Source organism: Triturus cristatus, chromosome 4_2 (assembly GCF_964204655.1).
Source record: "Triturus cristatus chromosome 4_2, aTriCri1.1, whole genome shotgun sequence".
In the NCBI taxonomy this organism is placed as follows: domain Eukaryota; kingdom Metazoa; phylum Chordata; class Amphibia; order Caudata; family Salamandridae; genus Triturus; species Triturus cristatus.
In genome coordinates, this window is record NC_140586.1 from 775490045 (window position 1) to 775562133 (window position 72089).

The window sequence follows — 72089 nt, forward strand, 5'->3', positions numbered from 1 at the left end:
AAGGTTTCAGCAGAAGAAAGATGCTAACGTCACAGCTAAGGCCCACGACCTTCATTATAAGGTGTACCCATGACAAACGCTTCAAACAACAAACAATACAAGCTAGTTTCCCCTGTAACTAGTACTGGGAATCTTTCTTATCAAATCAAATCAGGTGTTTGTTAAGTGTGATTACTCACCCATAAGGGTCTCAAGGCGCTGGGGGGGGGGGGGAGTTGCAGGTTCCAGTCCATCAAGGAGGGGGTCTGTCGAAGAGCCAGGTTTTGAGGTTTCTTGCGAAGATGGGGAGCGATGTTATCCGTCTGAGGTGGAGCGGAAGATCGTTCCAGGCTCTGGCCGCGTGGAAGGAGAAGGAGTGGCCTCCCGATCTGGTCTTTCTGGTGCGGGGGACCACAGCGTAGGAGAGCTTGGCTGATCGTAGGGTCCTTTGGGGTGCAAGGAATTTCAGTCGGCTCATCAGGTATGCTGGTCCGGTGTCGTGGAGGGCCTTGTGAGCGTGGGGTAGCATCTTGAAGGGGACTTTAGCTTCGATGGGGAGCCAGTGGACCAGTGGAGTGTGCGCAGGTGCTAGGAGATGTGGACGTGTCTTGGCAGGTTGAGGACCAGTCTTGCGGCGGCGTTTTGGATGTTCTGTAGCTTGCGGGTGAGGTTTTTGTTTATTGCGGCATAGAGTGCATTGCCGTAGTCGAGCCTGCTGGTGACCAGGTCATGAGTGACGGTCTTTCTGTGTTTGAGGGGGATCCATTTGAAAGTCTTACGTAGGAGGCGGAGGGTGTGGAAGCAGGAGGACGAGATGGAGTTGATCTGGTGGTCCATTTTGAGCTCTGAGTCCAGGATGACTCCCAGGTTGCGTGCATGGTCTGTGGGGGTGGGCGGGCTTCCGAGGGCGGGGGGCCACAAGTTGTCTTTCCAGGCATCTGGGTTTGGGCCCATGATGAGTACTTCCGTTTTGTTGGTGTTTAGTTGTAGGGAACTGTTTTTCATCCATTTGGCGACGGCTTCCATGCCTTCTCGAAAGTTGTATCTGGCGATGTTGGGTTTGTTGGATAGGGAGAGGATGAGTTGGGTGTCGTCTGCGTATGACACAATGTTGCGTCCGCAGGTTCTGACGATGGGGCGAGTAGAGCCATGTAGAAGTTGAAGAGCGTAGGGCTGAGAGAGGACCCCCAGGTGGTAGGTGTAGGGTCCAAGAGGAAAGGGGGGAGTCTGACCCGCTGCGTTCTGCCGGAGAGGAAGGAGCAGATCCAGTCGAGGGCCTTGTCTCGGATTCCTGCGTCGTGGAGTCTGCGTATTAGGGTGCGGTGAGAGACTGTGTTGAACACCGCTGAGAGGTCGAGGAAAATGAGGGCTGCTGTTTCTCCTTTGTCCAGTAAGATACGGATGTCGTCTGTTGCGGAGAGGAGGGCGGTTTCCGTACTGTGGTTTTTTCTGAAGCCGGTCTTATTCTGAAGTCTTATTCATGACATAAACCAAAATCACATAATCCAATCACCACTGTAGCCCAAATTTTTATCCCTGGTGTCTCTTCAACAACAATGGGCTCCGAGACAGTCTTTATTTATGGCACAGATGATTTGGGCGACTTGACTAATGCAACTCAATCAGAAAGAGGAGATGCCAGTTCTGTTTTGAATGAAACCATAGATGTACCAGACATCATCACTGAACTAGACTCAATACCAATTGGTACACAATTAACTGACAAACTACACACTTCTGCAACACAATCTTCTATTATTCAAGCTCAGTCCCCACAATCGGACGACGACCAAGCACAACCACCTTTTCCAATCCTGACGGCAATGGGTGCTATCAGTAGGATGCTAACAAAAATGCCAGATACCCTTCTCAGTCAATCTACTTTATTATATGAACTGGTGTCTTTGTCAAAAACGTCCTCCGTGGACCGAAAGCCTATGAAAGATGTTTAAAAAAAAATGCCCAATGATCTACTGAGAGCTTTTATACTTATTTTCAATCTTCGTTTCATATTGATGATTTAATCGATCAAATGCTACAAGCAAAATGAGCGTATCAGCTACAAACAGTGCAAGGTAAGTGGTTTTATGTATTTATTTATTTATTTTCCCTATCCCGTCTCTGTTGACTCCCACCCACGCCAACCCCCACCACGCCCACGGCTCTTACCCGTACCGACCGCGCCCGGATATAAATAACTTCAAAACAATGAAACATCCAACAAGGAATCTCAATCTACAGCATCAGGGTATAATCTCCTTTGTAGCGATGCTAGCATGGGTCCTAACAGGAAACACGTATACTAGAAACCAAAGTACTGAATTTGACTCTTTTACATACAGCAAGAAGGAGATTTCAGTTGCTGAACTTAGGAAGTCATAAGCATCAGTAAGTGGGCAACACAAAAAATTTGAAACCAACAACTCTGTTGAGCCATTTTTACGAAAGGCTCGCTGCTCTACTAACAATAACTCTGATCGATTTAATGCATGTCAAACTCTCTACAAAAAAGATCAAGTACTTGCAAAAACATCGGACAAGAATGCAGAATTTCTACAATACATATGTAAAGGCAGGCTAAAAAAACACAAAGTAAGTTAAACAAAAATTTGGGTGTGTTCAAAAAGTTGAAACTAAGACACAAAACTATGTTCATCAAAAGTCACAAGTAGTTCCAATCTTCCAACACAAAGCAAACCAAACCAAACATCAGCAAGGCACTGTTTTAGGAGAAGAAACAAATGAAGACAAAATTAGACAGGCATAAGGAAATCCAAAACACACAACGATTTTTACAGCCGTCATTGGTGATAATGGAAGGTTCAAGTATATTATTAAGAGAATCGGAGGCAATTACGTCGCTCATGGTGTTATTAACACAAGTAGGTCTGACTAATATACTCAAAATAAAATAAAATATTTCAAGGGATTGTAGAAAGCATTTTAACACTAAGATCAACCGGTGAACCAACACAAAACGTCTTCTTAGTTGAATCTCATAAAAAAAGAGGATGAGTTGCAACTGACAGCAGAAAGAGGTGATATTGTTAGGGTGAACCAGTGCACAAATACTGGAATTTTAACTAGATCCAACACCTCACCTTATTTAAATGCAGAAAAGGACAAAACTATTTCTTGACAATGTGAAACCAATGATCCAGCCTCAAACTGTAGGACTCCTAGTCTCATTCTACCACTATTTAAAGAAAATCAGAAAAATATCACATCGTTTACACTTTATCTCTGCATCTTGGGGTCCCCGTGATTTATTCAACAGGCAAAACGTCATAAAATTAGAACAATCATTCAAAGACTTCATTAACTTCAAATCACAGGAACTAATAAGAGTTACGTTTATCATGGGTAATAAAGAAGGAAGAGCATTTATCCCAACAACTTGGGCCTCTAAGAGCTGCTTAATTCTTCTAAAGAACAGGGAATCGGAATTAGCCGATTAGGGCATACTGCGAACATCAGTCCCTAAAAGCAGCTGTCCTAACATCGGAAGACAAGACAAGCACTACTTTAACCACGCTTTAGTCTATTTTGAGCAGGATAAAGCTAAAAACGTACTCCACATCAACAAAGCTGATAACTTAATTATCACATTATCCAGAGATCTTTCTATTAGAGAAATAATCTATTCAGAAACTGAAGACTTACAGGCAGGGAATTCCTGGAAAGTGGAACAATGGTTAAGCAGACCATTAATAGTAGAACATATGCAGGATTCCTGACATACAAACTCATCTGGTTTTTAACAAAATACCAGTCAGCTCCTGGAACATTACAGGAATAGAAACAAAGTTAAGGCTACGCTCCACTGATGGAATAACATACTTTATTAGATATCATAATATCTGTCTCCAAGAAACATGGAAAACTACAAGCTTTTACTTCTCTAACTTTACCATTCATGAAGTACTGTCAAACAAAATCATAATGTGAAGACACAGTGGAGAGCTAGCATTTTTAACAAGCAACAGTCACAAAGTCGATTCCACAGCTATTTCAAGATTCAAATAAATTATGTTTAATATTTCCTAATAAAAGGCAGCTTCTACTTAACATTAATATATAACTAATTAACATTGCACTTATACTAGTAGTCTCTTCTCTGCTAGAAGAAATTAAGACCTTATCTGAAATAGTTATGCATTGACATGATTGGCCACTTTAACACCAACTTGCTTTATACAACAAGATAGCTACCTTCGGATCATTCAGTAAAGTTATTACATTCTATTCCACCACCTTTACCTAACACAAAAACAGCAAAGCTGGAAAGACTTTCAGATCCCTGCTTCATAACCCAGGTTTCCATTATCTGAATGACAGGATGGAGAGTGGTCGACCTGCTCAATATACCTACCAGTCCTTGTTACTCAATAATATTATTGAGTGCACTTTTACTCGTGCTGGTGATTTCTGCTCACTTGACGACTTCAACATCTTTAACAGGAGGCAAAGTGACCATCAGCCTCAAGATATTATTCTGAAATGGATTCAACAGCAGCTCAATAAATGAAGAATAGTTATTATAGAGGACAATACAGTAATTGGTGCAAAGAAAATCGTTTGGAATTTTGGGTCTAATTTATGGGTTTTTTGCCATAGGGCAACACAGCAGACCTTGCTGCTGCGCTGCCATACAGTAAATGAAAAGAGTAGGAATGTGCCCTATCTATAAACCATGGTGCAAGGGTGCATTAAGGGAAACCTTACTGCACAAAAACAATCTCAAGAGTGCAGAATGCAGCACACATAGAAAGAGGAAAAACGTGGAGAAATAAAGATATTTCTCCTCGTTGTGCCTCCCTTACGCCTCCCCTGGGGAGGTGTATGTTTTTGGCGCTGCCTCAGTCTTATGATTTCTTGTAAATCTGGGGCAGTGTCAAAAAGCCATGTTTGTTGCTGGGAAAGCCCCCAGCAACACACTTGGAACACCCCTTTCACGCCGTTTTGCGTGAAAGGGGTACATATTTATAAGGGCATAAAAAGCCATATTTATAAGGCCATGAAAGTATATATGCCAGGGGCGCATTGCGCCACAGGAACGTCAAAAAGTGATGTCCTGGCGGCGCAATAATGCCGGTGGGGCCTAATAAATGAGTTCCTTTGCCTCTAACGAGAAACTAAACCATTAATGGGATCAAAACTTTATGCATAGATGTATCTAATGTATTAAGTAAGAGAAACAGTTCATACATTGCTTGGATTCAGGAGTGGCAAAAATTTTTAGAAAACATTTTTAACTCCTTTCGTCTACATGTATTCAAAAGGAACAACAAGGATGATTTAAATATTTCAACAACTAATATGAAATTACAATACTCTCTGACAAACTGAACTATAGAAAAACAACTAACAATTACTGGAACTTTCTCCATCGGCTGACAGGGACCGAGAAAGTAGAAAACTCCAACGTTGCCTAAAAAAGAGTATGTAAAAATTATTGAATCAAAGCAAGATAAATCCTGCATCAGATGGTCGAGGAACTTTTTGTCATTTAAAGAAACACGTGACTACAACATCACATCCAGCAAATCGAAAACAGGAACATTTAAAGCATTACACAAGTCGATGGCATACACATAACGAAAGGGTGCAGATCACCTCACTCAGGGTTGCAATAGCTCCTATAATAGAAGGATCCGAACAGCTGGAGCTCCATACTAACTTCACTATATACAGATATTTTTCTTAAGGGACATATTCCGAACTCTTGGAAAGGTTCTTTTCTTTAACCCATATACAAACGTTGCCCCAAAAATTCATCGAGCTATTGATAAATTGCCCTGATAGATGAAAAGGGACAGCCATAGGCGGCAGATGCGGATTTAGGGCCTAGAGAGGCCACGCGAGAACCCCCCAGAGAGCCTAACCCCCAGTTAATTAGAAGTGCTGGTAAGGGGTACAATGCTGGGGCTTTCCTCCTCCTGCTTCTGGAAGATTCCTTTTTGAAATCACAGTGAGGAAAGAAGGCAGGAAAGAGAAGTGTAGAGAATGTACGCCCTGTGGTAAGGACATGAACAGCAAAGTTGAGCAATGCATGACATACTGGAGAAATTAAAGCTTTTCCATATCCGTAAACTCTGACGGCTGCATGGCGCCCTTAGGTATCCATAGTCACTCCCTCCCCTTCATCCTTCAAGCAGCATGGGGAAATGAAAGAGGCAAGACCTGGAAGCAGTTCCAACTTCCCATACTTGGCATCAGATAAGGCATACCTGTCAACTCACATGGTGCCACAGTGTGACACACGATATCGGCTCCTATCACATGGTCTCCCAGAGAGGAGTGGATATCACACAGTGGCAGGGAAAGCGAGCTGAAATCTACTGTAAATAGTGGTTTTCCAGCTCACTTACTGAGGTTTTGAACTGCCGACGTCTATTAAGGGGTGTGAAAACACCCCAGGACATCGGCACTAGCCTCAGCAAGCTTTTTTTTGGGAGGAGGAGTCTTAGGGGAGGGTTGGAGTGGGGTTCAAAAGTGACTTGTAGGGACTTCTTGGCACGAGGCCCTGCCCCCTTTAAGTCCCCACACCCTCCTCACACAATTCAATTTCAATAATTTTGATATGGAACTCCTACGGAGGTCCAAAAAAATACACAGACAAATTAAACGAGAAATACATTACATACAATACAAAATTCTTCCTTTATACATTGCATCCTACTAAAAAAACTTTTATCAGACATACTGTGTGTTCTGCAAAAGGAAATAAATGATTAGATACATAGATTAAAACATTCCTATGTAACAAGAAGAGAAATATTAAAACATGTAAACAATCAAATATCCAACCATCAAGTGTTGCGACATACAGAATACATTTAAAAATTACCTAATAAATAGCCGGAAACATTTTTTAAAAATTGATATATCCTATAGCAAACTATTTCTTTTGGTGGGGACAAAACAGGCCTCCTGGGCAGAATGGATATTACATTTGATAAATAATGATCTTAAAAACATGTGCCTGGTCCTTTGTAACTTCGTGCACACAAATAGCACATGATTAAAATCTTGAATTTGTAAATAACACATATCACAAATTCTCTCCTCTCTTGGTATTTTATTCCAAATACCGGTATCTTCTCTTAGGGGCAACAAGTTGATTCTCAATTGGAGTATCAGCCTTCTAATCCACTGAGCTAGATTCCAAGTTAAATAAAGCTGTGGTTTATTCCCCAAAGCGCTCCCACAGACCACCTCATTACGGGACTTTGACTGACTTAAAGCAAGGTCTCTAGCCAGACTGATAAAAGTTATGGACTTCTTTATAAACAGCTTCAATACAGACTTTGGCACGGGGAAGTCAGTGTTCACGCTGAGCCCAAAATAATCATTTACCTGTGCAAAGGACCTAAAGAATGTTGATTGTTCTTTCAATTTATCAAAAATTTCTATTCTGAAGGCAGCCCTAAGAGTAACCTCATCCCCCCCAACAGAGGGTGTTACCCCACCTCAGAACCGCTGCCAAGGATAAAATATATGAGGATACTAAACCAAATTTAAGTCGTAATACATGTGGGGCAGCCAGAGAGTTTAGGTTACAGATTTGGGGCAGGATTCGGCCTTCGGCCTTATCAAAGGAAAGCCAATGGTTCATATCCAATACCTCAGCAGCATATGTTAATGAAGGGGGAATTTTAACTTTAAAGACTGACAGAACATGACCAAAATGGCGTCTCCCACAAGTTTTATAGAATCTGTTTAATGCGCTAGCCTAGAAGACAACCTTGCAAACACAAAGTTTGACATGCTCTTGATCGTGCCCTGTTTTTGAAAAAACCTTCCCAAAGTATAAATAATAATCAACCAATTCCAATGTCTCAAGCCCTAACATCCACTTAAAACATCTCTTTATTCTAAGCCCTTTCTTGTGGATGACCAAGATCTTATTTCTAGCAAAATTATTTTTCAAAAAGTGGCTTCTGCATATTTAGTCAGGGTATCCAGACAACGTTGCAGACCAATGGGGATTAAATCAAAAATTGCCACGTCATCCACATATAACAAGGAACCAACGGACATTGTACCGATTCTGGAGGCATCCCCCCTCACTGAGTTCAAGACGCCGTGGAGATCAGATATATATAACGAAAACAAAAGAGGGGCCAGCAGGCAGTCCTGCTTAAGCCCATTATATGTTCCGATCTTACATGATGGACCCAGCGAACCTCCCATTGAAACTTGGCACCGGGTATCTGTGTGTATTTCTATAATAAGACCCAAAAGGTGGTGTGGTATACCAAGCTGAAGGAGCTTTCTCCACAGCGTTTGGTTATCCACATTGCTGGGTATGAGCTCCTGGGCTTCATATTGCAAGAACCAAAAGGAAGAGTGTTGACTGGCCTGGTGTGTTATAGACCTCCGGGCTTAGACCCCCAACACCAGGCACTACTTGACACCATTGCCACCCTAGCACTGACACACTCTAGACTGCTACTCCTAGGAGATTTCAATCTTTGGGACACCGAGAGCTTGGGGACCCACCTGCAAGCTCTGAGCCAAACCTGTGAGAATCTTGGCTTATACCAGCTTATTCAAGAGCCAACTCACCAGGGAGGGCATATGCTCGATCTTGTGTTTGCCAATCAGTCGGAGACGGAAGTACTTAACATATCACCTCTAAGCTGGACCGATCATTTTCTCATACATTTCAGGATGACTATACCTAGGGCCACATTGGATAGGAAAATTCAAACTACCTATCGGTGGGGGAGAGACTGGGCGAAACTTTCAAAAGATAGCCCAGTCCCTCTCTTCCCAAAACAGACTCTTTTTAATCTGGCTGAGTCAGTAGATGAGAATTACAATAGATATAGCAACTTTGTCATCAATATCCTTGATGGATGTGTCCCTAGGAAAAAGTTTAAGGTTAGGAGAATACCCTCGGCCCCTTGGTTCAGCAAGGAGCTGAGGTCGCTACGCTCTGTTCGCCGACAGGCCGAGAGAAGGTGGTGCAGATTTTATTCAAAAACAGATAAAAAAAAGCACTGAAAGTAGCACAGGCACAATATAAACAGGCCATTAGTGGGGCCAAATCACAATTTTATGCCAGCTCCATTTTACAGGCACCCAATAGGACAAAGGCTCTCTTTAATATCGTGAGGGACCTCTGCAACCCCGGGTGCCTGGCCAACAGAGTTCAGGCATCACAAAAACTCTGTGATGAAGTTGCCACCTTCTTCGACGACAAGGTTGCTAAAATTGTGGGGGGATTTGACTAGGGTATCACTAGTACCCTGTTGACCGATGAGGAAGTCAGGACTGATATATCTCTCGAGTACTTCCAACCCCTTACTGAAGATCTTTTTAACAGTATTGCCCAGGAGATATCCTCTGGGTCGCCCCTTGACCCTCTCCCTCATAAGATCTGAAAGGAGTATGGCCCTGACCTATTTCCATGGCTGCGACAAATATGTTGCCAATCTCTGAGTGAAGGAGCAGTCCCTGAGGGTTGGAAGCAGGCAGTGGTTGCCCCCCTGCTGAAGAAGCCATCTCTGGATCCAACAATTCCAGGCAACTTTCGACCCATATCCCTTTTGCCGTTTCCTATCAAGATCTTGGAAAAGATGGTTAGTAAGTCCTTGTCATGTTATCTGGAAGAAAACCATCTTCTGGACAGGGACCAATTTGGATTTCGGCCTGGGCATTGGAGGGAAACTGCTTTGACAACTGTGTTGGATAACCTTTGAATGCGAGCCGACAACGGTGACTCCTCGGTGTTGGTGTTACTGGATATGTCTGCCGCATTCGACACAGTTAGCCACGCGGTACTGGTAGCGAGGCTGGAGAGATTGGGGTTGAAGGGCTGTGCCCTGAAATGGCTACAATCCTATTTGTCAAATCGACAACAGGCGGTTACCATGTCGCCATTTGCCTCCCCCTGGTCTCCAGTCCGCTATGGAGTGCCTCAGGGCTCGGCAATCCGCCCGATCCTTTTTAATGTTTATCTATGCCCTCTTATCCCTATTATAAAATCTTTTGGGATCGATGTGGTCAATTACGCCGATAATACCCAACTGTTGTTTTCCCTGGAAGGTAAGCATGCACTGCCTATGAACACCGTTCAGGCGTGTATGGGTCAGGTTACGGATTGGCTGAGGGCCAACTCCTTGCAGTTTAATGGTGGGAAGACAGAGTTGTTGTATTATTCTGCAGCGAGAGTGCCTAAACCCCTGCTGGGCGAATTCAGGCTCAGACCAGAGGATGATCCCACAGTGGCAGCAAAAACGGTCCGCAATCTGGGGGTCATGGTGGATGAGGACCTTCAGATGGAATCTCAGGCCAACAAAACAATCAGCATCTGTTTTGCCTTGTTGAGAGCTCTTCGGCAAATTCTTCCCCTTCTACCCAGCGAGGCTAGACCCCTGGTGGTTAGAAGTATAATCCTGAGCAGACTGGACTATTGCAACTCCCTGTATTTGGGTGCCCCTCAATACATCCTGCAGGGGTTGCAAAGAGTCCAGTCTGTAGCAGCCAAATTAGCTCTAAATAGACAGCGTGGCTCCTCCGCTGCCTTGGCATTGTGGGACCTTCATTGGCTGCCCATCAAAGACAGAATCAGCTTTAAGTCTCTTTGTATGGTTTACAGAGCATTACATAGCACAGGTCCGATACCCCTGCGAGAGAGATTCTCCTGGTATGAGCCCAAAAGACTCCTCCGGTCCACTAGTCAAAGCCTGGTGTCTATCGCTAGAGTAAAACTGGCCAGGACGGGAGGTAGGGCCTTCGGCACAGCAGCAGCATGTCTTTGGAATGAGATACCCAAAAACCTTAGACAAGCGGACTCCCTGCTGGATTTCAGGAAGAACCTTAAGGCCTGGCTATTTGCCAGGAATAGGTAGTAACACTCCGGATTAGTAGCTCAGCCGTTTCTGCTGCTATAGGTCAACATGGTCTCCAAGCGCCAGGATACCCGTTGGGTGACAGCTGCGCTATACAAAAACTCTATTCAATACAATACAATACTTTGTCAAACGCTGTGGAGAAATCAATGAATGCCGTGTAAACTGACATACCTCGTTGTTAGAACTGGGGGTCTCTAGTTGGCAATGGCTTACACCTTTGTGCAAATAGGGACCCTTGCTTCTAGTCAGAGTAAGGGGGATAAGATGGTAAATGCAACACGTTTCTCACAAAGTACCTTTGGATGCGTCGCGCAAGATAAACAAAAGGTTCGCAGGGAGAACGATGCGTCGGTTCCTTGCTTTGGGGGAGGCGATGCGTCTGTTTCTCAGTGCTAACCAAAGTAGGCGATGAGTCTGTTCCTTACCAGAGAGGAGGTGATGCGACGATCTCGAGTGCGTCCCGGTTGCGATGCGACAATATTGCACCTTGATTCGATGCAATGATCCTTTGGTGATGTGAGAAGATGGCACCCTTAATGCGATGTGATGATGTGAAGACGATGCGTGGCTTTGCGGGGACTCTGTAACTTTGGAGCCGCGACGGGCCCAGCAACACGCTTCTCCAGTGATGCGACGGCAACCCTTGCGGTTGCGACATGCTTCTCCTGTGATGCGACGACACACAGCTGCGACGGAGACACGCTTCTGCAATGATGCGACGGCGACAGCTGCGGATGCGACACGCTTCTTCTCATTGAGTCGCACTTCCAGCTCCCAACAACACGCAGGCTTCTACAGACAGAATTCCCAGCAAGGAAAATCAGGGGGGAGCTGGTGGTGAAGTTGTGTATCCCTGAGACTTCAGCAGGAGGCAAGCACAGTTCAAGCCATTGGAGATTCTTCTTCAAGATGATGAAAGTTGCAAATAAAAGTCTTTCTCCTTTCCTTGGCAATAAAGAAACCACTGCAGGCCAACCCCAGCAATTACAACTGGCACAGGGGAAGTCAAAAACTCCCGCAGATTCTCTGGTTCTTCTCCTTGGCAAAAGGACTGTGTTGATTTCCAGAAGTGACCTAAAGTTCTGGGGCCCGATTCACAGAACTAACTTAAGACAAAATCCTAAACTTACTACGATTTTGGTATTCACAGAAGGCACTTACTCATTTCGGTATTCACAGAAGTTAGGAGTCCTAACTTTAGGACTCCTAAATGCCTTCTGTGAATACTGAAAGTCTTAAAGTTAGGATTTTTCTCAGTTTAGGAGTAGTAAAGTTAGGCCTCCTAACTTTAGGACTCCTAAATGCCTTCTGTGAATACCGAAAGTCTTAAAGTTAGGATTTTTCTCAGTTTAGGAGTCCTAAAGTTAGGAGTCCTAACTTTACTACTCCGAAACTGAGAAAAATCCCAACTTTAAGACTTTCGGTATTCACAGAAGGCATTTAGGAGTCTTTAAGTTAGGAGTCCTAACTTTACTACTCCTAAACTGAGAAAAATCCTAACTTTAAGACTTTCGGTATTCACAGAAGGCATTTAGGAGTCCTAAAGTTAGGACTCCTAATTTCTGTGAATACCAAAATGGTAGTAAGTTTAGGATTTTGTCTTAAGTTAGTTCTGTGAATCGGGCCCCTGGGGTCTGGGGCCCCCTTTTTATACACACAAATCCTTTGTCTCTGAAGGCAGAGTGTGTCTGTACCTAGTCCAAACCAGTTCTGGGTGCATTCTGCCAGTGCACAACTTCTTCCTTTGTCAGTGTGGGGCAGGGTCATCAGACACACCACAGGAGGTGGGCCAGCATTGTGGAAGTCAGGCACAGCCCTATTCAGGCCCAGGTGCTACTCATCCCACCACTCCCAATGCAGATAGGTCTATTTAGCCTTGTGCTGACTCACCCTGTCTCCTGGAGACCCCTCAGCCCCTGTCACTCACAAACCAGACATGCAATACAAAACCTAGCAGAGGCAGGCTTGGATGGTTAGGCAAGAAAATACCTACTTTCTAAAAGTGGTATTTTCAAACACAGAATGTTAAAACCAACTTCACTAAAAGATGTATTTTCTGAGTTCAGGTATACTAAATTCGTTTTTCTACCATGTTCCCTGGGTCAGTTAGGATTATAAGATATTATAAACAAACCGCCCATTCTGGCCTATGGGGACAGGTAGCCTTGAAATAGTGAAAAATTAAATTGGCTGTAATTCACTATCAGGACATGCTACACACATCAGGGCATGTCCTACCTTTCATATGCAATGCACCCTGCCCTAGGGTCTACCTTAGGGGTGGCTAACATGTAGCAAAGGAAAGGTTTAGGGACTGGTAAGTGGAGACACTTACCAAGTCGACATGGCAGTACTAGACTGCACACAGGTTCTGCAATGGCAGGCCTGAGACACACTTTACAAGCTGATTCTGTGGGTGGCACAACCAGTGCTGTAAGCCCACTAGCAGCATTTGATCTACAGGCCCTGGGCACACATGCTGCACTGTACTAGGGTCTGACAAGTAAATCAAATAAGCCAATTATGGAGTCACTAATCCATTACAACAATTTACAATAGGGACACTTGCACTGTGGCACTGAATAGCAGTGGCAAACTGCCCAAAGCATCTAAAACCAGCAAAACATATAAAAAACAGAGGCAACAACAGCAAAAAATGGAAGGGAGACTCACGCCAATGGTACCAGGTCTAACACTCATGAAAAAACATATTTCTCTACAATGGTCTGAACGACCACAATGTTGTCCAATGGTTCTTTCTTAAAGCAGCTTGTTCTGGTGGTACAATATTCTGGTCATGGGCCCACTGTTGCAGATGACATAGTATACTTTTTGCAAATAATTTGCCCGAAGCATCCAGCAGTGCAATTTGTCTGAAACTAGCTGGCGAGTTTTTGGGGCCCATTTTATACAAAGAGACTATAATACTCCCCTTCCAAGAGCGGGGGGGGGGGGTTTGCTAGTTCAAAAACAATAATTAAACAGTGGCACTAAGAGAGCTCCCCATGCAACTGACTCCTTTTTAATTAGCACAATCGGAATTCCATCTGGTCCTTGTGCACCGGAGGTTCTGGCGGCCTTTATAAAACCTACTATTTCATCCCCTGATGGGGGGGCCAAATTCAAGAAGAGAAAACTCATCCACACCAATCGTCACAGGAACAACTGGGTGGGTTTTTTTTTACAACGGGGAGATATAATCCACCCAATCCCTTTCTGTGATCGGTATAGTTAGAGCCCTCTGCCTTGAATCACAATATTCTGCAATCAAGTGCCAGTACTTTCTTGAATCTTTGGCCCTTGCGGCTTCCCTCAACCCAATCCACTTGGCGTCCTGCTACCTTCTCTTTCACTGAGTTTACGGCAGCTTCTTACTCGCTTAAGGCTATTGAGTTCCTGCCGTCGACCCATAGAGAATTGTATGTGCTGTTTTCAGACTAGTCATTTCATTTCTTGGTTTAATAGTTTCAACGAGGGGGTGCCCTGTTTAATCAAGCAAGGTCCAGCAGATTTAGAGCTTAAATTGCGTAGCTCTTCCATTTGGCATCAAAATACTGTATGATATGAGCATGAGTATAGCCCTGATGTTCTACATAAGTCCTCTTGACTATCGAGCATACTTCAGAGATATTTTTTAACGTCCAAAAAGAACATCCATTTGCTCTATTAAAACCAACCGTGCCCTGGCTAGAGTGCCCCGGATCCAGTGCAGGTAGATCAAAGGCCACTGTCAAACCCACTACACTATGGTCGCTCCATGCCGACGGGAGGACAAATAGATTTTCACAAGCCCTAAACATTTGATAGGAGATGACCACATAGTCTAAGAGGCTCTGAGTATGATGAGAGCGAAAGGTAAATTGTGCTATTTTGTCAACAGGCACTCTCCCATTTAAAATGACAAAATCTGTACTTCTAATGCTATCAAGCATGGAAATCCCCGTTCATTGGTTTTTATTTTTTCTGGTAATAAAATCTTGGGTATATGCCAAATTTCCTCTTCATCAGTGTTGGCATAAATCTCCAAAGCGGAGTTAGAGATTTTGGCGTTTAAATCTCCCACGATTATCACTAGGGGGCATTCTTCCCTATCATGAATGTATAAAAAGAGTACACTCAACAAATGATCAGAATTTCTCCCAAGAGGGATATACAAATTTGCCACGATGAAGATAGTAGACCTTCAAAAGCCTCCCAAACGTGCCAGCTTCAAGCATATACAAAGATTTGAAGGATGACAAAATACCTTCTGATTCTAGTTGATGGAGTTCTTAAGCAGAATGGAGACCCCCCCACTAGTGTGACCCCTTTCAGAGCGCTTAGCATAACTGGAAAAAACTAAATAACCACCTCAATCAAACTGTTTGCAGGACCAAGTTTTTTGTAAGCATTTAAATAAAGGGTTCATAGTTTTCAAAAAGTTCAATTTCATCTCATTATGACCCAAACTTGCCATATTCCAGGACCCCCCCTCCGGCTACCTCAAAGGAACGTTCCTTTCTGCTACCGGACGGATGTTATTCAAGGCTCTTGTGACCCAGCTCCACTGGGCCGAATCATCTTCTATAGTCTGGGCTTGGGAAACAGCTCCCAAACCTGTTACCAGATTTATTGAACGTCCCCTCTTATCCAAGAAAACCACAATATTTTTGGTATTATCAAGTGAATACTCAAGATCAGGGCCCATTGCATCAAGCGCTATGGATTTAACAGCCCTTAGGGCTTTTGAGCACTGAGTTTTGGGACACATAGTAGGATATTCCTCATATTCTAAAACAGATGTTATGTCAAGCCCTCATTTCAGAAAATGCTCACAATTCTGCATAACCAAATTGGCAACAATCAAGGAGCCAAAAGTAACTCTAGAGTAGGGAAAAGTGTCATGTAAATGAATCTTCACATTTAAATCATCCCTGCTTGATATCAACTTTAGTGCCTCTATTTCAGAAAAAAACTGAGAATGATTCCTCTATATGCTGGAATGGATTCATTGTCAAATATCCAAGTGAAATCCACAATGAGAGATGGTACATTCCGCACCACACTTATTTTCTTTGTAGCCTCCCTTGGGGGAATCCATAAGGGAACCATATCACTGAGTCTAGCAACGTGTGCACCGTCATTAGGCTGAGAGTTCGGATATGAAACGGTGGTGGTAATTGGGGCCTCTAAATTTTTATTGGACAAAAATGCAGACCCTGTGAAAATTCTGTTAGACCCAACCTGAATGATACTCAGAATTTGAAACCCCCCCTCTAAGTTACCATCCGCCCTGACCCCAGAAACCCCAGACCCTGTCTGGTGCGAAGATACCCCACATCCCATTCGCATTTCCCCTCCCGGTGGATCTACCAACTCGTTAATCAAAGGAGGATGAGCTTCATGGGGGACTGCGATATCAGGATTGATGGAGATACTACTGTTCCAGGATTCCCCAATCTCCCAGCTGCTGCCATATGCACTGGGGGGACTCCATAGGAACAGCCTCTTCGAACTGGGATTTGGGACTTCCCTTCTCCATAATGGTGTGTCACTCTGACTTTCGGAGATCCGTAAAAATGCAACTTTGATGCTTTTCGTTTAGAAAATCGTCTTGTCTTTTTTTGTTTCTTTTTCATATTTTCCCCCTTATGTTTTGTTATGGAGCTTCCCCTCTTCCCTGCTTTCAATCCTTCCTTCTCTAGCAGATTAGGGAAGTGAGCCTGAGAGGTAGATGGAGTTGGGACCTCCCCTCCTCCTCTACCCACCTGCTTGACGTGACCCCTATTTGGCTCAACTTCTCCAGTACCCCCTTTTTTACCATTATTAAACAAAGGGAAGGTTTTCAGTATAGGCTTTCTCGGAAGGGGACCTGATTCTTCCTCCCCAAATAGTGTGCTTAAATAAAGCTCTTCCTTTTCGAAATTATACGTAGGTTCTATGGGGGAGCAACAAATAAAAGGGCATTCCCGCTTGAATGGAGACATCTCTCGACTCTCCCAAGGGGACAAATGATAGTGGCCAGTCCTTTACCAATTCTTCCATATGGGAGTATATCGTAGGCATAGGTTTGATGGTGTCAGACTTATTTACCTTTTGCACTTTAAACATTACAGAGATCATTTCCAATATGTGATCAGAACTTAATACAGATTTCTCTAATAGAGAAAAAATTGAATTTACATTTTTTTCAATACAAACAAGATATTCCCAAGACAGATCATCCCTCTTATTTCCAGATTTCGGGTTGTGTACAAGGCAGGAATACATCATGGGCAGGCTCAAAAGAAGTACCAATCAAATGACTTGTGCTACAATATAAAAGGGGCAAAGAAAGAGCTTACAAATGGGATATTTTTTCCTTATGGGTATGATCATGAGGGTCTCCCCAGCCCCTTATTTTGGCTTCCATATCTATATCTGGGAGTGTAAAGTCTTCCCTTGATTTTAACTTTTTGCCATCTCAACCATAGAAGAATCATCTCCCAGGGGATCACCATCCTCACTTTTTCCCTTGTAAATATCCCCCCGAACTGGTGAAACAAGAGGTGTCACAACAGTCAGGCTTTGACCTGTTCAAGGAAATATGTAACTGGCTCTGTTGGTTAGCGAGAGAATCTAAAACCAGATTTACACATGAAAAAGCATCAGAAGGTTGCCCATTTAAACCATCATCAGCACCTTCTTTATCTGGGCCCGGACCCCTTCACATAACTGAGTCTGGCCCCCAGCAGGAATGCAATGATCTCCCTGTGGTTTCACAAAAGATAATGAAGAGGGCATTGCGGAGTAGGAATTAAAGATCAGCCCTTCTTGGACCACTACTACCGCCTCGGGTACAGTCCGGGGCATCTTTCGGAATGAACCAGTGATGGCTGGGTGGGATTTATAGCAGAGTTGCTTTAATTGTCTAGCGCCGCTGTACAATCTCCTTAATTTATGATATCGACTCGGTAACGAGGAGAGCACACGCCCGAGCATAATTTTCTAGAAGTCATCTCGCTCGGTCTCACTTGCCTGCCTGGATGACTCCCGCCTCCACTCACTTGTTTGGAATGAAGCGGTTCAGCTTCCAACCTCGTCGAGCTCTTTCAGCTCTTTCAGGACTTCGAAACTTCAAAATGTTTTCTGAGCCGTCTGGCCAGATTTCTGTGACTTGACAGGGCCGTTTTAAACACTTGACGCCTGAGAGGGGTCCCGCGGGGGTCCTATTATTCCTGCATTGTGCTCCTGCCAGGGTATAAACCAGTCGTGGGACCAGATCATCAACAGCTGAGGCAGGGAGTTCACCCAGGCCACACGCAGGGCTGCCTCCGTGATCTAGGGCTCACCCGGGACAGCGCCCACACAGCAGGGTCAAACCCTGTGGCAACCTCGCTGAGGACCCTTCCAACCCTGTCCTCCCCCGAAGCTGATTCCAAAGCAGACACCAGGCCTGGCTACAGTGTGGCTTATGTAGTCTTTTGCGTGATAACCTGATAGCCCCGATGGGTATGAGAATGGAGATCTTTTCGAATTAGTTGCTAAACCCGCCTGAACTCCATCCTTTTCCCTGGTTCCGGGGCAATTTCCAATTAGTTGCAGTGAATGTCTATGTGTCAGTAGGTGGAAAAAGCTGGATTGGGCCGACTAGGCCATGAACTCTACACTGCCCCCCGCTACCTGCTGCACTTCGCCCAGGATTTGGACTGAGCTGGCTGAGCTGTGGAGGTTTAGGGATTTACAGGAGGCCAGGGTCTGAGGTGCGCTGAGCTGCATTATCCTAGGGCCTCCAAAGAGGTGTTTATACTACCAAGGATGTGGGCAAGTTCCCCCACCAGTTTGCTGCTGGCTGATTCCGGCTGATTGCGTCTCAAGGGGTGCATTATTGCACCATTGCCGGCCTTACCGCTGCTCTCGTCACCGCTCCGCTTCCTTCTCCTTCTGCTGCTTTGGGTGCTCCTGGGTACCTGTTGGCGCCCAACTATAGGCCCCTCCTGGCTGCGGGGCTACCAAGTCAATTTAGGGCCAGTGGGGGGATAACAAGGGGCACCGGAAGAAATTACGCTGCACTCGTCTCACTCCTCACTTGCAGCTCGCACCTCTCATGTGATGTCAGAATCAGGATCAGACGCAAGCAATCAATCGTAGCAAGAGGGTCAAGGGGGCCAAGTGGGAATCAGGCGGGAGCGGGGGGCCGCAACCAAGCAGGGGAAACCACCCAGCTCTCCCCTCACCCCTCCTCACCACAGAGACGGCGACGATATTCCAGTTCCTGTGCCGGTGCCTTGCCGGAGCCTAGTTGTCTCAATGAGGGGCTGTCCAAGGCTGTAAGCGATGACCAGGGGCCACAGAAGCACACCACGCCTGGCCCCGGAAGAATCAGCACCAGCAGCAGGGTGTCCTCTCCAACAAGACCTGACACTCAGTGGCTGCAGGGTACACTATGCAGTCCACTGCTGCCTCGTGGCCTTTGGAGGGGATACAGTGAGTTTTCAGAATACTATTTCCCCGCTCCGGTCCGCTACACCGGCGCCGCCGCTACCGCTACCGCTACACCGCCGCCGCGCTCACTCTCTCTAACAAGATTGCATGTGACCGTCCTCTGACATCACTCATCACCCTATATCGGCTCTCATCACACGGTCTCCTGGAGAGGAGCTGATATCACATAGTGGCAGGGAAAGCGAGCTGAAAACTCATGCAAATAGTGGTTTTCCAGCTCGCTTTCTGAGGCTTTGAACTGCTGACATCTATTAATGTGTGTGAAAACCCCCCAGGACTTTGGCAAGCTTTTTTGGGGGGGAGGAGGAGGCTAAGGGGAGGGTTAGGGTGGGGTCAAAAGTGACTCATAGGTACTTCTCGGTACCAGGCCCTGCCCCCTTTAAGGCCCACACCCTTCTCACACAGTGAGATTGCTCTTCAAGTTGGCAAGCAAGACTCAATCTATCCATGCTGAAAGTCAACCTGGGAAATAAGGAGAACTTGGACAAACTCGACTCAATCCTCCAGTCCATAGTCGATATGGAAACTGTACTTGATGCTGAGATTGACTCAGTGGATTTGGATTATTTATGAGTGGATCAACGTAAATTGGCCGAAGGAATTACTCCAACTGAGGCAGATGTTGCTGAAATTAGCCCGGAAATAGCAGATGTCAAGACACAGGTGAATACTGCACCAAAGGTGCCATAGGGAGATCTCAATGAAATTTTAGGCTGACCTGAGGGTAAATAGAAGACTATGGAGGTGTTCCTTGCAGACTGGTTTAAAGTACAAGCATTGGTTAAAGCATTAGGTTTCACCCATGTGATTAATAATAATCTGTTTTTGTTGCAAGTTGTAGCTTGGTGAGCAGTTGTGCAATATAAGTTACTGAAGCTCCGTTAAAGTGCTATCATTGGTCCAGCCACACCTGGCACTTACTTTGGTGCGGGGCGCCTTGTTTGAAAAAATAACCATTGGTTTAAAAGTATGTGAACTTTCTTGTGCATCCAGCAGTTTTCCGGAAATAATAAAAAGATCAAAATAACTCTGCTGATTAATTTTCATACTGGTGAGAGATCACAATTTTGTCTAGTGCCAGTTTTGACTCTTCCTTAAGTAGCGCAGGGGGTTAATGTACCTGCTGCAAAGAACGTGTACCATTCAGATTACAAAACTGAGTGTGAGTGAATAAAAAAATGAAATTGTTGGAATTGGCCCTTTCAGCTGGGTTATCCCCAAACATTTTGCCTTTTGCCTCTTTTTTTTTCTGACTCTGTTTTTGTTGTCTGTAGGATTCTGGGCACATTACCACTGCTGATCAGTGCTAAAGTGCGTATGTTCTCTGTACAAATTGTGACAATGATTATTTATGCATGATTGGCATATCTGGTTTACTGGTAAGTCCCATCTTGGATTCGGGACCGATTCACTTGCGGTCAGCAGTTCCGACTGCCGGATTATGATGCGACCGAACACTGCGTGGTCAGATTCCCATGGTTTCCTATAGGAGCTCGTGTTACACCCAAGAACCGGCCGTAACACAAGCTCCTATGGGAAAATGGGGGGTGTGTGGTGAACCCTGCGCCCTGTCGCAGGCACCCCAAGGTGCCCCCCACACAGTGCAGAGTTTTACAGGAGAGTACCTTAGGTACCCCCTCATCCACCAACCGTAGGCCGCAGGGGCCAGGGAGCCCTGCCAGGGGACCCCAGAGTCACTTTCTGACAGCCTTTCCATGTCAGACAGGCCAACGCAGAAAGGCTGTTGGAAAGCGAAATCGTAATCCCGACGGTGGAAACACCGTCCATACCGTGCAGTCCCAACCAACATGAATATTCCGCAAGTCGGTCAGAACCGAGTCGGAATAACCGGCTGGTGTACGTTCCGACCGCGAACATCATAATCGGGCAGTTGGACTGTAAACTGGCCGAGCCAGTCTGAAGGGCTCCGACACAGTCAGGGAGATTCCGACTTTCAGGCGGAGGCTTTCCGTCCGACATCGTAATGAGCCCCTAAGTGTTTTTAAGTTTTAGAATTCAATTTTAATGAAAAGATTTTAACAAAAAACGATACAATAAAGAAATATAACTACCGCTACAGGTGTTCCTTTGCAGGACATCTGTATAGCATTCACTGAAGCATCTTCCAACTCTTTCTTGTAAGAATACAAACCGGTCCTTTGTTTGTCTAATGTATTTTGATTTGTGTTTAATGCGTGCATTTAACGGAAGTGTAATTTAAATAAGATACTGAAAAAAACTGATAGAGAATGTGGTCTTTATTCCTTCTTTTGACCTTTGGGACCGCATACAAGTAACCAGATAAGGTGTTTCTCTGAATGGTCACTGAGGCCGCAGGTCCATCCCCCTTCATAGGCACCTACACTTCTGGGGATTGGGCTCCTCCTGGGGGGGTACATTCACGGAGCTTGGTCTTGCCTGTGGGTCAATGGGAAGCACAGTTGTGTGCTTTCTCGCTCAGAAAGAGGTAGGGAAGCCAGCTGCCAATCTTTTTTTCAAGCACATCTATTCCAAGCGGAATGCCAGCACACGAGTGTGGTTTTGAATAGAATCAGATCCTCATGTTGGCTGCATTCTGTCAAGAAGTTACTTCAGGGCAAATGTTTACTAGTCTCCTGTACATCTCTATCAACATGGGGGTTTATTTTCAAGCTCCTTGCGCCGCCGGTGCGTCGAATGTGACGCACTGGGGCGCATCTTGCTGCCCCATATTTACAAGGACACGTAAAGCCACTGTGCGTGGCTTTTCGTGTCCTTTTAAATACGGCCCTTTTACAAACATGCGTGAAAAGGGCGTGCCATGGGTGTTGCTGTGGGTGTTCCCACGCAACACCCATGGCTTCTGCCGCATTTCCAGAGTTACGAGAAATCGTAAACCTGGAAATGCGTTAGAATGCTACGCCTTCCTAGGGGAGGCATAAGGAGGAGTAACAAGGAGAAATGTTTTAATGTCTCCTTGTTTTCCTCTTTCTAGGAATGCAATTAAAGAGGAACTATGGGGACAGGTAGCCTTGAAATAGTGAAAAATTAAATTGGCTGTTATTCACTATCAGGACATGCTACACACATCAGGGCATGTCCTACCTTTCATATGCAATGCACCCTGCCCTAGGGTCTACCTTAGGGGTGGCTAACATGTAGCAAAGAAAAGGTTTAGGGACTGGTAAGTGGGTGCACTTACCAAGTCGACATGGCAGTACTAGACTGCACACAGGTTCTGCAATGGCAGGCCTGAGACACACTTTACAAGCTGCTTCTGTGGGTGGCACAACCAGTGCTGTAAACCCACTAGCAGCATTTTATCTTCAGGCCCTGGGCACACATGCTGCACTGTACTAGGGTCTGACAAGTAAATCAAATAAGCCAATTATGGAGTCACTAATCCATTACAACAATTTACAATAGGGAGCACTTGCACTGTGGCACTGAATAGCAGTGGCACAGTGGCCAAAGCATCTAAAACCAGTAAAACATATAAAAAACAGAGGCGACAACAGCAAAAAATGGAAGGGAGACTCACGCCAATGGTACCAGGTCTAACACTCATGAAAAAACATATTTCTCTACAATGGTCTGAACGACAACAATGTTGTCCAATGGTTCTTTCTAAAAGCAGCTTGTTCTGGTGGTACAATATTCTGGTCATGGGCCCACTGTTGCAGATGACATAGTATACTTTTTGCAAATAATTTGCCCGAAGCATCCAGCAGTGCAATTTGTCTGAAACTAGCTGGCGAGGTTTTCAATTTCATCTCATTATGACCCAAACTTGCCATATTCCAGGACCCCCCCTTCTGCTACCGGACGGATGTTATTCAAGGCTCTTGCGACCCAGCTCCACTGGGCCGAATCATCTTCTATAGTCTGGGCTTGGGAAACAGCTCCCAAACCTGTTCCCAGATTTATTGAACGTCCCCTCTTATCCAAGGAAACCACAATATTTGTTGGTATTATCAATACTCAAGATCAGGGCCCATTGCATCAAGCGCTATGGATTTAACAGCCCTAAGGGCTTTCGAGCACTGAGTTTTGGGACACATAGTAGGATATTCCTCATATTCTAAAACAGATGTTATGTCAAGCCCTCATTTCAGAACATGCTCACAATTCTGCATAACCAAATTGGCAACAATCAAGGAGCCAAAAGTAACTCTAGAGTAGGGAAAAGTGTCATGTAAATGAATCTTCACATTTAAAACATCCCTGCTTGATATCAACTTTAGTGCCTCTATTTCACAAAAAAAGCTGAGAATGATTCCTCTATATACTGGAATCGATTCATTGTCAAATATCCAAGTGAAATCCACAATGGGAGATGGTACATTCCGCACCACACTGATCTTCTTTGTAGCCTCCCTTGGGGGAATCCATAAGGGAACCCTATCACTGAGTCTAGCAACGTGTGCACCGTCATTAGGCTGAGTGTTCGGATATGAAACGGTGGTGGTAATTGGGGCCTCTAAATTTTTATTGGACAAAAATGCAGACCCTGTGAAAATTCTGTTAGACCAAACCAGAATGATACTCAGAATTTGAGACCCCCCCTCTAAGTTACCATCCGCCCTGACCCCAGAAACCCCAGACCCTGTCTGGTGCGAAGATACCCCACATCCCATTCGCATTTCCCCTCCCGTGGATCGACCAACTCATTACTCAAAGGAGGATGAGCTTCATGGGGGACTGCGACATCAGGATTGATGGAGATACTACTGTTCCAGGATTCCCCAATCTCCCAGCTACTGCCATATGCACTGGGGGGACTCCATAGGAACAGCCTCTTCGAACTGGGATTTGGGACTTCCCTTCTCCATAATGGTGTGTCACTCTGACTTTCGGAGATCCATGAAAAATGCAACTTTGATGCTTTTCATTTAGAAAATCGTCTCGTCTTTTTTTGTTTCTTTTTCATATTTTCCCCCTTATGTTTTGTTACGGAGCTTCTCCTCTTCCCTGCTTTCAATCCTTCCTTCGCTAGCAGATTAGGGAAGTGAGCCTGAGAGGTAGATGGAGTTGGGACCTCCCCTCCTCCTCTACCCACCTGCTTGACGTGACCCCTATTTGGCTCAACTTCTCCAGTACCCCCTTTTTTACCATTATTAAACAAAGGGAAGGTTTTCAGTATAGGCTTTCTCGGAAGGGGACCTGATTCTTCCTCCCCAAATAGTGTGCTTAAATAAAGCTCTTCCTTTTCAAAATTATATGTAGGTTGTATGGGGGGGCAACAAATAAAAGGGCATTCCCGCTTGAATGGAGACATCTCTCAACTCTCCCAAGGGTACAAATGATAGTGGCCAGTCCTTTACCAATTCTTCCATATGGGAGTATATCGTAGGCATAGGTTTGATGGTGTCAGACTTATTTACCTTTTGCACTTTAAACATTACAGAGATCATTTCCAATATGTGATCAGAACTTAATACAGATTTCTCTAATAGAGACAAAATTGAATTTACATTTTTTTCAATACAAACAAGATATTCCCAAGACACATCATCCCTCTTATTTCCAGATTTCGGTTGTGTACAAGGCAGGAATACATCATGGGCAGGCTCAAAAGAAGTACCAATCAAATGACTTGTGCTACAATATAAAAGGGTGTAACCGTAGGGGAAAGACCCAATATACCCTTGAGGGCTTGGGCAAGTTTAAACAAAAAGGTAATGTGCCAATATAAAAGGGGCAAAGAAAGAGCTTACAAATGGGATATTTTTTCCTTATGGGTATGATCATGAGGGTCTCCCCAGCCCCTTATTTGGGCTTCCATATCTATATCTGGGAGTGTAAAGTCTTCCCTTGATTTTAACTTTTGGCAATCTCAACCATAGAAGAATCATCTCCCAGGGGATCACCATCCTCACTTTTTCTCTTGTAAATATCCCCCCGAACTGGTGAAACAAGAGGTGTCACAACAGTCAGCCTGTTCAAGGAAATATGTAACTGGCTCTGTTGGTTAGCGAGAGAATCTAAAACCAGATTTACCCATGAAAAAGCATCAGAAGGTTGCCCATTTAAACCATCATCAGCACCTTCTTTATCTGGGCCCCGATCCCTTCGCATAACTGAGTCTGGCCCCCAGCAGGAATGCAATGATCTCCCTGTGGTTTCACAAAAGATAATGAAGAGGGCATTGCGGAGTAGGAATTAAAGATCAGCCCTTCTTGGACCACTACTACCGCCTCGGGTACAGTCCGGGGCATCTTTCGGAATGAACCAGCGATGGCTGGGTGGGATTTATAGCAGAGTTGCTTTAATTGTCTAGCGCCGCTGTACAATCTCCTTAATTTGTGATATCGACTTGGTAACGAGGAGAGCACAAGCCCCGAGCGTAATTTTCTAGAAGTCATCTCGCTCGGGCTCACTTACCTGCCTGGATGACTCCCGCCTCCACTCACTTGTTTAGAATGAAGCGGTTCAGATTCCAACCTCGTCGAGCTCTTTCAGCTCTTTCAGCTCTTTCAGGACTTTGAAACTTCAAAATGTTTTCTGAGCCGTCTGGCCAGATTTCTGTGACTTGACAGGGCCGTTTTCAACACTTGACGCCTGAGAGGGGTCCCGCGGGGGTCCTATTATTCCTGCATTGTGCTCCTGCCAGGGTATAAACCAGTCGTGGGACCAGATCATCAACAGCTGAGGCAGGGAGTTCACCCAGGCCACACGCAGGGCTGCCTCCGTGATCTGGGGCTCACCCGGGACAGCGCCCACACAGCAGGGTCAAGCCCTGCGGCAACCTCGCTGGGGATCCTTCCAACCCTGTGTTCCCCCGAAGCTGATTCCAAAGCAGACACCCGTCCGGGCTACAGCGTAGCTTATGTAGTCTTTTGCGTGATAACCTGATAGCCCCGATGGGTATGAGAATGGAGATCTTTTCGAATTAGTTGCTAAACCCGCCTGAACTCCATCCTTTTCCCTGGTTCCGGGGCAATTTCCAATTAGTTGCAGTGAATGTCTATGTGTCAGTAGGTGGAAAAAGCTGGATTGGGCCGACTAGGCCATGAACTCTACACTGCCCCCCGCTACCTGCTGCACTTCGCCCAGGATTTGGACTGAGCTGGCTGAGCTGTGGATGTTTAGGGATTTACAGGAGGCCAGGGTCTGAGGTGCGCTGAGCTGCATTATCCTAGGGCCTCCAAAGAGGTGTTTATACTACCAAGGATGTGGGCAAGTTCCCCCACCAGTTTGCTGCCGGCTGATTCCGGCTGATTGCGTCTCAAGGGGTGCATTATTGCACCATTGCCGGCCTTACCGCTGCTCTCGTCATCGCTCCGCTTCCTTCTCCTTCTGCTGCTTTGGGTGCTCCTGGGTACCTGTTAGCGCCCAACTATAGGCCCCTCCTGGCTGCGGGGCTACCAAGCCAATTTAGGGCCAGTGGGGGGATAACAAGGGGCACCGGAAGAAATTACGCTGCACTCGTCTCACTCCTCACTTGCAGCTCGCATTTCTCATGTGATGTCAGAATCAGGATCAGACGCAAGCAATCAATCGTAGCAAGAGGGTCAAGGGGGCCAAGTGGGAATCAGGCGGGAGCGGGGGGCCGCAACCAAGCAGGGGAAACCACCCAGCTCTCCCCTCACCCCTCCTCACCACAGAGACGGCGACGATATCAAGGTTGCCAGATTGGGCTATTTCCCGCACAATTGGGCTACTTTTTTCCCAGTTGTGCGGGAAAAACCCATGCCTGGCGGGGGGCTACTTTTTGGGCTGGTTTTGAGACCTTGTGCGGGAAATATTGGCCTGGGGCGGGCGCCCACGCTCACCAGACGATCGCACATTCACAAAGCACTTAAAGCACAGCAGCACTCTATTAAAAAGCAATCATTCGTTCGCACCTGCGCGTTGCACACTCACAGCAGCATCATTCATTTTTGCATGCCTCTCTGGCCCTCTGCCGGCCCTTGCCTAAACTGTCTTCGCGCCGCGCGGCGGCGCGGTCAATCAAAGTTAGCCCCGCCCAGCGCCGCGGCCCAGCCCCAGCCAGCCCAGGCCAGGCCAGCAGTCAGAGCAAGAAGCATTATACCCCAGTGATTGAAGCCGACCCATCCCCCTACTAGGCCCCCCTACCGAGGCAGCAGGTAGCATAGCAACTCAAACTTGAACAACGATTCCAAGCCGGGCAACGTTACGCAACAGTCATTGGTCAATGTTGCAGGTGCCAATGCCATTGGCTAAGTAGTTGACTTGACTACTATTGTTACAACTTACATTGTTGCTGGTGCTGCCAGTTGCCGGGCCTGTCACGTGCAAAACACCACCAACTTGTCTGAGTGTTGCTTGTGTTCTTCTGCATAGCAGCACAGTGCACACGCTCTATGGACGTGACGTCAGCCCCCCACCACGGCAGCGCAGGCTAAGCTGCAGGCACCACCTAACTTTACATACCCGTCCCCTCGACCCCTCGTGGTGTCCGTGGCAAATAATTGGCCAATGTGGGGGGTCTCCAGGGCCGTCATGTTGTAGCGCGCGAAAACGCTACCAATGACGGCCCTGGGAATTAATTTTAGGTCAGCCCTCGCGGTTGATATAATGCGGGGGCCCGGCTGACGTGAACTGAGCACGGTCTTTTTCGGCGGCGGCGATCTGCATTGCATGCCATTGATGCTGATTGACTGCTGTTGATGATGATGAACTTCACTGTGACTTGACTCACTGAGCTGAGCTCGAGATTACGCGTAGACTGAGCTGACGCTCTCTCGACTCTGACTCTGACCCAGTCACCCCCCAACAGTACTACTTACTGTGCCGCAGTAGCGGCGTGCGCGCAGGGCCGCAGGCCGCAGCCCGCAGGCCAGGCAGTAAAGACGTGAGAGAGTGAGACTGAGGAGGAGAGAGAAGTCACAGCACAGGAGACGAGCAACTAACGTCGCGACGACGTCAACGACCCGACCCGACTCCGAGAGGACTGCACTCATCATCATCATCAGCCGCCCAGGCCCCAGGTCCAGGCCCAGCCCCAGGCCCACCTCGCTCCAGCTCAGCCTCCAGCCCCAGTCACTTCACTACTCCAGCCCAGCTCAGCCCCAGTCACTTCAGCTGCCCCCCCCAGTCACTGAGTCCAGCCCCAGTCACTCAGAGTCCAGCCAGGCCCAGTCACTGCCACCGTGCCTGCCCTGGTGCCGCCTGCCAGCCAGCAGCGACGCGTACGTGTCCACTAGTCTGCCAGCCACCCACGACCACCACCGCGTGACTCACCAGCAACCGCCGACCAGGTAAGTGACAGTGAGACTGACAGCATGACACACAGTCGTGTTTTAGCGGCGCGCTAGTGCGAAAGTCTTTTTTGGCGCCTCATCAATGACCTCTTTTTCAGCAGATACCATTGCTACCAACCTCCTTCATGTCTGTGTGTAGCCCCCTATCATATGCATTTCATTTGTTGTATAGCGCTATACATATGCGTGTAGGGTGTCACACACAATATACAATGAATCCTACAAGTATGTCATTCAGTCTAGGGAATGTCACATTGTCAATGAGGATTACAAGGTGTAGGAATTAATGTCATCCATACTGTTGGGCAGTATATTTTGAGAGGGTTTGGGCTGGGAAAGCACAAACTCGGGATTTAAAGCATACCCAGTGGTTGGGGGTTGGCTTTACTAATAAAAATGTATATCGGCCCAAACTCATTTGAGCAACATTAAAATAATGAAAGACTGGGGAATTTCTAACTATATAGAAACACAAAAAAAAAGTTCTAATTATACCATCCATGTTTGTATGCAGCTCTTTGATGACAGTTCATAGGTCACTGTCCTATGTTAGGATTGTAATTTCTGAACTGCAAGTAACACAAGAATCTGTGACAAAGGCAGTAACCCACTGAGCTATCCAAATAAAATACAGCTTATCTGCATTTCAAAACTACAAACAGGCAAAGGGCTGCTCTCCAGCAGGATCATTACTCACCAGTTCACTGGACATTTTTTATTGTTGCCTTGCATCCATGGCCATGTTAATGATAAAAACAATTTAAAAGAAGCATATGCAAAGTATGTGCCTTGCTGCTAACACCCTCCCACCATCTGTATATTGAATAGAATGTATATTTGTTGTTAAAATTGGTTCTGATGTCGATTTGCGCTTAATTGGACACTTGCTAATTTGGGCTGGTTTTTGGGCTGGAACTGGTCTGATTGGGCTGGTTTTGGGCTTGTATTTCAGCTGCATTGGGCTTGGGACGGGTCTAAAAATCTGGCAACACTGGACGATATTCCAGTTCCTGTGCCGGTGCCTTGCCGGAGCCTAGTTGTCTCAATGAGGGGCTGTCCAAGGCTGTAAGCGATGACCAGGGGCCACGGAAGCATACCACGCCTGGCCCCGGAAGAATCAGCACCAGCAGCAGGGTGTCCTCTCCAACACAACCTGCCGCTCAGTGGCTGCAGGGTACACGATGCAGTCCACTGCTGTCTCGTGGCCTTTGGAGGGGATACAGTGAGTTTTCAGAATACTATTTCCCCGCTCCGGTCCGCTACACCGGCGCCGCCGCTACCGCTACCGCTACCGCTACACCGCCGCCGCGCTCACTCTCTCTAACAAGATTGCATGTGACCGTCCTCTGACATCACTCGTCACCCTATATCGGCTCTCATCACACGGTCTCCTGGAGAGGAGCTGATATCACATAGTGGCAGGGAAAGCGAGCTGAAAACTCATGCAAATAGTGGTTTTCCAGCTCGCTTTCTGAGGCTTTGAACTGCTGACGTCTATTAATGTGTGTGAAAACCCCCCAGGACTTTGGCAAGCTTTTTTGGGGGGGAGGAGGAGGCTAAGGGGAGGGTTAGGGTGGGGTCAAAAGTGACTCATAGGTACTTCTCGGCACCAGGCCCTGCCCCCTTTAAGGCCCACACCCTTCTCACACAGTGAGATTGCTCTTCAAGTTGGCAAGCAAGACTCAATCTATCCATGCTGAAAGTCAACCTGGGAAATAAGGAGAACTTGGACAAACTCGACTCAATCCTCCAGTCCATAGTCGATATGGAAACTGTACTTGATGCTGAGATTGACTCAGTGGATTTGGATTATTTATGAGTGGATCAACGTAAATTGGCCGAAGGAATTACTCCAACTGAGGCAGATGTTGCTGAAATTAGCCCGGAAATAGCAGATGTCAAGACACAGGTGAATACTGCACCAAAGGTGCCATAGGGAGATCTCAATGAAATTTTAGGCTGACCTGAGGGTAAATAGAAGAATATGGAGGTGTTCCTTGCAGACTGGTTTAAAGTACAAGCATTGGTTAAAGCATTAGGTTTCACCCATGTGATTAATAATAATCTGTTTTTGTTGCAAGTTGTAGCTTGGTGAGCAGTTGTGCAATATAAGTTACTGAAGCTCCGTTAAAGTGCTATCATTGGTCCAGCCACACCTGGCACTTACTTTGGTGCGGGGCGCCTTGTTTGAAAAAATAACCATTGGTTTAAAAGTATGTGAACTTTCTTGTGCATCCAGCAGTTTTCCGGAAATAATAAAAAGATCAAAATAACTCTGCTGATTAATTTTCATACTGGTGAGAGATCACAATTTTGTCTAGTGCCAGTTTTGACTCGTCCTTAAGTAGCGCAGGGGGTTAATGTACCTGCTGCAAAGAACGTGTACCATTCAGATTACAAAACTGAGTGTGAGTGAATAAAAAAATGAAATTGTTGGAATTGGCCCTTTCAGCTGGGTTATCCCCAAACATTTTGCCTTTTGCCTCTTTTTTTTTTCTGACTCTGTTTTTTTTGTCTGTAGGATTCTGGGCACATTACCACTGCTGATCGGTGCTAAAGTGCGTATGTTCTCTGTACAAATTGTGACAATGATTATTTATGCATGATTGGCATATCCGGTTTACTGGTAAGTCCCATCTTGGATTCGGGACCGATTCACTTGCGGTCAGCAGTTCCGACTGCCGGATTATGATGCGACCGAACACTGCTTGGTCAGATTCCCATTGTTTCCTATAGGAGCTCGTGTTACACCCAAGAACCGGCCGTAACACAAGCTCCTATGGGAAAATGGGGTGTGTGTGGTGAACCCTGCGCCCTGTCGCAGGCACCCCAAGGTGCCCCCCACACAGTGCAGAGTTTTACAGGGGAGTACATTAGGTACCCCCTCATCCACCAACCGTAGGCCGCAGGGGCCAGGGAGCCCTGCCAGGGGACCCCAGAGTCACTTTCTGACAGCCTTTCCATGTCAGACAGGCCAACGCAGAAAGGCTGTTGGAAAGCGAAATCGTAATCCCGACCGTCCATACCGTGCAGTCCCAACCAACATGAATATTCCGCAAGTCGGTCAGAACCGAGTCGAAATAACCGGCTGGTGTACGTTCCGACCGCGAACATCATAATCGGGCAGTTGGACTGTAAACTGGCCGAGCCAGTCTGAAGGGCTCCGACACAGTCAGGGAGATTCCGACTTTCAGGCGGAGGCTTTCCGTCCGACATCGTAATGAGCCCCTAAGTGTTTTTAAGTTTTAGAATTCAATTTTAATGAAAAGATTTTAACAAAAAACGATACAATAAAGAAATATAACTACCGCTACAGGTGTTCCTTTGCAGGACATCTGTATAGCATTCACTGAAGCATCTTCCAACTCTTTCTTGTAAGAATACAAACCGGTCCTTTGTTTGTCTAATGTATTTTTATTTGTGGTTAATGCGTGCATTCAATGGAAGTGTAATTTAAATAAGATACTGAAAAAAACTGATAGAGAATGTGGTCTTTATTCCTTCTTATGACCTTTGGGACCGCATACAAGTAACCAGATAAGGTGTTTCTCTGAATGGTCACTGAGGCCGCAGGTCCATTCCCCTTCATAGGCACCTACACTTCTGGGGATTGGGCTCCTCCTGGGGGGGTACATTCACGGAGCTTGGTCTTGCCTGTGGGTCAATGGGAAGCACAGTTGTGTGCTTTCTCGCTCAGAAAGAGGTAGGGAAGCCAGCTGCCAATCTTTTTTTCAAGCACATCTATTCCAAGCGGAATGCCAGCACACGAGTGTGGTTTTGAATAGAATCAGATCCTCATGTTGGCTGCATTCTGTCAAGAAGTTACTTCAGGGCAAATGTTTACTAGTCTCCTGTACATCTCTATCAACATGGGGGTTTATTTTCAAGCTCCTTGCGCCGCCGGTGCGTCGAATGTGACGCACTGGGGCGCATCTTGCTGCCCCATATTTACAAGGACACGTAAAGCCACTGTGCGTGGCTTTTCGTGTCCTTTTAAATACGGCCCTTTTACAAACATGCGTGAAAAGGGCGTGCCATGGGTGTTGCTGTGGGTGTTCCCACGCAACACCCATGGCTTCTGCCGCATTTCCAGAGTTACGAGAAATCGTAAACCTGGAAATGCGTTAGAATGCTACGCCTTCCTAGGGGAGGCATAAGGAGGAGTAACAAGGAGAAATGTTTTAATGTCTCCTTGTTTTCCTCTTTCTAGGAATGCAATTAAAGAGGAAATCACCTCTTGTGATTGTATTTGTGCAGTTAGGTGTCCCTTCCTGCACAAAACAATCATCCCTGCAATGCAGTCGCCCTTGCACCATGGTGCAAGGGTGTCTGTGTCGGCGCATGGCAGCCCATTGTAAGTCAGAGCAGGGGAGAGCAGAGGGATACGTCATATTGTTGTAAATATGATGGATCCCTTTGCTCCCAAAGTAACGCAGCGCGGTGCAGCCAAATGGCTTGCGGCACCATGCTGCGTTATTTGTTGTAGATAAGGCCCGTGGTTCTTTCTTTCGCACTATTACTGTAGAAACTTCTTTGGTTAAATATTGTGATTCCAAGTGTGTTCGAAATATGGCTCTATTTTCTGTTTGTTCTGTTTCTGAAACAGAAGGTGGCACAATATTTCTGTTTTGTAAACCCTTAGTATGACCAAGTATTTTTATCTGTGCCAATATGAGTGTAGTTACTGTCCCCTCTTGTTGCTCGGTTGTTATATGTAGCACAGAATTTTGCACTTACATTCTCTCTGTATGTCCAGTGCATGTGCTTGTATAATATGCGTGTAGTTCATGTGCGGTAGTATGGGTCTATGGTTGTATGACTGAGTACTGAAAACTGTGAAATTTATTTTTGTTGCCACTGGTTTAACATGGCGCTAGACTGAAGATGAGGACAGCGCATGGAAACAGTTCTTGTGTTATCTGCTGTGGGAGGCATCACTTCATACAAAGGCTACATCTGGATACCAGCTTAAAAAGGACACATGAAAGGAGAACCAACCTAAACTGGCTCTGAAGTTTAAGACTACGGATCCACATACCTGGTCTGGAAAATTGTCATGGAAGTGGGATCCAAACCGCTCAACTTGGTTTCAGTCCTAAGTTTTTCTTGATGAAAGATGGGAGTACTCCTAATCAGCAAAGTACTTTAAGAGCTGCTGTCTGCTGTCCAGGGGTTGTGTTTGCCTGGGAGCCAGTCTCCCAGAGATGAGGGCACATCACCTAAAGTATGCAGTTTCTGTTGGACAAAACGTCTGTCTGCTATCTAACAGCCTGCCTGTTGAGAGAGAGAATGATTTTGCCTGGACCTGCAGCAGGAGAGATTGTTAAGGAGGAGAAGCTTAGTGTGTTCATGGTGTGTGTAGCGTCCAGAGAAAGCAGCAAGCATCAGTGGATGAAGTTATGAGCAACCCATATCGTGAGGGGGTCCCCCAGTCTTTAGCCTGGGAACTGCCTCAAGAGTGCACTAAATCAAGGGTGATTGTCAGCACAGCAGGCCATGTACTAGTGCTGTCACCACAGATCCCAGAAAATCAGGAAGGCACCTTGCCACAGTGAGTCTGATCCACCTGGGAGGCATCAACTGCACCTAGCTGCTATCAGAGTGATCAGTCTGGGAGGTTGCACTCACAGTTGTAAGCCTGATCAACCTAGAAGGCTGCAATTGCACATCACCGGTTTGAGAGTGACCTACTCTACACATTGTGGAGGATCTGTGCCTCTGTCCCGTATCAGCTGTGTTGCCCCCACCCAATGATGTTTGTGTCAAAGAGAGACTACCAAAAAGACAGAAGGCATGGTCTGCACAGCCTCACCATGTGACCTCCGAGAACCAGTGTGCTGACATCACAAGGCTTCAATGGAGCACAAGGACTGAGATGCGCTCCATTGCAGGTGAGTGCAGAGACTTGAGACTGCTGATGTAAGTAAATCGTAGGAAAGATGCGGGAGCCTCTTCTGTATCAAGCAGGATCTTTATTACAGAGCATGGACAAAGCGTACACCACAACCGCTGACCGGACACCAACTGCCCCAGCTAGAATTCCCCCTGCAGTAACACGCTAGTACTAAGAACCCCACAAGCGTTCTAGGATCGGAACTGGGAAAGGACACAAAGGAAGGGCTTGAACAACACTAGAAGTAGGGTAAGTACCATCACAGCTAATATGTATTTACAACACATCTTCTTCCCTAAAACCACAACAAACAAACAATATATCCTAGGATACAGTTAAACACAATTAACATAAATAGTCATTCAAATAAGCCGGAGGCCTGCGAGACCTCACAGCCCTGGACTCCTCAGAGTGATTAGAATCATTATTAGCATAAGCTTGACTCTGCACATCAAATGAACTACAAGCATCCCCACCACCATCCTCCCTACAACGGCTTGCACTCTGACCCGGAGTATAACCCTCCGGAGTGGACAACAAATAGCCACTACTGGTCGGAACTGGTTTTGCAGACATCGTGGAATCCTCAGCTGAAACAGGCTTACTATACAATGCTACCCTTCGAAGGTTCCATTTCTCCCCATTGTCAAGTACAACATAATGTTGAAAAATCTTCTTCACCACATGTGGACCCCTAAATTTCGAAAGTCCCTTGGCCCCTCTCCCCGGTTTAACTTTAACCAAATCACCCTCAGAAATCGTTTTTCCAGTTTTCACACTTGCCTCCTGCTGAGCGCAACCAAGGAGAGAATCTTTAATCCAAGAGGGTGCTAGTTTGGTGCCAGGACGTCTCCCCCGCATGAGTTCAAAAGGCGACTTAGAGTCCTCTTTATGAACAGTGGTCCTACACGCCCACACCATATTTTTGACCATTTCATCCGCAAACCCTCCTGAAGCACACGACATCTGAATGATCCCCTTAACTACTCTGTTAGCTCTCTCACACACACCATTCGCTTGCGGATTATATAGGGAAGTGCGGTGATGAGTCACACCACACCCAGTTAAAAACACCCGCATCTTCTGAGACGTTAATTGAGCACCATTATCCGTGATTAAAACTGAAGGATAACCCTCATTCAGGAAGATGCCTTTTAGAAACTGTATAGTGCAGTCAGTGGTTATATCCTTAACAAATTCCACAGCAAGCCACTTTGAATAAACATCAATTATCACAATGGCAAACCGTTGACTGAATGGCAATTCGTCCATTGGACCTATAAAATCCAGACTCACACTATGCCATGGTAAATCCGGACTGACAATGTGGCTCAGCGTTGAATTAGACCCAACCTTGAGTCTCTTTTCGCTGTCTCTACACACTGAGCAATTCTCCACCCACGAAGCCACCTGTGAATCCATGGCCGGCCACCAAAAATCCACTTTCAATCTACGCTGTGTGAGTGTTTGCCCTAAATGACCTTCATGTGCCAATTTTACAATTTTGTGTCTTAAACCATATGGCGGAATGTATCTATCGCCTCTCATTAGAATACCATCCCCATAAAATGATAACTCATCCAACACCTTAATGAATGGTCGCACTGGTGGCTGGACACAACTCTCCCGTCGGGAACCTAACTTCACCAAGTCGATCACCCTCTGCAGAACTATGTCTTTTTCCATAGCATCCAACCACTCCTCCTTTGTAAAACTGCCATCGCTCAAAGCTACAACATCCTGAATAACGGCATTGTGTATATCAGAAAACTCCTTCAACGTATCATCTCCCTTAATAGGAAGCCTTGATAAACAGTCTGCCTGTACATTACGCCAACCTTGAACATAGAAAATATCATACTGATACTCCTGAAGCTTTGAAGCCAATCTTGCTAATCTTGGGGAACCTTTTCCAGCTCCCCCTGGAGACAAAACCTTTAACAAAGGCTTGTGGTCAGTTTTAAGCTGGAATTTTGTTCCCCACAAATATGTCCTGAAATATTGGACACCCCAAGCAGCAGCCAATGCCTCTTTCTCTATCACAGAATAATTCTGTTCAGATGACGAAAGAGTACGAGAGGCAAAAGCAATGGTCTTCTCACCTTCCTGCCATTTCTGCAACAAAATCGCACCTATTTCAGTGGCGCTAGCATCCACCATCAATATAGATGTGCGACTGATATCAAAGGGAGTTAACACTTTTGCCTGACACAACTCTTTCTTTATCGAATTAAAACATTCCTCGTGGCAAGCATTCCAACAAAATTTCACCCCCTTTTTGAGTAACGATCTCAGAGTCATAGTTTTATTTGAAAAATTCTCCACAAACTTTGAATAGAACTCTATGAGTCCCATAAAAGACCTAAGTTGCTCCTTGTCTGTGGGACGGGGAGCCAGATTTATAGCTTCAAGCAAATCTTTCTTCGGCTTAACTCCCTGCGCTGATATCTCATAACCCAAATACTCTATGTTTTGTACAAGGAAACAACACTTCTCCTTACGCAAAGTCAAACCAGCATCTTGAATTCTTCCTAACACACTTTTAAGTACCTCGTTGTGTTCCGTAATCGTATCTCCAAATACAAGTATGTCATCCTGGAAGAACACCACTTTTTTAATCCCTTTAAAAATCTCAGTGGCCACACACACTAGCTGCAGAGCTTAAACCAAACGGGAGTCTCGTGAACTGAAACGTGCCCTCGGTGGTGATGAATGCTGTAAGACCCTTTGACTCATCATGAAGACGGATTTGGTGATATGCACTCTTTAAATCTAATTTCGAGAAAAACTTAGCCCCTTGCAAGGTTGAGACCAGCTCGCCTATATTTGGCAGGGGAAAGGTATCAGCCACCACATGCTTATTCAGCGATCTCAAATCCACACAGAACCTGATTTTGCCATCAGCCTTCTGCGTGATGACGACCGGAGATACCCACGAAGATGCCTCTACTGGTTCGATGACACCACCCTGTAACATCTCCTCAATCACTTTCTTAACCTCATCCTTCACTGAAAGTGGGACTCGCCTCACTTTATGTTGTACGGGAACTGTGCCATGCTTTATGACTATCTTGTGAACGTACCCCTTCAATTCTCCCAATTCATCTCTAAACACATTCCCTGCTTCGTTGAGTATGTCACTGAGGGTGTATTCATCCACTACCATGACTTGATTGGGTGCTCTCGGGTTCACTATAATATGTAAGTCATATTGATGAATCCAACCCAGGATTGGTGGACCATCAACTGCAACATATACCTTCCCTTTAATTGACCTTCCTTCAAAATGGATATCCGCATCAAAGTACCCCAACAAATCTATCCTCTCTCCTTGGTAACCAGTTGGAGAGATATCACTCTCCTTTAAGGACATGTCACCCCACTCGCCTCTGAATAAAGGCTCGGGAATGATTGTGTGTCTTGAACCCGTATCAACCATCAGGGTCACCTTACGGTTATTGATCACAAACTCTGTTTTTGGTCTCACTTCTCTTTTCTCATTACAACTATATATACAATCATCCTCCACACTCAATATTTTATCTTTTTCACGCTTTAACTCCTTGGGTTCGTCTTCAACAATGGCTACACTAGCATTCCCCTTAGTCCTACACATCCTTGAGAAATGTCCCAACCTCCCACACTTGAGACACTCTTTATTATTCGCAAAACAGAATTTTGCGTCAGAATTATGGCTACTACTACCGCATCTGGAACAGCCTCTGTTGCTAGGATTTTTTCCAAAATTACTTTTCTTTAAGGGATTCTTCCCTTTTTATCTCATCACACCTACAGCCTCTTCATAACCTGATTCACACTCCATCTTTGTTTTCTCAGCCACCACTGAAATCGTACTTTGTTGTGGACTGCATTTTTCTAACTCTTTCATACACTTTTCCGATTCCTCCACCACTTTGGCTAAATCTATAGCCACTTTCAATGACGGATTCTTAGCCGCCCACAGCCTCTCCTGTATCTTTCTATTGTTGCACTGCACTATGAGTTGATCCCGTATCAACTCATCACTCATTGCCCCAAAGTTACACTTAATAGATAATTCCCTGAGGCGTGCAACAAAGTCATCTATCGATTCTTCCGTGCGCTGTTTGTGAGTATAAAATTTATATCTATTCATTACGAGGTTCTCTTCTTTTCCAAACCTCACTTCCAGTCTTGTTACAGCCTCCTTATACTCATTAGGAATGGGTTGCCCACTAGCTTGCAACGCTTGAGGAAGGTACTGAAATTCCCGTTGTCCCTCTTTGCCAAGGGCACTCAGTAGAAGTGCTTTCTTTCGTTTCGCAGCAAATTCCTGACCATCCAAGGCGTCCAAGTAATTTTCAAACATGCGTATCCAATCTTCCCATGAGATTGATGGTGCCCCTGGTTCGATAAGAAACTGAGGTGGTAAGGTCACATTGACTTGTTGATTTGCTTGCTGTGACATGCCGTCGTCAATATGAACAAGAGTGAAGAAATGATGTCTTTGAAGCTTTTGTCAAGGACCACCCAAAACTATCACACCTCCCTTTACAATACACCTAAAATGGTATTTTTACATATATCTATGGGTGTAACTGTACACCCTACTTTCATATAGTTCTGTTTGCGAACACCGTTTGTAAATGTTGAGTTAATAGTTAGCTGCTTCTTTTTCCTTTTAATTTATTTATTTTGGGACCCTCTTATTGACTTGTCGCTATGTGTGCGAAATCCCACTCGTTTCTTCTTGGTTACAGGCTTCTAGTTCCGTTTTCCTCAATATTGTTCCTGTCCCAATCCAAGATGGCCGCTTGTTAGCGCGAGACTATGACGTTGCGCAACCTCGCAGTATCGGCATGTCACTGACACAGGCGCGTAGTGCTGCTGCTAGGCAACGCTCAATGAGAGAGTTCGCGCCCCCTCGTCCTATTTACGCATTAAGCTTGCCGCCTAGCAACGCTTGATGTTATTGCGTGCTCGCGCTGTTACGTAGAGCTACGCTGCTGCCTGGTTGCGCTTCAACTCGAGACCGCTAATAAGATTCGACCAACTCACGGTTCGTCGAGTGACGTCACTTTTGCTCGCAAATGTCGCCAAACAGCCTCTTTCACTGTGCAATGTTCGGTTTCAGGGCATCACTCCCTCATGCCATTAGCGTTGCACCGCACGTCGTGAATTCTTTTTGGTCGTTGTCGCTCGTTGTCCATCCGCTCCGTAAACATCAATGGATTCGCTCCCACGTCCGGTCTGCTACTCAACTCGTCGCCAAATTGATGTAAGTAAATCGTAGGAAAGATGCGGGAGCCTCTTCTGTATCAAGCAGGATCTTTATTACAGAGCATGGACAAAGCGTACACCACAACCGCTGACCGGACACCAACTGCCCCAGCTAGAATTCCCCCTGCAGTAACACGCTAGTACTAAGAACCCCACAAGCGTTCTAGGATCGGAACTGGGAAAGGACACAAAGGAAGGGCTTGAACAACACTAGAAGTAGGGTAAGTACCATCACAGCTAATATGTATTTACAACAACTGCCCAAAGTAAAATGGGGTAAAAACAAGAGACTGAGTTGCACTCTAAGCCACAAAGGGGTAGCAGTGATAATCTGCACTTGTATCGAATTCATGCCAATATTGGAGGCAGTAATTCCTCTGGTTTACCAGGCGGGCAAAGGACACTGGACCAGGAGGGTTTTGCAACCTTGGTAGAATGCAATCAGGGATGCAATTCTGTCCTGCACACCACAAATTGAATTGTGAAGTATTTTGTTCTGTTTTGTGATTAAAGTACTAGTTTTTTTTTTTTTTAAGTAAAGCACTAGGATGAACATTAAGATTTTGTGCCTGTTAGTGGATTGTTGAGTGCTGCACTCTTGCCCCTTACACTACCCCCATTAGGAGCCTGTGACTGCCTGTCCTCACTACCCTGGGGGTCAAGTAAAGAAAGGTTTGATCTTGGCACAGTTTTGCAGAGCTCTAGTGGGATGGACTCCATAACACCGGTGGCAAATAACTTCAACTAATGCATATAAGTCCCTGCCCCCCCGTCTGCCCTGTGCCTCCCTCTAAAGGGGTATGACATCATGTGTCACAATGGCTCCAGTAATTTGTCCACTTGTTATTAGATGCAACAGCCATACCTCCTATTCTTGACATGATTGCCAGGCATAAATTAGTTAATTCATTTGAAGTTATTGAAATAGATTTTTTTTTTTAATTTAATAATGAAGCATGCGAGTAGAGGTGAGTTACTTATATATGTGATTGCAGATGGACACATGGCGGGAAATGAACAGAGAACTACATTCAAAAATATTGTATCTGCAGTCCAATATTATCATCAATCACGCATTGTTCAATGAGATTTTAAGGCTCCATTTAAATCTCCTGTTGGACTCTCACATGAAAATAAAAGTTGCAGACTTTGATTTTAATAACGAGTTTACTGTTGCATCAGACAGGGCACCTTTGGGGGAAGCTCCCCTGTGCTGCTCCAGAACTCTTGTGGAGTTTGGTTGTCATATTTTACACGTTATGACTAAAGGGATTGAGCATTAACAGGAAAGTACAGAATTCCACTCTACATGTCCACAAACTTTGAACATTTCCTCAAACAGTTCCTGGTGCTATTGCACATTATGAAGGACAGATGGATTAGTTTGGGACATGAGGATGAAGAACTTCGGCCTTTTGTCGAACCATAGCTAGTTATCATGGACAGAATCGAAGAGATATTATGTTGGAGATGGGATATTCAAGAAAAGAAATCCAGGAATCCAGGGGTAAAACGAAATATTATGAAATCACAGCTACTTATTTACTTTGACGGGTGTTGTGTCATACTTACTTGTGTAGCTTTTCCTTATGCTTATTCAGTTTCTGTATGGCATTGTATTCCTTTAATGCCTCGTGGGCAGTGCGAGGCATAGAACATACTGGTGTGTTCTTTAGGGTTCCAACCCTGGGCATTCAGTTGGAGTTGTGTGGTATTGTGTCTTTTCTTTATCTCTATTATAGAGTTTAGAGTTACTTATGTCACTACCTAATTGTTTATGTCATTTGGAATATGTATGTGCAATATGGAATTCACTGATGCAGGAGCTTGGGTTTGAGAGGCTCAGAAGCGGTTGGAAGTTGACTGAGTTGGATGCCTTGGCTTTTGCACCAGTGGGTCCTTTCATGGCACTTTGAATAAAGAAGAAGCTTTTTTTTTATATAAACCTCGGATTCCTCGCTTCATTACAATGGCTACGATTGTTTTTTTAATAATCTGTGCCGACCCACTGTGTTTTTTAAAAATTTTACAAAGAATCTCTGAAGTTACCTTTTACTACAATTTTGGAATATATTCGTCGAGGTATTCTTCATGATTCTACCCTTTCTTCACGGCTACTTCCTCGTCTAAAGTCAAGGTACTGTACTTCAAAATTGTTTGGCTGCTTGAAGGATCCGTTGCTCGCTTGTGACATTGCTCGCGCTTAAGTCTTGTAACACGCTTTCAGCTGTTCACGCGAGAGATCCTTGTGACGTCTCTCCCTGACGATTGTTGCCAAGTTACCTATGCGCTGACGTGTCAGATGTGCTTCTACGCAACTCACGTCACTGGCGGCCATCTTGGGAGGACGTTTTGCACGTTTTACGTCACGTGGAGGCCATATTGATGTTGTTGGATTTTCTCTAACCAGCTTTGTATTTGGAAACGCTTTGATCCGTTACAACAAGGCTTACTGCGGCTTCTTCTGGATCATTTGAGTTCTTCGCGTTGCTTCAATTCAGTTGTGGAGTGTTTTTAATCTTCTTTGCAGATCCAGTGATTCGCACACTTTGAGTATAGTCAGTGATTCGCTCACTTTCAAGAAGGTTGGAGATTTTTAGTACAATTCTAATGGTCCCATATTGAGGTACATGTTTAATAAGTACATTTCTTTAGAACATTTACAACAGTGATTTGCACGCTTTTAAGATAATATTACTTGTGCAAGTCCTGTATAATTAATTGTCTATGCTTCTTCTACAGTGATATGCACACTTTATTCTTATATAGCTTTCAAAAGCAGTATTTACGTGATATTTGTACTTCAGTCTGACAGATTAATACTTTATTCACTATACAGTGTGGTTAAAAAAAAGAAAAATAAGATTTTTTTTTCTTTTTAATTTTCACGTTCTTAATTTTCATTTGAAAATGGCAGCTTCTCAAATCTGTAATCAGCCTGCCATATTTTTGCAGATTCCAGGCAAACCAAAATAGCCATGGATAAATGGTTTGAATCATTTGAAAACTACATAATAGCCATCGATGGCACCATATTTTCACCTGAAAAGTTGAAAGCAATTTTATTTCGTTTTCTAGGCATGGCAGCAATAGAAATATTCAAGAATCTCATTCCCATAGCACCACCCAGTAGTGGAGGAGATGGATGGAATGTTTATAAGGAAGCTGTAGCAAGACTAGAGAAACAATTCGAGGATGAACCTAATGTTTTAATTGAAAGACCATCTTTTCACAAAAGGAAACAACTTCCTGATGAAACCATCGAAGAATATGTTGCAGCTCTTAGAGTTTTGGCTGTGAACTGTGAGTATGGAGCAAATAGCGATTTCTTCATTAGAGATCAATTTGTGTTCAACTGTGAGTCAGTAAAGGTACAAGAAAGACTCCTTGCCTGTCACAATCCTAACATTAGGTGAAGTGTTAGATTTGGCTAAAGGAATTGAAAGGTCTATTTTATCCTCGAAGGTCATCACTGCTGAAGAATCTAGAAATGTTGCTTCCTCTTCTCCTGTTTGTGCCATACAATCTTTCAATAAGGGAAACGCCAAAAATAACAGAGACAGTAAGCTAAGTTGTTACATATGTGGTGCCAAAACACACTTAGCGAATTGTTCTGACTGTCCTGCTTTAAAAAGAAAATGCATCAAATGTGGCAAAGTTGGTCATGTTTCATCGGTGTGCAAAGCACCAAAGAAAATTTCAAATTCTAGTGTTAATAATATTTCTAGTGTAGAGCATGACTTAGAAAATTTACTTCTTACTGTTTATGATGATTTGTTTGATGATTCTGTAAACAATATTACCATTCCTTTTAATGCTTCTTTGGGTACTGTATTAGTTGGTGACGTGGCTTTTGAAGCCATGGCAGATTCAAGCTCACCGATTACCATCCTATCCGATATTTTTTCAAAGATAATTGGAGGGGTGTTAAACTCAAGAAAACTGATGTTAACACAAAGGCATTTGGTAAAGGACGCAAGGTGCTTACAAAAATGTATGTGGCTATTGATGGTAAAAACATAGTAGGATGGTTTGATTTGGGGAAGTTGGGTGTGATTTTATGTCCAGGCTCAGATCGCCCTATTCAATTAAGAGATTTAGCTGTCAATAGTATTTCTATTGATAAGTCTTCTTTGGAGATGATCCTGAAGAAACACAGTGATATTTTTAAAGATGAAGTTGGGCAGGTAAAAGGTTATACACACAGAATCAAACTAAAAATAGGAGCTGTGCCAATTCAACATAAAGTACGCATGGTTCCTCTAGGTATACGGTAAAAATTAAAATCTCACCTAGATACTCTGTGTTCTGAGGGCATCATCGAATCCACTGATAGTTCTGAGTGGGTTTCTTCCATAGTTATTGCCCTTAAAAAAAAATCAAGATTTGAGATTGTGTGTGGACCTTAGGTCTCTTAATAAAAATATTGTGGTAGACACTTATCCCTTGCCCAGAATTCAAGAAATGTTGGCAGCTGTTAATGGTGCAAAGTTTTTCTCCATAATCGATATTAAATCAGCGTACCATCAAGTGCTTCTTGATGAGTCTTTAAAAGATCTCACAACATTCATCACTCCATTTGGTCTTTACAGATTTTTGAGAATGCTGTTTGGGTTGGCCTCAGCGGCCAGTGTTTTTCAAAAATGAATTGAGAGTCTGTTTCAGGGTTTGAGTGGTGTGCAGTCATTTCAGGATGACATTTACATTTTTGCTGAAACTTGTGAGCAACACAACAAGATTCTTGACAATGTTTTAACATTTTTAGAAAGCAAGGGGATGACAGTGAGTAAAGACAAATGCAAGTTTCTTGTAGAGGAGATTAATTATTTGGGCCACAGGATCACTCCTGATGGCATTTTTCCCAAGGAAGATCTCATTAATACTTTGGAGAAAGCTAGCAGGCCTCAAGATAAAGATTCTTTGTGTTCTTTTCTGGGGTTGGGCGGGTATTATTCAAGATTTGTCAAGGGTTATGCTCTTGTGGTTGAGCCTCTCAGACAACTTTTAAAAAAGGGTCTCAATTTACTTGGACAGATATTCATGATGAAGCCTTTGATAATGTTAAAAAACGTATAGCTAAAGCACCTGGTCTCAATACTTTTGATCCTCAAGGAAGATCTTATGTTACTGTGGATGCCAGTGCTATTGGGCTAGGTGCTGTGTTTACACAGATTGTGGATGGCAAAGAAAGAGTCATTTCGTTCATTTCAAGAGGGATTCGAGGGGCTGAAAGGCATTATAGTACCATCGAAAAAGAGGCTTTGGCCTGTGAATGGGCAGTAGAAAAACGTAAAAAGATTTTGTGGGGGCGACCTTTTGTTCTTGTTACTGATCACAAGCCTCTTGTTTACATGATGGATGGAGTCAGAAGCGGTAAAGCTTAATCCAGGCTTGTAAGGCTTATTGCGAGATTGCAAGAGTTTAATTTTGAAATTCAGCACATTCCTGGAGGTAAAATTTTTACTGCAGTCTGTTTATCTAGACTTCCACCTGTGGAGGAGTGTGAAAATGAGATCATTGAATGCGTTGTGGCATTGGTTGATGCTGTTGATTCATGTAAATCTGCTATTTCTCAAAAAGAATGGAATGATTCCGTAGCAGTTGATACCATTTTGTCCAAGGTCAAGCATTTTGTTATCAATGGGTGGTCGCCTTGTAAAAATTTAGAGATTCCTCTCAGAAGCTTTGCTCAGGTTGCTGATGAACTTAGCATGGAAAATGACATTTTGTTGAGGCAGGACTTGTTTGTACCACCGGCTGGTGTCAGGAATAAACGTATCCAGTTAGTTCATTCGGGACATCCTGGTATGTCTGGTACTAATAAATTGCTCAAGGCTCACTATTGGTGGCCGGGCATGGGTGCAAGTGTTGAGAGATTGGTGGATAATTGCTCTGTATGTGTCAAATCTGACAAACCTTGGAAAGTATCTACTCAGCCCTTATCAGTTCAAGAGGCTCCTGCTGGGCTGTGGGAGAAAGTTTCCATCGATTTTTCTGGTCCGTATGAGTGTTTAGGCAGGGAGAAGAGATTTTTAAGTGTTTTCATTGACAATTATTCAAAGTGGATGTTTTACACTTTTGTAGAACATCTAGTTACTGATGAAGTTATTGTATTCTTGGAGCATATCTTCAGAATTGAAGGTGCGCCTGTTACCGTTTTGTCTGACAATGGTGTGCAAATCATTTCCACTAAGATGAAATTGTTTTTGAATAAATTTGGTCTGTATTCTGAGAGAGCGTCACTATATTGTCCCCGCGCCAATGGTCAAGTAGAAAGGGCCAATAGGTATTTAAAAGAAGGGATCCAAGCTGCTTTGGAGAGCAATCTTGATGTTTTTGAATTTTTAAAGGAAAAGGTTTGGAGTTACCGCATAACCCCCAGTGCATGTACTGGTGTATCTCCATTCTTGTTAATGAGAGGTAGACAGGCCAAACTCTTGTTGACACCTCTGTTTAAAAAAGAAACTGGAGGGGAAAATTATGAATTCTCTATTGCCAAAGCCAGAAGGAATATAACAGATTCTCGCATTTCTGGTAAAAATCATCATGATTTGTGTCATAAAACAACGTATTAATAAACCAACATTGAATCCTAAGGGTTCATCCAAATTCACTCTTTCCTTCAAAGTTGAAAGAGTGACTGATACTGCTGTTCTATTAAAGGACAAGGGCTGGTGGAGCAAAAGCTCTGTTGTGGTTCTTAAACCAGGGCAAGAATGTTTTTTTGGAAAAGATGAAGATGGTGATGTGTGGTTTGATGATGAGTGTGAGAAGATGGCCTGGTATATGATGTTCACTAATTAAAGTGACCACCCTGTACCATGCCAAGCAACCCTTATGGTGTGGTTGTAAGTCAACCTTTTCGGACCAGCTGCCCTAGTGGTAGCGTAGGCTAAGCAGTCTTTTAGGCTAAACTCGTTTAGGCATGTTAAGCAAGCTGTTTCACCATATGCAACCCCCCTTTATACCAATGAAAGGACACCACAAGGATATATATTCAAAATATATATGTATTTATTACTCAAAGTATCCCCTAGACTCTTTATGAGCACAGGAGCACAAATCGTTAAACAAGAAAGTATCACGATATACGAAAGTTGCACTTTATATGGATAGGCCCTGGTGGCCGCTCAAACCATATACTAAAATAGTGGTATAAGTACAACGAACAGGAAAGGGAGAAGGCCTAGAGCCTCTAGAACCGCTGGGCCTACAAGGAACTAATTTTAGTTAGTGACCAGGAGGTCCACGGGTCGCGTGTGCAGTAAAGAAAGTTACACGCGGGCGCCCAGGGGTTTTCAATGGGTGCGTAATTGTTCAAAAGTTACTGCTAGAAGGGTCTTCTGGTTGGACTACGAATTCAAGACTTCAAACCTAGACATTAGAGATGTTACTCTACACTTGTGCACCGGAGTGCGAGCTTTACCTCACCCACAGGAAGCGGGTGCATAGGGCTCGAAGTGCGTCGGGTTTCGCCTATCCGTTCAATGGAGCCTGACGACAAAGATGCTGCAGGCGGTCGGTCCAGAAGAGATGCGGTGGATCCAAGGATGGATCGGAAGTGTAGAAGACCTGAAAGCAGAGGGGACAATGTTCACAGTCACCAGCTAGTGACCGGCGTGGCACCAGGTAGGTACCAGGCGATGTCGGGTGCAAACAGGTGGAGAGGTGAAGCTTGTCTCCGCAGCCACGTGGTCCCTGAAGGTCGACGACATCCAGGAGTCGGTTCACGAGCTGTCCCACGCAGGCTCTCGCTGTCGGCGGTGTCAGCGACTCAGAAGAAGCAACCAAGCCTTGGCAAAAGCAGGAGTCGCAGGAAGTGAAGAAAGCTTTTAGCTCGGACCAGCAAGGTCAGAGGGGCTGCTCCTTTGGAGGGCAGCAGGGGCCAGTCTGGAGCAACCAGACCAGCATCGTAGTTTTTCAAGATGGTCGCCAAGATGGCCACTGGCTAACGGACCAGTGACCGGTTAGGCGGCTCGAGTCGCGAAGTGCAGAGGGGCCCCACGCAGATCGTGGAGATGCTGGAGGGCTCACCTTTGATGCAGATGCTGCTCGGATGTTGGGCTTCTCAGGACCCAAAGCACAGCTCGGAGGAGCCGCTGTTGTCGCGCTTTCAGCTAGTCGATTGTCTTCCAAGGTGGCTGGCTCTACGGGTCTCGGTGCCTCCACGGGTTCCTTCTTTGCAGGAACTGTGGATCGGGCGGTGAGATGTCTAGAGGTCCCGTTCTTGTCGGTCTCTGGGCTCGGGCTCCGGCTGGAGGCGGCGGCAAAGCAGACGTCGATTCGCTGGGTGGTGCTTGCGTTAGCAAGATGGTCACTCCCTGACCATAGGGGAGATTTTCTTCCGTCTTCTGTGCAGCAGAACGTCGAAGTTCCCGTCTTCTTCTTAGTTGTAAGTTGATTTCAGGATGTCTCCCGTCTTTGGACACAGCTCCTACCTTTAAGCGGATTCTAGGGGCCGGACTACCTGCTAGGTCCCTCCCTAAGGGTGGGACCAGGAAGGGGGGTGGTTACACCCCCAATCCTTTGTCCAACTCGCCCCAGGTCTGGGGCTGGTGTGCCCCAGGACCGGATTGAACTGGCATATGCGCCGAGGCTCCTTGTGAGCCTCAGGCATGTCTGTTTCCTTTCAAGCCCTACCTGACCAATACACAAAATCCTGTCTGGGGTGGTGCTCGCACCTCCCCTGGCAGGAAACCCTTTGTCCACGTCTCCCAAGCTGGAAGGACTCCCAGCAGCAGGAGGGCAGACTTGTGTCTGTGGTGGCAGCGTCCATTTTGTGGAGCTGAGGCTATGTCTGACGTTACCCGGGTTTCAGGTTCTGTACATGTCGTGTCCCTCTAGGAGGGTGGAATGGTAACCCTGTCGCCAGAATTGGTGAGGGGTTAGTATTCCAATTCGTATGACACCTTACTCGACATGTTTAGATAAAGCCAAACCAAAGATAGTATTTAACCGCGAGGTTCATAATGCACTTAAGAGTATATGGTATGGCGATATCTGGAAACGGTAGAAGGAAGTTGTTCCGACTTCTGCCGACTACTGCAGATAGGCTCAGCTCATGCCAGAGCACCATCTCACATAAAACCAAGCACTCTGCCTTCAGGATTGTTAAGGCCTGCCATAGGAGTGACTTATAGGTTAACATGTGTCCCATTTACGGTTAGGTATAGGCATACTACACCTAAGTAAGAGGTGGATACACCAACTTACCACAGCTGAGCGATCAGCCAGTTGTGTCAAATTGCTAGGCCAGGCCAGGGGTGGCACAATACATGCTTCAGCCCCTGGTAGGCCTCAGATACACCAATGCCCTGGGTACCTAGGGTACACTAGTACAGGGGCTCACAGGGTGATCCAGTTCCAATGGGTCATGCACCTAACGTGCATAGTGTCAATTTAGCAGAGAGAACAGCAGGCTGGGGGTCTGATTAGCAGACCCACAGCCTCAATACGTCGAAAACCAGTGAAGCAAAAAGCAAAAATTTGGGGTGACCATAGGATAGCAGACCCTACTCTCCTACACAACCCCCCCCCAAACGCAGGGACATTAAACTAGCCTTGACCAGTCGTGTCTTCATGTCCTAAGTGGAAGTACCTCGAGAGACCATCTGCATTCCCATGGTCTGTACCTGGCCGGTGCTCCACTGTAAAGTCCATCTCCTGTAGGGAAATGGACCACCTAAGCAGTTTGGGGTTTTCACCCTTCATCTGATTTAGCCACAAGAGGGGCTTATGGTCGGTCTGAATCTTGAAGTGAGTGCCAAATAAGTATGGCCTCAGCTTCTTCAGGGCCCACACCACAGCAAAGGCCTCCCTCTCAATAGCTGACCAATTCTTCTCTCTGGGGGTCAACCTTCTGCTAATAAAAGCAATGGGTTGGTCTTGGCCATCTACATTAAGTTGTGACAGCACAGCTCCCACACCCAACTCAGAAGCATCTGTTTGGACAATAAACTCTTTGGAGTAGTCAGGACTTTTCAGGATAGGTGCAGAGCACATGGCCTTCTTCAGGTCTTCAAATGCCTTTTGACAGCTTACTGTCCACTGAACCTTTTTGGGCATCTTTTTGGATGTCAGATCATTAAGAGGAGTCACAATGGACCCATAGTTCTTAACAAACTTCCTGTAGTACCCAGTCAAGCCCAAGAAAGCTCGGACTTGAGTCGGGGTGGTGGGAGGAGACCAGTCCTTGATGGATTGTATCTTACTCTCCAGTGGTTGAACTTGGCCTCCACCTACAAGGTGGCCCAAGTACACAACCTTACTCTGCCCTATCTGGCACTTAGTAGCCTTGATAGTGAGGCCTGCCTTTTGCAGAGCCTCAAGTACCTTCTTCAGGTGGATCAGGTGATCCTCCCAGGCGGAGCTAAAGACAGCAATGTCATCAAGATATGCTGCACAAAAGTCATCCAACCCAGTAAGGACTTGATTCACCAACCTTTGGAAGGTGGCAGGTGCATTGTTCAGACCAAAGGGCATCACCACAAATTGGTAGTGCCCTCCTGGGGTTGAAAATGCTGTTTTGGCCTTAGCCTGATTTGCCAATAGCCAGCTGTCAAATCAAATGTGCTCAAAAACTTAGCAGAAGCCAGTTTATCTATGAGCTCATCTGCCCTTGGAATAGGATGTGAGTCTGTCCTAGTGACAGCATTGAGTCCTCTGTAATCCACACAGAACCTCATCTCTCTCTTGCCATCTTTGGTGTGAGGTTTGGGGACCAGAACCACTGGGCTAGCCCAGGGGCTCAATGACACCCAATTCCAGCATCTTTTGTACCTCAGTCTTTATACAGTCCCTGACATGGTCAGGTTGCCTGTAAAGTTTGTTCTTCACAGGAAGACTGTCACCGGTGTCTACCACATGGGTACACCAGTCAGTTTGACTAGGTATCAGTGAGAACATATGCTGAAATGATTGTAGAACTTGTCTACATTCAATTTGCTGATGCTCAGTGAGGTTGCCTCCAAGGGTCACTCCTTCAACTGAACCATCTTCCGGGTTCTGAGACAACAGGTCTGGGAGAGGGTCACTCTCTTTCTCCTGTCCCTCGTCTGTAGCCATGAGCAAGCCCATGTCTGCCCGGTCAACATATGCTTTTAACCTGTTAACATGGAGTATCCTGTGGGGACTCATGGGAGTGCCTAGGTCCACCAAGTAGGTAACCTCTCCCTTATTTTCCAGGATTGTATGGGGTCCAGACCATTTGTCTTGGAGTGCTGCTGGGGCCACTGGCTCCAACACCCATACCTTCTGTCCTGGCTGAAACTCAACCAAGACAGCCTTTTGGTCATGCCAAGCTTTCTGTAGGGCCTGGCTTGCCTCAAGGTTTTTAGAAGCCTTCTTCATGTATTCAGCCATCCTGGAGCGGAGACCAAGTACATAATCCACTATGTCTAGCTTAGGCTTTTTGAGAGGTAACTCCCATCCTTCCTTCACTAAACACAGTGGGCCTCTTACAGGGTGCCCAAACAACAATTCAAAGGGGCTGAACCCAACTCCTTTTTGTGGGACCTCTCTGTAAGCAAACAGAAGGCAGGGCAGAAGGATATCCCATTTTCGCCTGAGTTTCTCAGGTAATCCTTTGATCATGCCCTTTAGAGTCTTGTTGATTCTCTCAACAAGCCCATTACATTGTGGATGGTAAGGGGTGGTGAACTTATAGTTGACACCACACTCCTTCCACATGGCTGTCAAATATCCTGACATGAAGTTTGCACCTCTGTCAGAGATCACCTCCTTAGGGAAGCCCACTCTGGAGAAGACTCCAAGTAGGACCCTTGCCACAGCAGGAGCTGTGGTTTTCCTTAGGGGAATTGCCTCCGAGTACCTGGTGGCATGATCCACTACCACCAGTATGAATCTGTTCCCAGATGCGCTTTGGGGGTCCATTGGTCCAACAATGTCTATCCCCACTCTTTCAAAGGGCACTCCCACCACCGGTAGTGGTATCAGGGGGGCCTTTGTAGTACTACCTGCTTTGCCACTGGCTTGGCAGGTCTCACAGGAGCAACAAAACTCCTTGGCATCTTCTGACATGTGAGGCCAGTGAAAGTGTGGAACAAGTCTGTCCCAAGTCTTATTCTGGCCTAAGTGTCCTGCTAAGGGAATTTCGTGGGCCAAGGTGAGAAGGAAGCCCCTAAACTGCAGAGGTATAACCAACCTCCTGGTTGCACCAGGCTTGGGGTCTCTAGCCTCTGAGTAAAGGAGCCCATCATCCCAATATACCTTATGGGTACCTTGAGCATTCCCAGCAGCCTCAGCAGCAGCCAGCTGTCTGAGTGGTTCAAGAGATGGACAGGATAACTGAGCCTGCCCCAAGTCAGCCCTAGAAGGTCCCCCTGTCCCCAGAAACTCAACCTGGTCAGGTTCAAGCTCTTCAGGGACAGTTCCTTCAAGGTTCTCGAGATCATCTTCCTGGGAAGACTGATCATCACTTGGAGGCAGGGGGGAAGGCACAGCCTTAACCCTCCTGTTCTTCTTCTTGGAAGGTGCTTGGTCCATTGTTCCAGGATCCAAGACCTGAGGTTCAGTAAGGCACTTTTTGGCCTGTGACCTGGTCACAGCAAGGACATGTGGTGATATACCTAACATCTCTGCATGTGTCCTGTACTCCACTTCTGACCATAGAGAACTCTCTAGGTCATTGCCCAACAAACATTCTACTGGGAGGTCTGCACTAACCACAACCCTTTTGAGGCCAGTTACCCCTCCCCACGAGAAGTTAACAATCGCCACACTATGGGAAGTAGTGGTATTGCTGGCATTGGTCACCAGGTAGTTCTCACCTGGTATGTACTGTCCAGGATCCACAAAACCTGGTGTCACCATAGTGACACTGGCACATGTGTCCCTGTAGGCTTGAGCCACTTTTGTATTGATCAATGGAGTCTGTCTGTACTTGCCCAGATTACTGGGGCTCACAGTCAGGGACAAATCCATGTCCCCATCACAGATCAAGACTGCCTGTGTAAGGGTTCTGTCTAGGTCAGAATCTCCTTCGGTTCCCATAGTGATTCCCACTACACCCTTTGTCTGGGGTCCAACACTGCTAACAGTACTACTGGGAGCAGGTACCTTAGGGGCAACAGTGTTGGGGGCTCCACCCTTCTTACAATCACTAGTCCAGTGAGTTGTATTCTTGCAAGACTTGCACCAGGGTTTCTTTGGACCTTCTTTCTTCTTTCCTTTAGATTGTTGGGACCCACCCTCATTAGTACTAGTTTGGGGCCCTGTTGAAGACTTCTGGTCTTTGGATTTCTGGTCATTACCCTTTTGGTCTGTTTTCTTCTGATCACCCCCTTGGCCCTGGTTCTGGTTCTTTTGCTTAACCCTGGTTCTGACCCATTTGTCTGCCTTCTTTCCCAATTCTTGGGGAGAGGTCAGATCCGAGTCAACAAAGTGTTGATGCAGTTGCTGGTTTTGACAGTTATTTAAAATCTGTTCTCTCATCATCAAATTGTACAATCCTGTATAATCTCAAACCTTACTTCCCAGCAACCAACCCTCCAAAGCCTTAGTGGCACATTCAACATATTCAGACCAGTCCTGAGTCTGCGCCTTCTGGGTATCTCTGAACATTAACCTGTACTGCTCAGCGGTTAAGCCTAACCCATCGACCAGGACACTCTTCAGGACTCTGTAGTTTCTGACATCCTCCTCTCTAACAGTGAGGAGTCTATCTCGGCCTCTACCTTCAAAGGAGAGCCATAAGATTGCTGCCCACTGGTCCTCAGGAACCTGCTGTACTTTGCAGGCTCTCTCAAGAGCAGTCATCCATTTGTGGATATCATCCCCACTTTTGTAGGGGGGCACAACCTTGGACAGGTTCCTATTATCAAAGACCCTATCTTTGTCCCTCGGGACAATGCTGCCACCAGTGGGTATAGACCCACTCTCTCTAGGTTGCCTAGCCTTGTTCAGTTTCTCTTCCATCAGGGCTACTTCTAGCTCTTGTTTCCTGATCCTCAGCTGAGCTTCCTGCATTCTGGCCTCATGTTCCCTCCTCTGAGGGCTGGTCATCCTTTTCCTGGACTGACCCTGAGAGCCTCTAGAGGCGTGAGAGGCATTAGAGTCACCTGAGTGATTCCTCTGTCTCCCAAACCCCTGGTTAAGTCCACTGGGGAAACTCGATGGGGGGAACCCATTGTCATTCCCAAATAGTCTTAAGTTAGCTGGGCCAAGTATAACACTTGGCACTGGGCTAGTTCCCCCATCAGAATCACTACTATTATCAGAATCATCACCCTTGTCACTCTCGTCCCTACGCTGATCCTCATCATCTATAGTCTGATTCTCACCTAAGGGGTGACTGTTAGGAAGGGGTGCTTCAGTAGCATCTTCAGAAGGAGGGCCTCCGGTTCCAGTCCCGGAGGGGCCTAACTGGGGGGCTTTCTTGAGAGCTCTCTGATCTTCATCAGTTTGCAAGAGTTCTCTGAGTTCAGCAGAGGTAGGGTTCTTGGGCTGTTTAAGGACCCTGGAATTAGCCAACTGCCTGAGCTCTTTCTGGTTTAGGATAGCAAAGATGGATGGTGCCCTCTGGAGGTCACTCTCGACAGAGATGGGTACCTTGGACCCCTCTGCCCCAGCCATTGCTCTTAAGTGTGGGTGGAAGTTTTGCAACTACCTACACTTGGGTTTTCCCACTAAACCTATCTAGTAGTTGTAGTCAGGGTGTGCTACTCCCTTTGCTCTACAACAACTAAGTTCAGTAGAACTTAAGTATATAACTAACTTGTTTTATATGTACCTAAAGGTACCTGTATGATCTTTCAATTGGTAACAAAGAGATTACAGAGGTAAAACAACAGCAAGCTCAAATCCCAACCGCTGCTCACCAATGTGAGAAGTTGGCCTGGTATATGATGTTCACTAATTAAAGTGACCACCCTGTACCATGCCAAGCAACCCTTATGGTGTGGTTGTAAGTCAACCTTTTCGGACCAGCTGCCCTAGTGGAAGCATAGGCTAAGCAGTCTTTTAGGCTAAACTCGTTTAGGCATGTTAAGCAAGCTGTTTCACCATATGCAACCCCCCTTTATACCAATGAAAGGACACCACACAGATATATATTCAAAATATATATGTATTTATTACTCAAAGTATCCCCTAGACTCTTTATGAGCACAGGAGCAAAAATCGTTAAACAAGAAAGTATCACGATATACGAAAGTTGCACTTTATATGGATAGGCCCTGGTGGCCGCTCAAACCATATACTAAAATAGTGGTATAAGTACCACGAACAGGGAAGGGAGAAGGCCTAGGGCCTCTAGAATCGCTGGGCCTACAAGGAACTAATTTTAGTTAGTGACCAGGAGGTCCACGGGTTGCGTGTGCAGTAAAGAAAGTTACACGCGGGTGCACAGGGGTTTTCAATGGGTGCGTAATTGTTCAAAAGTTACTGCTAGAAGGGTCTTCTGGTTGGACTACGAATTCAAGACTTCAAACCTAGACATTAGAGATGTTACTCTACACTTGTGCACCGGAGTGCCAGCTTTACCTCACCCACAGGAAGCGGGTGCATAGGGCTCGAAGTGTGTCGGGTTTCGCCTATCTGTTCAATGGAGCCTGACGACAAAGATGCTGCAGGCGGTCGGTCCAGAAGAGATGCGGTGGATCCAAGAATGGATCGGAAGTGTAGAAGACCTGAAAGCAGAGGGGACAATGTTCACAGTCACCAGCCAGTGACCGGCGTGGCACCAGGTAGGTACCAGGCGATGTCGGGTGCAAACAGGTGGAGAGGTGAAGCTTGTCTCCGCAGCCACGTGGTCCCTGAAGGTCGACGACATCCAAAGTCGGTTCACTAGCTGTCCCACGCAGGCTCTCGCTGTCAGCGGTGTCGGCGACTCAGAAGAAGCAACCAAGCCTTGGCAAAAGCAGGAGTTGCAGGAAGTGAAGATAGCTTTTAGCTCGGACCAGCAAGGTCAGAGGGGCTGCTCCTTTGGAGGGCAGCAGGGGCCAGTCTGGAGCAACCAGACCAGTGTCGTAGTTTTTCAAGATGGTCGCCAAGATGGCCACTGCCTAACGGACCAGTGACCGGTTAGGCGGCTCGAGTCGCGAAGTGCAGAGGGGCCCCACGCAGATCGTGGAGATGCTGGAGGGCTCACCTTTGATGCAGATGCTGCTCGGATGTTGGGCTTCTCAGGACCCAAAGCACAGCTCGGAGGGAGCCTCTGTTGTCGCGCTTTCAGCTAGTCGAGTGTCTTCCAAGGTGGCTGGCTCTACGGGTCTCGGTGCCTCCACGGGTTCCTTCTTTGCAGGAACTGTGGATCGGGCGGTGAGAGGTCTAGAGGTCCAGTTCTTGTCGCTCTCTGGGCTCGGGCTCCGGCGGGAGGCGGCGGCAAAGCAGACGTCAATTCGCTGGGTGGTGCTTGCGTTAGCAAGATGGTCACTCCCTGACCATAGGGGAGATTTTCTTCCGTCTTCTGTGCAGCAGAAGGTCGAAGTTCCCGTCTTCTTCTTAGTTGTAAGTTGATTTCAGGATGTCTCCCGTCTTTGGACACAGCTCCTACCTTTAAGCGGATTCTAGGGGCCGGACTACCTGCTAGGTCCCTCCCTAAGGGTGGGACCAGGAAGGGGGGTGGTTACACCCCCAATCCTTTGTCCAGCTTGCCCCAGGTCTGGGGCTGGTGTGCCCCAGGACCGGATTGAACTGGCATATGCACCGAGGCTCCTTGTGAGCCTCAGGCATGTCTGTTTCCTTTCAAGCCCTACCTGACCAATACACAAAATCCTGTCTGGGGTGGTGCTCGCACCTCCCCTGGCAGGAAACCCTTTGTCCACGTCTCCCAAGCTGGAAGGACTCCCAGCAGCAGGAGGGCAGACTTGTGTCTGTGGTGGCTGCGTCCATTTTGTGGAGCTGAGGCTATGTCTGACGTTACCCGGGCTTCAGGTTCTGTACATGTCGTGTCCCTCTAGGAGGGTGGAATGCTTACCCCGTCGCCAGAATTGGCGAGGGGTTAGTATTCCAATTCGTATGACACCTTACTCGACATGTTTAGATAAAGCCAAACCAAAGATAGCATTTAACCGCGAGGTTCATAATGCACTTAAGAGTATATGGTATGGCGATTTCTGGAAACGGTAGAAGGAAGTTGTTCCGACTACTGCAGATAGGCTCAGCTCATGCCAGAGCACCATCTCACATAAAAGCAAGCACTCTGCCTTCAGGATTGTTAAGGCCTGCCATAGGAGTGACTTATAGGTTAACATGTGTCCCATTTACGGTTAGGTATAGGCATACTACACCTAAGTAAGAGGTGGATACACCAACTTACCCCAGCTGAGCGATCAGCCAGTTGTGTCAAATTGCTAGGCCAGGCCAGGGGTGGCACAATACATGCTTCAGCCCCTGGTAGGCCTCAGATACACCAATGCCTTGGGTACCTAGGGTACACTAGTACAGGGGCTCACAGGGTGATCCAGTTCCAATGGGTCATGCACCTAACGTGCTTAGTGTCAATTTAGCAGAGAGAACAGCAGGCTGGGGGTCTGATTAGCAGACCTACAGCCTCAATACGTCGAAAACCAGTGAAGCAAAAATTTGGGGTGACCATAGGATAGCAGACCCTACTCTCCTACAATGAGATTGGCACCTATAATACTATTCCTCAAGATCACATGAGTATTGAAGAATTCAATATACCTGGTGCATGTCAGACTGAATCTAAGGTGTCTGAATCCAATGTACAAGAAAGTGTGGATTCCTCGATTGAAGAAAATTCTGTGTTACAAAAGAGGAATTCTAGGATGCCTAAGAAATTTTATGATTATATTTTGGAATAATTGTTTTATTTGGTTTTGTTACAAAGATACATGTGGTATTGTGTCTTTTCTTTATCTCTATTATAGAGTTTAGAGTTACTTATGTCCCTACCTTACTGTTTATGTCATTTGGAATATGTATGTGTAATATGGAATTCACTGATGCAGGAGCTTGGGTTTGAAAGGCTCAGAAGCGGTTGGAGGTTGACTAAGTTGGATGCCTTGGGTCTTGCACCAGTGGGTCCTTTCCTGGCACTTTGAATAAAGAAGAAGATTTTTTTATATAAACCTCGGATTCCTCGCTTCATTACAAGTTGGTGCCTGGGGCTGGAAGCCGTGCTGCCTGGTGCTTGCCTGTTTCTCTGTATTTATGCCTTATTGGAAAAAAGCCTTTCAACTAAACCTGCCTCCTTCTATCACTACAACGGGGGAAATCCTCTGAGCTGATGGAAGCAATTTAGGGGCATATTATCAAGAAACCGCGTTAAAATTGGGCTTGATAATATGCCCTTGAGAATTCCCATAGAAGCCCATGTTCTGGTGTCAACATGGGCTTCTATGAGAATTCTCTGCGGCATATCATCAAGCCCATTATCGCCGCTTTAGCGGCAGTTTTCTGCCGCTAAAGCAGAGATAATTTTAACACGGTGCTTGATAATATGCCCCTCAATTCCTAGCAGGATTTTTCACTTTTAAGCCAAGGAGAGAAAGCAACAGCAGTGGACAATATCCACATCACAAAGGTCTAGAGAGTATATCGACCAACCAGAAGCAGAGAGGGTACAAAGATCATGATGGAACATTTGTTCCTCCAGTCTTGACTTACCTAAACAAAATCAGACAAAAGCCAAAGATAACTTAAAAGAGATAAGTTATTTTCGTGATAATGCCGTAGACAGATGGTTCTTGTGGAAAGAAGTTTATTCTTAGGCTACATGGTAGTAGAGCCCACACAACGCAGGCTCCACCAAGCACAGCTCAACCTCCAACTGCCCCACTGCAAGTGAGTTCCAACCTCCAAGGTAACAAGGATCCTAAAACCCAAGAATCTAAACAAGAACAGGGAAAGATGTGATGACAACATGAGAAGCACTACTACAATTATCAATCACAAACAACCTGTATCAATGATTTTGGAGGAAGATGCAAATAATGCAGAACCTACTCAGAGTTTGGTTGTCCACAGCAATAACGCTGTATTTGGAGGAATAATCCACTGAAATGTGCATGTTTGTTGTAGTATCCTGCTGCTCAGCCAGAGTGGTAGCTGTGAGAATGTTGAGGTGTGTGATGTAATGTGGAATGTTGGTGTGCCTGAGGCAGTTGGTGTATGGGCTGAGCAGCAGGGAAGCTGCTCCTGGTGGGGTTCGTACTTTATCTACATATGTTACATCAACTTGGAATAAACCTTCTTGGGAACTACTTTGGACTCTGTCATCTTTATCAGCTTACTACATTTGGTACCAGGAGTGGGGTTCCTGAGTTTGAAAAGAAGAGGCTCAAGAACAAGGTCCCACAATCAAGATCAAGAAGACATTATTTAAAACAGAAGAGGAGGATTTTAATTTACTGGCACCAACGAGCCCCACCAGTGACCTTGCCATCGGTCGCCCGCAACTCAATTTTAAAGTGCCAGTCCTTGCTGCCATTACGTGAAACAAGGGTTGAAGCAATTTTATTTTATCGTTTTCTGCTACCTCTTATTGACTTACTACCTACCATTTTCTGTGGCAGTTTTGAAACGATCTTATTTTTATTTTATTTTCCTGCTTTCTATTTGATTTGGTGCCTGCCATTCCCTGCGACACAGAGGCCAGAGCGAGTGAAGAGGACTAGATTCTGGACTGTGACTTTTGAACTGTGTCCGAGAGTTCAGTACAAGCGAGGCAGAAATATACCGAAGTAAGAGACACAAAACCGGTGAATGAAGAATTTAGTGGATATCTGCTGCCATCTACTGGAGGTTACCGGTAACTTTATTTGCCTGCAATTTCGTTGTTGAAAGGAAATGTTCCGTTCTCTTTCACTTCGGTAATTGGTGTCATGCGATAATTGAACACGGCGCAGGTACTGTATTGGTGTGCTTGTGTGTGACTGCCTAGTTTCTTTTTAGTCAAGGCCACATTGTAATTTTCGGGCTGATTTGGTGCTTTGGGCTATCTTGCCATTTTGTTTCGTTTTGCTATTGGCAGTTTAAACGCTCATTCGTTTTGAAAACATTTAAAAAAAATATCTGCCACGAGCACACATATGGCACGCAGCCCTACCTTGCTGTTCTCCTGCTGCTTCGTGACTTCACGCTCTTTTCAACTGTGACGTCTTCAGAGTCAAGTGTCACCAAGCATATTTGCTGCGTGGTTATGCCTGGAGCCATCCGGCGAAGCGTCACTGTGCGTGCCGCCATTTTAAATCTACAAAAACATCCATCTGTGATACTGTCTGCCTTTGCCAACCAGTTCGCTTTTGGCCAACCACATTTTCCGTTTGGTAAAGCTGTCGCATTGTGAGGCTGTAGAAGCCTCCACCTGTCAAGTTTTGGTTCCAACGTTTTGTTCACCTAGACATCGTCATTTATCAAGCTCTCACAACTTCGTGGAACATGCTGACGGTTCCTGTTGTCATTTGGAACAGTGCCTTTGGTCGGATATCCTATTCATAAGGCGGTACTGTGTTTTTCATTTATTTGTTTTATAGCTAATCTAACTTTTTGTTTATCGAGGAGTTTTTCAAAGGCAGCAATGTGTTTTGGGATTTTACAAATGTTCGTTCTGCTTGAGACTTTGTTTGGCGTTTCACACAAGTTTTTCATTGGAACTTGCTTGTACCGGTTCACAGCATTTCCTGCTACTGTCCTGGTCTTCGGGTGAGAAGTCGCTCACCGGAGTGAGTTATCATTTATTTTAAAAATGTTTTGCAAATGTTCATCGCTCAACCTCGTTTTGAGTGTTATTATGCGTTTAGTTGGAATTTTAATGTTTATGTGGTCTTTCTCCACATCTATTTATTTTCATGTGGTCTTTCTCCACATCCATTTCATTTGCAAGTAGCACTTTGTGCTGTGTATGGTTACCGTACACTTTAATGTTTTATGTGGTCTTTCTCCACATCCATTTCATTTGCTAGTAGCACTTTGTGCTGTGTATGTTTATCGTACACTTTAATGTTTTAGGTGGTCTTTCTCCACGTGTATATTGTGTCATACACTTTAATGTGTTATGTGGTCTTTCTCCACATTTATTTCATATGCATATAGCATTTGGTGCTGTGTGCCTCGCTGTACTCCTTCCACCCAAAATTTTGTGGTGTTTGTCATTATGCAGGGTTATTGCGTTTTAGTGTTTTACACTTCTGTGCAACAAGGATGTCAACAGCAACGTTTTATTTCTATGTACTGCAAGGGACTTGCTGTCTTTCTGGGTTTTTCCTCCATTCTTTTGTTTAAAGCAGCTATCCTTTTGTTCGTTTTCTAAAATCTATTTTCATTCTTTCAACCTATTTGCTTCCGTTTTTCCACTTTGTTGCTCTTACCCTTGTTTATTTTTATGTTTGCCTGGCCAGCTTTCGTATCTTTGTACAGGGGTTTTTCTTTTTGTTATTTATGTGAGGGAGGATGTGGGTTTTGTCTTTCTGTGTGAAAGGGTGTTAGTGTTTTAGTCTTTGTTTCTTTTTGGTGTTTCTTGGTTGCGTTTTCTATTTTTTCCCACTTTTCTAATGCATGTTTTTCCTCTTTTTCAATTCATGCTTTCTGGTGTATTTTCTTCTATATCTTTTCATGGTTAAATTTATGATGTGCGTTGGTCCTTCTTTCTTTTCCTTTGTAAAGAAAGGAGATATGTAGTATCCTGCTGCTCAGCCAGAGTGGTAGCTGTGAGAATGTTGAGGTGTGTGATGTAATGTGGAATGTTGGTGTGCCTGAGGCAGTTGGTGTATGGGCTGAGCAGCAGGGAAGCTGCTCCTGGTGGGGTTCGTACTTTATCTACATATGTTACATCAACTTGGAATAAACCTTCTTGGGAACTACTTTGGACTCTGTCATCTTTGTCAGCTTACTACATTTGTAGTAAATGACCAGCCTCTAAGAGGCATTGTGAAACACAACATTGAAACAACAAAAGCACTTTGCCTCAAATAACGCCAGTTGCTTCCACCATCAGTATAAGCAGCTCGACCACACCTGAATGTATTCACTTTCTGTGGGGCACAAGCATTTATAGCAGAGCCAGTGCTAGAAATGGAAAACAGTTACTCTGGCAAATCATACATTGGAGATAAAGGGATGGAGTCTTGAAAAGCAGGTGACAGTCAACTGATGCATTCATGTTTTTTTAAACTACAGCTAAAAAATTGACAACAAGGACAAACGTGACATAAAATCTGTTTTGGCTTTCTTAATTGGTCACATAAAGGTCGCATTTTAAAATATCTTACAGCACGAACGAACCTGCTGCAGAAATCGCGGTGTGACCAGCAATTTTCAGCTCATAATAATAACGGTAACAGTAAGTAATCTTAGTGGTTAATGAATTTCATGGACATCTGTGTTTTGACTAGTCATAGTTATGATTCATAAAGTATCAGAGTTAATATATCTGCTGGAAAGCACATTGTGTAACATTCAGAGGACAATATTTTATGTAGATAGATTTGTAAATTACTTCTTTTGTCACAGAGATTCTTTTTTTAACGTACAGTCATAATTTGCCGTCCTTCTAACATGCACAGTGAAGCTATGAATTGGCATCAGGGTGCTACATGGGGGCCGTTGTTTCATCGTGCAATATGGTGGACACGTGAGTGAGGTGCCCCCAGACAACCTTCTCCCCCACCATGATCTGCGGCTCTGACCCTCAGCATTTGTAGAGGGCAGTCAGTGGTGACAGCTAGATGCATTCTGGTGGGGGACCCTGTACTTTGGATGGCCACCTGCCATTTTCTCAAGAACTCCCCGCGGACTTGGGACGCGCTGATTGGACTCACCTAAGGCAAGCCCTGCCTTTGCAGGGCCCGGCATTGGCAGCTCTTGGGGACCCCCAGAAGGCAGGAGTCTGGCAGGAGGTGTGGGAGTCCCTGCAGCATTGCGGGCCCCGCCGGGGAGCGCTGTTGGCTGCAGCACCGGGGGACTAGGAGTTTAGAGTGTGTGTGCGGTCAGGAGCATGCCTAGCACCCTGGTGGTTGCAGAGTAGAGATGGTGCTTGGGCCCCTGACCTGTGGACTTTGTCCTCCTCGATCTACCAGGGCAAGAGTGACTGGCAAACCATTCGGGGACTGCTCTGCCTCATGATCACAGAACTCTTCACTAGACTGGTGAGGTTTCCCCCCAGGGCCTATGCGAGGTTGGGGGGCCCTAGAGAGAGGGGCTGGCTCTTTAACTTTTTGTGTGACTGCTTGGACCACAGATCTCTGGACCAGGCAAAGCCTACCCGGATTGCCATTGGAAGCTATGCCCAACTCTTTTCCCCATGCCTCATTTGCGCCCACGGGGGCTGCTCGTGCTGCCCTGCCCCTCTAGGGGGCTTAGGTAGTGGGAAAAGCGGGGCTCTCAACGAGGGATCTTCTCATGCTGAGACCGGGATGCTCCTGGTGCATCCTCGCGTCTGGACTAGCTGAATGTCATCCAGGCAGAAATCGAGACCTCTCAACTTCTGGAGAAAAAAGTAGATGTGGTCGCCAAATATATCAATGTCCTCCAGCAGGATCATAGAACATTGGTCGAACATGTCACCCATCAGTCTCATATAAGTAGTAATGTTGGTTCTGTCGGGTACAGAATTGCTTTCTTTTGTACTGAGTAAAACACAACATTAGCGAAAATGAACAATTATTCAAAACTTTGTGTCCTAGCAGTTAATGGAGAAAAAGAAAACAAAGAAACACACCAATCATGAATAAATCAAAAGACTATATTGAAGGAAACAATCACTTTTTTCTTTTTACATTTTGTAGTATATAAATGCCATGAAGAGGCTGTCACAAGTAATAAACAAACAAAACGGCTCAAGTGCTAAGGTAACAAGGTGCACAAAAGTGCTGGTTGTGAACGAGATATATACAGTGATAAATTGCTGGTTAAAAATGATTGTTAGACTTGGGGGTCTCTAGTTGGCACAGGTATGCACTTGTGACAGATAGGGACCCTCGCCTCTAGTCAGGGTAAGGGGATACACTCCTAAAATAACCCCTGCTCACCCCCTTGGTAGCTTGGCACGAGCAGACAGGCTTATCTCAGAGGCAGTGTGTAAAGCATTTGTGAACACATACAGTAACCAAGTGACAACACTACAGATGGACACCACACAGGTTTTATATCAAACATAAGTATTCTTTATATAGATTTACCACAAGACCATTAAACAACAAAAACACACAATACTGTTACTTTAGATGGTAGAATTTTGCTTAGTTCTCTTAAGTTCTTAGATGTGACACTTTAAGTCAATGTACCTTTTAGATGCGGCACTCAGGGCAACAAAAGTGTTGCAACGATGTTGAGGCGTTGAAGATTTTGGTGCAAAGAAATAAAGACGTGAAGATCTTCCAGAAGCGGCACGCTTCTCCGATGTTACGAGAAGACTGGACTCGATGCGTCAGCTGCAGCGGCGAACCCCTTAATGCGATGCGACGACAGCGGCCTTGGCAACGACACTCTTCTCCCACGTTTGCGAGATGCTTCTGCTCGATGCAACAGCTTGCAGCGGCGACACACTTTACGCGATGCGACGACAACAGCTCCGACGGCGGCACGCTTCTCCATGGATGCGAGGCGCTTTTCTTGATGCGGTGCAATGTGACAACTACGATGGCTGCGATGGTGACACGCTTCTTCCTCGATGCGAGACTCTTCTCTTGATGCGGTGCAATGCGTCAGCTACGATGGCTGCGATGGCGACACGCTTCTTCTGCGTTGCGAGACACTTCCTGGATGATGCGAGACGCTTCCGCTCGATGCGATGCTGCAGCAGTGACACACTTTACGAGATGCGACGACAACAGCTCCGATGGTGGCACGCTTCTCCTTCTTGAGTCGCGCTTCCAGCTCCTTGCGCGACGCAGTCCCTCAGAAGGCCCAACAGCAGCGGCAGGCACTTCCAAAGAACTCTGAGGAGATGGGGGTGAAGTCTGTTGTTCCTGAGACTTCAGCAGGAGGCAAGCTCTTTTCCAAGCCCTTGGAGATCCTTCACATGTTGAGCAAAAGTACACACAAAGTTCCTTTCTCCTCTCTTTGGCAGTAGGCAACCCCTGCAGGCCAATCCCCCAGTTTCAGGGATAGTCTCTCCTCAGTTTCTTCTTGCTTCCTAAAGTGATCTAAATTCTTGGGATCAGGGTCCCAATATTTATACCCAAAAATCCTTTGTCCTCTGAAGGCAGAGGGGCCTTTGCCTTGTTCAAACCGGTTCTGGTCAGTCCTGGAGCACTTTGTTTACCTGACTCCTTCTTTCCTTTCAGAGTGCAGGGCAGAAACATCAGACGCCCCAAAGGAGGTGGAGCCAGCACTGTGGGGGGCAGGCACTGTCCTATTCAGGTCCCAGGTGCAACTCCTCCCTCCCATCAAGATGCAGATCTCTCTATTCACCAGTGGGCGGACTCACCCTGTCTCCTGGAATCCCCCAGCCCTGTCACTCAAACTCCAGACATGGAATACACAACCTAGCAGAGGCAGGTTTGAATGGTTAGACAAGAAAATACCTACTTTCTAAAAGTGGTATTTTCAAACACAGAATGTTAAAACCAACTTCACTAAAAGATGTATTTTATCATTCTGAGTTCAGGCATACTAAAGAATTTCTACCATGTTCCCTGAGTCAGTTAGGATTATAAGATGTAATAATCAAACTGCCCATTCTGGCCTATGGAGAACAGGTAGCCTTGCAATAGTGAAAAACGAAAATGGTTGTAATGTCCTAATAGTGCCACACACACCAGGGCATGTCCTACCTTATACTTACAATGCACCCTGCCCTTGGGCCTACCATAGGGGTGTCTGATATGAAGAAAAGGGAAGGTTTAGGGACTGGCAAGTGGGTGCACTTGCCCAGTCAGCGTGACAGTACCAGACTACACGCAGGCTCTGCAATGGCAGGCCTTAGATACACTTTTACAGGTTGCTTCTGTGGGTGGCACAACCAGTGCTGCAAGCCCACCAGCAGCATTTGGATGTACAAGCCCTGGGCACTCCTGGTGCACTGTACTAGGGTCTGACAGGTAAACCAAACCAACCAATCATGGAATCACTAATTCGTACAATAATTTACAATAGGGAGAGCATATGCACTTTAGTACTGATCAGCAGTGGTAAAGTGCCCAGAGTCATAAAACAGCCAACAACAGGTCAGAAAAAATATAGGAGGAAGGCAAAATGTTCAGGGATGACCCTGCAAAAAGGGCCAAGTCCAACAATGATCATTCAGATGTCATCCATCCATAGATACATAAATCTCTAATCCACTTGGAGTTTGAATTTCCTTCGGACGTGGAGCAGAGAAAATAGGGTCAGGATTATGACAGGCGCGTCAACGTTTCGACCCAAATTGTGGAAATTGCTGGTAGTCAGGAGGGTTTTCCTCTGGATGAAAGGAACACATGGACAGCCTCTCCCGGCGCTGCTTGAACATTGAGACCAGGCATCGGATCTTCAGAAGCAGGTGTGTGACCTCAAGGACCGGGTACAGGTCCTGGAGGTGAGGGCTGAGGATGCGAAGGGTCGAGCATGTAGCAGCAATGTCCGGATAATTGGCCTTCCTGAGGACAGTGAGGGCCCCAAAATGGTTACTTACCTGGAGCATTGATGTATTGAGCTGATCCCAGCAAAGGATCTAATCTTGTTCTTTTCCATTGATAGGCCACACCAGGTACCTGCACTGTGTCCCCCTTTGGGAGATTTTTTGCTTCAACTACACATTGCTTTTCCCCTCCAGGTTCAAGGGGGTGCTTGACAGTAACTCCTTTTTCTTTCAGGATCCGTCAGAGTCTTGGGACTGGATTGAAGCCTTGACACCTTCTTCAGCTGCATCGGCGGGCCCAAGGATCAATCCAGGAGCTGGCCTGGTCGCTGTCGTTGTACGGGGCGTGGCTAGCCTGGCGGGCTGCAGGTCCAAGTCATGCCCTCTCTTGTTATGCTATGTTATGTCATGTTATGTTATGTTATGTTACTGGGTATTTGTAGAGCGCACGGCTACTCCTGAGAGTGTCCCGGCGCTAGCAGACCCCCTTGAAAGAACAGTGCACACAACAGCAGGTAGGCCTCATCTAATGATGGAAGAGCAAAGTTTTTAAATTTCTCCTGAAACTAAGGGGATCCTGCACCTGTCTCAGGGAGGGCGGCAGGCTATTCCATAACTTAGAGATTGCCACCTGGAAGGAGCGTACCCCCATACGCGAACAAACAAACTTTGGTACGATCGGCAACCGCAGGGTCGAAGACCGCAAGGTTCTGGATGGGGCATAGGGCTGAATTCTATTCCTAATGTAAGGAGCCCCTATGTTGTGAAAGACCTTAAAGGCCAGCACCAGGGCTTTAAAATGTACCCTCTTTCGCACAGGGAGCCAGTGCAGGGACTTCACATGAGGCATCATATGTGTCCTAGGGCCAACCATGAGTACGGCCCTTGCCACCGCGTTTTGTACCACCTGCAGACGGCCTAGTAAGTCATCAGGGAGGCCTAGGTACAAAACGTTGACATAGTCCAACCTTGACGTAATTAGGGTTTGGACCACTGTTTTCCTGTGCATGACTGGGAGTATGTTCCTCGGCAGTTTCAGTAGCCCAAAGCATGTGCCGGCCACTGTATGAATCTGGGACTTCATGGACATGTCCGCATCCAGTTTCACCCCAAGGTTTTTTACGGTAGTGACTGGGCTTGCTGGGGGTGACATATTCTGTGGCCGCCATTGGTACCATTCATTGCCTGGACTATGGCCCAAAAACATTATTTCTGACTTTGGCAGTGTGTTGGGGTTGGTAGTCAGCAGGGATAAATCCTGCCTATTTCTGTTGGTGCAGCGGTGGAGCCAAGAGCCATAGACTTGGGGTAAAGGCCTTGGGGCACTCAACTTTGAACATTATCACTTGGCAGCCCAGCTGCAGTGACCCTACTGCTAGTTGGTGGACCGGTACTTTGAGGATACCCGGATGATCAGTCTGTGGGCGCACCTTCTTTGCCACATCCACTCCTGAGTGGGAGCTCCCCGAGTTTGCCTCTTCTCCCACGTGTGGCTCTCACATGCCTGAAGTGCACACTTTATCTCACTAGGCACGTTCCCTCATATGTCCCAGAGATTCTGCTACTTGGATTCCAAACTCCGGGGGGAGGGGTACCTCACCAGTGGCTACCTCCAGGAGTGAGAGGAGGCTGGTATCTCCTATATGGAGGATCTTCATGCGGATGGACACCGTCTATAGTTTGAGGCGCTGGTTGAGCAGTATGCATTCCCTGAGGGCCAATTCCTCTGCTATACTTCCCTGAGGGGGATGCTGGAGGACACCTGGGGGAAGCGGGGTCCAGAACCAGTCACACACCTACTCCTACAAACACTCCACACTATGGGTGCCGATCGCAGGCCAATCACCTGGCTTACCAAGGCCATACTCGCACACACACAGCTATCACTCCAGCCCTTATGGGGGGCTTGGGAGGAGAGGTTTGGCAGATCACTTTACAACAGGGAATGAGAGACGTTGCTGGTGTACCTGCGGAGGGTGTTTCGCAATGCCCGGCTCAAACGTATTACATTTTATGTCCTACACCAGTGTTTCCCAAACTGTGGTCCGGGGACCCCCAGGGGTCCCGGACACTTTCCCAGGGGGTCCGCAGGCAGCAGTTTAAAAAGCACTGCACTTGTATAATTAGCAGTTTTCCAGCAACAATAAAAGTGCCAAGATAACACTAGTGATTAATGTACCTGCTGGAGAGAGATGAGAGTTTTGTCCTGTGGCAGCTTTGAGTTAGCTAATGTAGCACAGAGGGTTAATATGCCTATTGCAAAGAACGTGTACTGTGCATTTTAAATAACAGTACTTTATGTGCATAGGCGAGTGGGTTACTGCTTTTGTCACAAAGATTATTTTGTTACTGTGCAGTACATAAGTGACAACCGTAATCTAGCACAATGACCTATAAACTGTCATCAAAGAGCTGCTTGCAAACTGCATGGTACAAGTTAGTAACTTATGTTTTTTCCCTGTCTTTCATTATCCCGATGCTGCTAAAAAAGTTTATTAGGGTGGAAATACATTTTTATTGTTAAAGCCAATGCTAATCACTGTCTTATGTTCTGAATCCCGAGTTTTTTGTGCTTCTCCAGACCAAGCACTCTTTAAAAATGCCTACCAGTGTAAATGACATGTGAATCCTACACCTTGTAGTCCCCTTTGCCTTATGTAACATTGTCTATACACTGAATTACACTTATGATTAATTGTCTCTATATCTGTGTGATGTAAAGTGATAAACGTGTTGTAGACTTCACCGTTGTTTCCAAATTTCTTTGGGGGGAGAGCCTCCCAAAGCCCCATTTGTAGTGGTCAGGCACACTCAATGCACTTGGTGTGCACCGTATGGGGACTGGTCTGAAAACATTTGCCAGGGCTGCTTTGGGTATCCCACCTGGCCCTGGCAGGAGTAGGAGCCTCGTACTGCGAAATGAAACCAACCATTTAAAAGTTAGTCACAGAGATGCAGCACCAACCTTCCCATTAAAATTTTATTTTTTTGCAAATTCTTTCAATATAAAATACTATGGGGGATATTTACAAAAGAAGTGGTGGAGCATGTCGTTAGCCTCTGTGGCTTAACGACACGCGCCGCCACTTCAGAAACGCAGTGCTGCACCATATTTACAAGAATATGGTGCAGCCCTACATTTTGCCCTGTGCTGGTGCTACACTTAGCAGTGTAGCGCCAACGCAGGCACCCTTGCAACACAGTGCAAGGGTGTCTCCGTGCAGGGGAAGATTGTTTATGTAAAGGAAGGGCCCCCCTTCCTGCACATAAACAATCTTGAAATGGGGTTTTGTCACTTGTATGTGTGCTGCTTAATGCAGCACACATGGAAGTTACAAAATGCCATTTCTTTCATGATTGTTTATGTGCAGGAAGGGTGACCTTCCTGAACATAAACAATCCAATGCGTTTTGCTTTTTCCATGTGTGATGCACAAGCCAGCACACATGGAAAAAGCAAAAATGAGGAGAAATAAAGCATTTCTCCTCGTTTCGCCAAGTTAAGACCTCGTTTTCCCTGGTGTTAATGTTGGCGCTGCCTCCTATTTACGCTGCCCCTGTGAATAGGGGGCAGCATCAAAATCAATGGGTTTTGCGGTGGAATGCCCACTGCAAAACCCACTACCCACCCCTTCACACTAAGCATTGCGCGAAAGGGGGCCTTATTTACAAGGCAACGTTAAGCCATATTAAGTGGCTTATCGCTGCCTTGTAAATAAGGCAAAGCCCCTATCGACACGCGAACATTGCAAAAAGTGATGTTTACATGGTGGTAGGGGTTTGTAAATATGCCCCTAAAATCCTTAGTATTTCGAATATTTGTTTTGTGTGCACACATGTTCGTTTTTTTCGAATTACTGTTTTAACGTTTGAAATTTAAATCATAAAAGTTGCTTGGGGGTCCCGGACTTCCAGTGGTGACTCAGTGGGGTCCTCAGGAGTCAAAAGTTTGGGAACCACTGTCCTACACCGAGCATATTTCTCCCCATAACAAATCACACGTGCCTGTGCCTCCAACTCTTGTCCCAGATGTAGCTCCTAGGGGGCTGGTCTGAAGCAGAGCCTATGGGACTGCACAATTTTACACCCATATTGGCCCTCTGTTCTCATGCAACTGGAGCACGTCCCGGACAACCCAAATCTTTCTACCTGGGAGGTGGGCGCCCTGGGCATATACTCTGGGTTGCGTAACCGCCAGACCACTGCCCGCTTCCTTGATCTGGTCCTCATATTGGCTAAGAAGACAATCACATCAATTCGCTGGACTTCCCTGGGAGACCGGCCTTGTGGAGTGGACCCTCCCGACCAGTAAGCAACCCTGCAACCACACCTGATCGCCGGTATCACAGACTCCCGGCCACCATGGCCCAACAAACTCGATGGCCGGCCGGGGCCCCAGCCAAACCCAAGACACTACCACGCATGCCCGGCCGAGGGAGAGAGAAACCCCCAAGCCAGACTGGAGGACGCCACCTCTGTCACACCCCCGATCTCCTCCCCACGGAGGGTTTCGATCAGTCACCAGGCCCCCGGTGGGTGGGCGCCTCGCATGCTGGGCGTCTGGAGTCCCTCCCAGACCCACCTGAACAGATCAAAGGGCCGAGCGACAGGAAATCCCGACACACCGCCCCCAGGCACGAGGACCCCTCTCGGCGAGGACTCCGGACTTCAAAGAGGAGGGGGAGTATAACAAGGGGTGCGGAAGGGACAGGCGGCAGAGAAGACCTGGACCTACGAGAGCCCTGCTGACCTGGTCGCGGCTTGATCGACCTCTGAACCCAAGGACGCTACCTGACCCACTGAACCATCTGAGCCCTGCTGACGCTGTTGCGGCTCCCCGAACTCTGAACCATCTGAGCCCTGCTGACGCTGTCGTGGCACCCCGAACTCTGAACCATCTGAGCCCTGCTGACGCTGTTGCGGCTCCCCGAACTCTGAACCATCTGAGCCCTGCTGACGCTGTCGCGGCTCCCCGAACTCTGAACCATCTGAGCCCTGCTGACGCTGTCGCGGCTTCCCGACTCTGAAACCACCTGTGCCTGCTGAGTGACTCGCGGTGCCCCCCTCCAGGAGAATCGGCAGAGATTGCCGAGAGAAACCACATCCCCCAGCTCGAGGATTGAGAGCGGTGCGAAGGATACTCCGCAGAGACACTGAACTCAAAGACTGTCCCGCTACCCCAATACCCCCATCACGAAACCACCGCGCTTGTGGCATTGATTTAACAACTGCACCTCGGATCATAAAGATCCCCTGAAACTATCGATAAAGTATACTGTCTTACGAAGAACTACTGTGTGGTGTCCCTCTGTCAGATAGTGTAAGTTCAGCGTGTGCGATCCTAGGAACGAGACCCTTCCAGGAAGGGCTTTCCCGCCTGTGCTCAGCCTAACTCTGGGAGAGGTGGGTCAAAGGGTGGTCAGGAACGTATTCCGAAGCCCCCCGGAGAACGCCTTTCCAACATTTGGTGGCAGACGACGGGATCCGAGCCGACACCTAGAGATCGTGCAGTAAACGGCTGACGCACTACTGAAAAGAGATGGAAGGAGAAACCTCCCTAGGTGCCGCAGGAACCAACACAAGCCCGACATTCCGAGAGGACTAGTTGGAATATTATACGCATCGAGAACTAAAACAGTTCTGCAAAAACCTTGGAATCGCTACCACCGGATTAAGCACGAAAGAAGATTTCCAGGGAGCATTGAAGACCTGGGTCGAGGCAGGAGCTTCCCTGGCCCAAACAGAAGGAGAGCCGCCAAACGAGCCACGAAGCATCCCGGTAAGGAGCAGCGCCCCAGAGGGGGGCCTATCCCCGGAGGAGCTAGCGGACCGAGAGAGGGGCCGCAACCACGAACTAGAACTAGCGAAACTGAAAATAGAGGGAGAGCTAAAACTGGCCGAGAAAAAGTTAGCCGTAGAACAATTACGCCTACAAGGAGAACT

General features: G+C 46.2%; 1 pseudogene; it reads left to right on the top strand.

Annotated features, from left to right (window-relative positions):
- The first annotated feature begins 38865 nt into the window (after positions 1 to 38865).
- LOC146835017 (MAP/microtubule affinity-regulating kinase 3 pseudogene) lies at positions 38866 to 41216 on the top strand (annotated as a pseudogene).
- The last annotated feature ends 30873 nt before the right edge of the window (positions 41217 to 72089 follow it).